Consider the following 72,089-nt stretch of genomic DNA (forward strand, 5'->3'; position numbering starts at 1 on the left):
AGCAATGCCCAATTACTGTCAAAACTCTGCCGAAATTTTGCGATAATAAAAGGGAAAATGTTTTATTTACTAAGAAAAAGAAAAACAAAAAGATAGAAAAATAGTCTTTTATTTTTGGGAAGTTGTTTGTTGAAAAATAAAAGGAAAAAATTTTGTTCTAAATTAATTCGGTTAATTTGACCGAACTACGCGGGTCTGATTCTCACCGGATGTGAGATACGTAGGCAAACCTCATCGGTTCCGACCCCAATTTTTAAAAATCAAAAAAAAATATTTTTCTTTAGTTCTTTCTTTATAAATATTTCTTTAGAAAATACAAAAAGAAATAAAAAATAATATAGAAGTTTTCTTTAAACTTAAATAAAAAAAATAAAAAATAAATAGTCTCCTTCTTTCTGAAGTCTTTTATATGAAAAAATGAAATAAGAATTAAAAAGCAGCAACAAAAATCCAAAAAAATACTCTTTGCTTTTTAGTCTCTTTTTTGTAAAATGTCCAAAAAGAAAATATTTGAAAAACTGAATTTCAAAATCTTAGGATTTTTCTTTAGAAGTGCTTTTGTAAATAAATAAAACTCAGAATTCCACATCATTTTCTTAAAAGTCCCTCTTTCAAAATTTAAGAGGCAACATCATATACATTCTTTCTTCCGTAGAAAAGGTAAAACAAACAAAAAAAAATCAACCAAACACATTTTCTTTTTGTTTAAAAAATAATAAAGAAAAAAAACATTTCCAAAGTTCAAGTCAAAAGCAAATAAATTTTTAGAAGTCTTTCTTTAAAAAAATAAAACAAAAATCAAAATAAACAAAATTTTCTTTCTTCTTTTAAAGCATTTCTTTCAAAAATTCAAAAAAAAGGGTTAGTTTGCTTACTCTATTCACGAGCACGAACTACGCGGGTTTGATTCTCACCGGATGTGAGATACGTAGGCAACCCTCATCGGGTTCAACCCCACCTTTTGCTAAAATAGCCAAAAATCAATAAATAAATAAAAACGTGTCAAATTTTAAATTTTGCCATAAATAAGTTGGGTGGTGTCCAACCTTCCCTTTTGCTAAAAATAGCCAAAAATATATGTCAAATTTTAAATCAGTCATAAATAAGTCAGGTGATGCTGTTTTGTCATAAATAGCCGAATGTTCCCGAAAGGGACGCCGGAAGGCTGACTTTGCATAAACAGCCACCTTTGGGTCATTTTTTAAGGTTTGGTCCAGTTGACCCACACAGCCTTAAAATCTTCGTCACCGAGGTGTTGAAAGGCCGTGTTGGCAATATTGAGTTTTCTAATTTGAAAAACGATAAAAAGAGTCATAAATAAGTCAGGTGATGCTGTTTTGTCATAAATAGCCGAATGTTCCCGAAAGGGACGCCGGAAGGCTGACTTTGCATAAACAGCCACCTTTGGGTCATTTTTTAAGGTTTGGTCCAGTTGACCCACACAACCTTAAAATCTTCGTCACTGAGGCGTTGAAAGGTCGTGTTGGCAATATTGGGTTTTCTAATTTGAAAAAAAAAACGATAAAAAGAGTCATAAATAAGTTCAGGTGATGCTGTTTTGTCATAAATAGCCGAATGTTCCCGAAAGGGACGCCGGAAGGCTGACTTTGCATAAACAGCCACCTTTGGGTCTTGTTTAGTATTTTTTATCCAGTTGACCCACACAGCCTTAAAACCTTCGCCCCGAGGCGCTGAAGGGCCGTGTTTGCAACACCAGGTTTTTATTGTAATTTGAAAAAAAAAACCAAAAAAAGAAAAACAAAGAGTCAGTGGTCGGGTGAATACCGTTTGAATTTTGTCATAATAAGCCGAGCCAGCTTCGGTCGCGTCTTAAACCGTTCTTGCCGAAGTAGCCTTAGAGTATCTTTCAGTTGTCGAAAGGTTATTTTCGTAAAAGAACGGACAAGTTTGTAAAATGATCCTCCCCGGCCTCAAAATTCATGTGAAATTTGGAAGGGGCCACGTTTGCAAAAAATAACCGTTCGGTTGCATTTTGTGAGTGTTGAAACCCAATTTTTATTATGAAGAAAAAAAAATGTTTCATTACTTTTACCTTTCATTTGGCCCGAACTACGCAAGATCTGATTCATGCGGGGTCATGATACGTAGGCAATCTCCATCGGATTCGATCATAGCTATAAAATAAATTGAGAAAAAAAAACAAACTGAAAGAGAAGGAAAAAGAAAATCGTGTGAAAAAGAAAATAGAAAAAAAAGGAAAAAAGAAAAAAAAAGAGTGCAAAAAATAAAAGAGCGGCAAAAACAAGATCAAGAGTGACTAAAGAGAGGCAAGAATAAAAGAAAAGAGGTACATAGTGAAGAGGGAAAGTTTAGGGTTGGGATGAAACATGCAACCCGTTCAAACACATGGTAAAAACGTTTAACTGTTTAGGTGCATTGCATCCTCATCTTGCGATTTCCTATATGTTATATGCTTCAAAACTAACAAGGTTGTGTGTGTGAGTAAATTAGCCAGGTTCTGTTCAGGTGATTGGTTTTGTTGGTATGCAGTGATGAGCAGCCTTGCACGCGGCCACAACATTATACACAAAACTGAGCTCCACCTCCCAGAAACGCCCATCCTTACCAAGCTCCATATAATCCCCCAATCAAATGTTCATCAGTACAATCCTCACCCAAGAGAGTCTTTCAAAAGGAATCAGTTCACCTCTATTGGTGAATCATACTCAGGCTTGTTCCAAAAGCTAGTCAGGCGAAGTCTGCTGCAGCCAGTGGCCCCAAATCGGCCAAACACCGAGTCCCCCCTCCCGCATCGAGCTGATACTAGATGTGAATGCCACTCTGGAGCAGTGGGGCACGGTACAAAGGACTGTTGGTCATTGGACCCTCAAAATAGCAGTTGAGGACTTGATTGAAGCTGAAAGAATCGTTCACCGGGACGAAAAGGTTCCTAACATAATGAACATTCCCCTGCCTACTCTCACAAATGGGCCAATAGATGGAATGATCTGTGAAGCTGAGGAATTTGATCCGGCACTGAAGGCTATTGCAGCCATTGCCGAGATAGAAGAAAGGCCAAAAAACGATTGTCAAGCCTGAAAGTTCCCCATCAGACGGGAGTCTCGGTAGCCAGTCTTGCTATCCTTTCTGCATCTGGATTGTCTCAGGGTGTGATCCAGATGTTTTACTTTATTGTCTTACTTTCCAATGTAAACCCTTCTATCTTCAAAAAATAAAAAACAAAAAAAAATCATCAAAAAAAAATCAAAAAGAAAATCAAATGAAATTGATATTTCATTTTCCCGGAATGTCTCTTTTCTTAAATCTTGTCAATTTTCTCATTCTCTTTTAGTTCTGTTAAATGCAGATTTTAATAATATGACATGCTTGCGGACTTCATGCCCGAATCTTAAAACTCTGTCAGACCTCGAAATAATGAATCAAGAATTGGGTCGCAATGAAGAATAGCTTAAGGAAACAAGACAAAGAGTTGGAACAACTGAAGGAAAATCGATTCCCAAAATTGGAAAGGTCCATACATTACAACAAGAGTACTGCCAGAAAGAGTGCGTCGTACTTGGGACACATCGAAGGAAATGTCCTTGAAATAACTGTCAATGCAAATGCAGTCAAAAGGTACTATGTTGGATCCTTTATATAATAAAATCTTTTCCGGTTGAGATGACGAAGGCTTTCATTCTCGCTACCCAAACACTATCAACCCTTTGCAAAACCCATTTGAGCTGGTTACTCTTCTTTGATTACCCTCTTTGGAACCTAAAAATATTATTGAAAATAAAATGAAAAAAAATTGAAATGAAAAGAAAAATGAAAAAAGAAGAAGAAAGAATTGGAAAAATAAGAAAATATATATACAAAAAAGCAAATCAGAAAAAAAAATCCAAAAACAAAAGTTGCCTGAACTACGTTTGACTTGATTCCGAAAGGATACGTAGGCAACCTCTCCTTGGGGTTCAGTCACACCAAAACAAAAATCCAAGAAGTCCCCCAAAAGTGAAACTGGGGCAGAAGTTATAATGGTTCGGCAATGATCCCGACCAAAAGGTTCCAAATTTGTAGTTCAATCCAAATTCATTTTACCCCAAACCTTGTTTAAGTCCTTCTGATCAATCGGCAAAGCGGTTCAAAATGGGAGGATGGAGTTATTTGGACCTGATACAACAAAATGAGAAGAATAAAATAAGAGAGTCTTATTGGTGAAAACCCACACGGGCACCGTAAGACGACGGTAAGCAGAGAAAATCAAATGAGAAGTCTTGTTAGTGAACACCCACACGGGCACTATAAAGAGATGGTAAGAAATGAAATGAAAATGCCAGCTCGTGAAAACCTGCAAAGGGCGCCCATGATCGAAAATGAGATCCTCACAAACACCGTCATCAACAGAGTCCTAGCAAGGTTCCTCGGTATTCAAGGCAAAGTTGTGATAAATTTTTGGGAGTCAGACGATTTACACAGATCAGGCATCCAGTCCAAAAGGCATGTCATGTTCATTGAAGTCCGCATGTACTCCGGATAAGTCCTTCTCTCCTTTCCCCGAAAGGGACACTTCTAGTTTTAAACTCATTCTCCATTCAATTATTTGTTTCTCTTTGAATCCCTTTTGGTCTAACACTGTTCCAAAACCAAGACAAAGAAAGGATGACAAGACTGATTTACAGGGCTTTCGTTGGATACACGATAATGTGCAAAGGGCACCCAGCCTCAGCAGGGGGCATCAAGACGACCTCGACTGGTCATGGCAGCCTATAAAGGCAATTGAAGTTGAAAGGTTTGGGTTTCACATGGTTAATCGCCTCCACGAAGTTAAAAAAAAAAAAAAAGAAATCCCCACAAAGCCTCCCCTTGTAAAAATTCTCCAGCAAGCTTGCCCCAACAAATCCCCAGCAAGTCCGTTCTGTACAATCCCCCACAGAGTCTCCCCTTGTACAATCCCCCACAGAGTCTCCCCAATATAAAAAAAATATATAAAAAAAAAATCCCCGTTGGAATTTCCCCAGCACATCCCCAGCGAGTCCCTTTGTAAAAATTTCCCAACAAGCTTACCCCAACAAATCCTAGAAAGCCCGCTTTGAAACAAATCCCCAGCATGCCCCGTTGTACAAAAATCCACACAAAGAATCCACTTTGTAAATATTCCCCCCACAGAGCTTCCTTTTGTACAAATCCCCACAGAGTATCCCCAGTAAAATCCCCATTGAGAATCTCCAAGCAAGATGGGACACAAAAAAAAAGAGCCTTACGAGGAAAATCATCACAGAATCTGGAAATACAAAGCCTGAGAAGTCAAAAGAGTTTCGCCATTTGAATCAAATCAATGGCAGGATTTCGCAACAGGAATGAGGACGCAACAAAGCAACTGGGAACGATCAAGGTCACCGAACCGACCGTCATTTCCAAACTAACAATTGTTCTTTGTCTGAAAAGTTGAAACAGGTATAATCCAAGACAACCGTGCAAGAAGCAGGTGTCGTCCGAAGAATGAGGTACATGGGTACAAGAAATATCTTGGCAATAAGGAACTCACTCGAAAGGTAAGTTTCCACGAGACTCCCTTTCATCTTCTACTAAAACAAGAAAATCCAAAAAAAAAGAAGGGTAGCTAGCATTCTAGAACTTTACCCCCAACCAGTCAGCATTAGGGTTTTAAACCCTAAACTGAACTTTTTTCAGCCAGCATTAGGGTTTTAAACCCTAAACTGAGTTTTCCCATACAGTCAGCATTAGGGTTTTAAACCCTAAATTGAACTTTTCCAATCAGTTAGCATTAGGGTTTTAAACCCTAAACTGAACTTTTTCCTTTAATCAGCATTAGGGTTTTAAACCCTAAACTGAACTTTTCCTTTTAGTCAGCATTAGGGTTTTAAACCCTAAACTGAACTTTTTCCATTCAGCCAGCATTAGGGTTTTAAACCCTAAACTGAGCTTTTCCATGCAGTCAGCATTAGGGTTTTAAACCCTGAACTGAACTTTTTCCTTTAATCAGCCTTAGGGTTTTAAACCCTAAACTGAACTTTTTCCATTCAGCCAGCATTAGGGTTTTAAACCCTAAATTGAGCTTTTCCTTCCAGTCAGCATTAGGGTTTTTAACCCTAAACTGAATTTTTCCTTTCAGTCAGCATTAGGGTTTTAAACCCTGAACTGAACTTTTTCCTTTGATCAGCATCAGGGTTTTAAACCCTGAACTAAACTTTTCCATTTAGTCAGCATTAGGGTTTTAAACCCTAAACTGAACTCTTTCCATTCAGCCAGCATTAGGGTTTTAAACCCTAAACTGAGCTTTTTCCATGCATGTCAGCATTAGGGTTTTAAACCCTAAACTGAACTCTTTCCTTTAGTCAGCTTTAGGGTTTTAAACCCGGAACTGAACTTTTTCCTTTAATCAGCATTAGGGTTTTAAACCCTAAACTGAACTTTTTTCCATTCAGCCAGCATTAGGGTTTTAAACCCTAAACTGAGCTTTTCCATGCAATCAGCATTAGGGTTTTAAACCCTAAACTGAATTTTTCCTTTAGTCAGCATTAGGATTTTAAACCCTAAACTGAACTTTTTTCCATTAAGCCAGCATTAGGGTTTTAAACCCTAAACTGAGCTTTTCCATGCAATCAGCATTGGGTTTTAAACCCTAAACTGAATTTTTCCTTTAGTCAGCATTAGGGTTTTAAACCCTAAACTAAATTTTTTTCCATTCAGCCAGCATTAGGGTTTTAAACCCTAAACTGAGCTTTTCCATGCAATCAGCATTAGGGTTTTAAACCCTAAACTGAATTTTTCCTTTAGTTAGCATTAGGGTTTTAAACCCTAAACTGAACTTTTTCCATTCAGCCAGCATTAGGGTTTTAAACCTTAAACTGAACTTTTTCCATTCAGTCAGCATTAGGGTTTTAAACCCTAAACTGAACTTTTTCCTTTCAGCCAGCATTAGGGTTTTAAACCCTAAACTGAGCTTTTCCATGCAGTCAGCATTAGGGATTTAAACCCTAAACTGAATTTTCCCTTTAGTCAGCATTAGGGTTTTAAACCCTAAACTGAACTTTTTCCATTCAGCCAGCATTAGGGTTTTAAACCCTAAACTGAGCTTTTCCATGCAATCAGCATTAGGGTTTTAAACCCTAAACTGAATTTTTCCTTTAGTCAGCATTAGGGTTTTAAACCCTAAACTGAACTTTTTCCATTCAGCCAGCATTAGGGTTTTAAACCCTAAACTGAGCTTTTCCATGCAATCAGCATTAGGGTTTTAAACCCTAAACTGAATTTTTCCTTTAATCAGCATTAGGGTTTTAAACCCTAAACTGAACTTTTTCCATTCAGCCAGCATTAGGGTTTTAAACCCTAAACTGAGCTTTTCCATGCAGTCAGCATTAGGGTTTTAAACCCTAAACTGAATTTTTCCTTTAGTCAGCATTAGGGTTTTAAACCCTAAACTGAACTTTTTCCATTCAGCCAGCATTAGGGTTTTAAACCCTAAACTGAGCTTTTCCATGCAATCAGCATTAGGGTTTTAAACCCTAAACTGAATTTTTCCTTTGGTCAGCATTAGGATTTTAAACCCTAAACTGAATTTTTCCTTAGTCAGCATTAGGGTTTTAAACCCTAAACTGAGTTTTTCGTTTAGTCAGCATTAGGGTTTTAAACCCTAAACTGAACTTTTTCCATTCAGCCAGCATTAGGGTTTTAAACCCTAAACTGAGCTTTTTCCATTCAGCCAGCATTAGGGTTTTAAACCCTAAACTGAGCTTTTCCATGCAGTCAGCATTAGGGTTTTAAACCCTAAACTGAATTTTTCCTTTAATCAGTGTCACACCTCCTTTTTCCGCACCCGAGTGGGCGCAAGGGAGTTTTTCCCAATTAAAGGACAATCGAAATGGGATTGGTTTAATTATTTCAGTGTCGCCACTTGGGAGATTTAGGGTGTCCCAAGTCACCAATTTTGATCCCGAATCGAGGAAAAGAATGACTCTATATTACAGTCTGCGTACCAGAAATCCGGATAAGGAATTCTATTAACCCGGGAGAAGGTGTTAGGCATTCCCGAGTTCCGTGGTTCTAGCACGGTCGCTTAACTGTTATATTTGGCTTATTTATCTGCTTTTAAATACAATATGAACTTATGTGCAAATTTTAATTTTTAAACCGCTTTTATCATTTACTGTTATTTTATAAGGCTTGCAACGTTGTGAAAACATATCTCGAACCACGTTGCATCAATGCACCCGTGATTGTTGACATATTTCGACTCGGTTGAGATTTGGATTTGGGTCACATAAATGGGCACCCGAATTAAGGAGAATAAATTATTAAGACGTGCCTAAAGCAACTAGCGTATTGTTGTTTTGGGTAAGGCCGAAAAATTCGCTAAACGGCCTGTCCCGAATTCTAAGTGTTTTAATATATATACAGTTAGAGGGCCCCGCAGCTGTGTACATTTTTTGTTTGACGAGGCTCGTCTCGTTCTACTTTTAAAAGGAATTCGCGACGTCATGGATATGCCTTTCGGACTACGTCACAATCGATGTACCCGTGATTAGAAATACATTTCGAATCCGTCGAGATTTGGATTTGGGTCACATAAATGTGCACCCGAGTTTAAGAAGGTAGGTTTATTAAAGCGTATCCTAAAGAGACTAACGTGTTGTTATTTTAGGAGGGTTGTGAGATTTGCTAAACAACCCGTCCTGGAAACTAAATGCTTCAATAATATACATTTAACAAGGGCCCCGCATCTGTGCGTTTTGTTTATTTTCATTGAGGCTCATCTCGTTCTTATTTTTTAAAGGATATCCTATAGCAACTACGTTTCTTGTCGTGTTTGTCTCTATCCATTGAAAACAGTAGATAGTCCTAATTAATTACATGTTTGCAAATTATTTGTAACAACATTCAGAAAAGCTTGAAAATCAGAAATGAGGCTGCATGTACAGTCAGCCGAACAAATAATCATGGGCCCAAATCCAGCCCATGCGTGATAGGCCAGACCTGGGCCACTGCTTGTTCGATGCAGGCCTACTTGGTTTGCTTCGATTTGGGCTCGACCTTCATGAGGTTGAGGCCCTGAACTGGTTCTTTGTTCTATAAATGAGTTTATCAATTTATATGTGACAATCTGACAAAAGAGGAAAGTACTTTAACTAAAGTGGGTAGTTTTCCTATTTGACCTACGTTAGAGAATATACTATATCATCAGACTAAGTTTAAAATACAACTTATTGCAATGGGAATATTTTCACCTAACAGCATACATATATGACTAGCATTCACTTACCTACATTGATATACTAAGCATGTAGGCTACTTCTATTATCCAAACGAAAATGTAACTATTATATACTACATGACATTTAATACAACAGTCCATGTATATATAAAAACAATCTGCAGGTCCTCTCTTTTGCATTCATGCTCAAACTCTCAGTTACATTGGTGGTATCAATTGTGTACCTGGTAAGGAAAGGAAAGGAAGAAGGAGAGTGATCAGTTGAGTAGTATGCAACGAATACAGCAGCAGCAGACACACAGCAACAACACAGCAACAACCAACCAAACCAAGTGTTTTCCACAGCCACAGACAACCAATAATGTCTCCCAGAATACAAGGACTAGCAGATAGTCGAGTACCAAGCCAGTAATCCCAGGAAAGAGTAAGGAAATAACAGCAGTAACTGAGGGTTCAAATGCAGTAAAACCACCAGTTCAACAACCACAAACAACTCAATCGATGCAAGCAACAGAACTTGGCCAAGACAGCTTGACCAATATGCACTCTTATACAACTTTCAGGCAGTGTTTTGTTACAATGTCTATTGGAAACCACCTTATGTTTATACTGTTATGATTTGGGACTCACTAGACCTCTCTTCAGACTAAAGTTTTTTTTTCAGCCTTTTGTTTTGCTTTTCTTTTCTGAAGACCAAAAGTCCAGCCCTTTTTAAGTTTTTGAATGGCCTATTTATAAGCCAAAGTGACCAAGTGCAGCTAAGCTGCCTGTCCTGCCAATTGGCAGAATGCCCATACCCTTTAAACCCATGCCTAAGCATCTTTGGGTGCCAGCCCCTTTGTTCCCCACGCCTGGTTTTAGTTTAATCCAGAATTATGGGCTCATTTTATTTATTCATTTTAAGCCCCATACCCTTGTGTCTTGTTTCCCATAAGTATTAGTTTAATCTTAATTAGTACCCTACTTGTCAGCTTCATTTAAACTAATCTTTCTGTCCTTTTTGGCATCCCAGAATACCCCTGCTTAACCTTGATTATTACTGCCCTGCCCATTGCAGCATCAGGGCATTTTTGAACTGATGAAAGTTCAAATTCAAGACTGCCTGGACTGAACCCTTTTCAGTCATTTTTACACTGCAAACAAACCATTTCAAACAATGCTGGGGCATTCGGTCAGTGGCAAAGTTCAATTAGTCATGTGACGTTATTAGCTCATTCGATTCATTAGTTATAGAAAACTAATCGACGACATTTATCGAGTCGACTATACTAATTATAACAGGTAATAATCAGTCGCTCATATAAACAATACGTTTAGGGACCTAAAGGGCATCAGACAATTTTTGTTCAATTACTGGAGCCTATATGAGTTAGCTTATCTGACGATTAAACTAATCGACGATCATGTTTATCACAGAGTACATTCAGAACATACACATAGAAAATCAATCGACCAAATAAAAGGTCTTTACAGAGATGAAAGAAAATTAAGAAACTATCAGAAAATAACAAACAATTACCACAAAGCATGCTAATGACTTAATCAGCAGTTAATATAAACGAAAAGGGAAAGAAAAACTTACCGACAAAGTTTGAAATCAAAATGACCCAAATCTGATTCAACTTCGAACTTTTGAGGCCGAACAAACTTTAATCAGGGTGTTCTCACATAAGAACACCTTGATTAAGGTCTATTAGACCTCAAACCCTTGTCCAGACCGGCCGGCTTCCCCAGGTGTATGTGTTCTAAGGTCTGGATTTTCAGATCTAGATTTTTAGGAGTTGTGGGTAGATTCGGACCAAACCAAGCTTGGTTTGGTCACGAGGAAGGTCAGGGGAGTGTCTGGTATGAGGATGGGGTGGTTTGGCATAGTTCCGGGTTTGACTCAAATCTTCAAATGAAGATTCGAGACGAAAGAAGATGATTCGAGGCAAATGGATAGCAGATCCATGTTTAGGACAGTGAAGTGGTCTTAGGGTGTTCAGGAGGTGGCCACCGGCGTTCGTGCCGCCGGCTTTAATGGCGAAGGAGACTAGGGCGGCTGCTAGGGTTCGGGGGTTTCAGGTTTGAGTTTGGGGACGATGAAGGGTGGGGTTGGTATAGGGGGTGCGGGGTATGATAGGAGGCTTATATACGGGGAGGCTGATTGGATCTGAGCCGTTAGATCAGATGATCTCAACGGCTTAGATATGATGCTGAGAAATGAGACGGGGTCGTTTGGTAGTTAAACGGGGTCGTTTGGTTTAAGTAAAGGGTTGGGTCAGACTGGTTATTGGGTCGGGTTTGAACACGGGTTGCTGAAGGGGGTCCTGAGCCGTTGGATTGGCCTGGACGGATGGCTCAGATCGAACGCCCTCATACGACATCGTTTGAATTGCTGCTTAGGCAGCCGGTTTTGGACTGGATCAGTGCTGGTTGGGCCTGTTTTCGTTTCATTTCTTTTGGGCCCAACCGATTTCCTTCCCTCTTTGTTTTCTAATTTCATTTTTCTTTTAAAACAAAAAATAAAAATAAAAATAACAAAAATAAATAAAATAACGAAATTAAAACTAACAACAATGCAACATTTTAACACAATTATCACAAAATATTTAAGTAAGTGAACTAAAAGCCTAGAACGAACGATGCACATATACATATATATTTTTTTGAATTTTCTTTTAACGACAGACATTTTTGTATTTTTGTTTGATAATGACTAGATGCAAAATGGACAGACCCACAAATGACCAACAACACATGTTACGGAAAGATCGAAAAATTGTATAGCGAAGCCATTTGCCACTATTTTTATTTTCTTTTGGAGCGATTGTCCGTGAAGCAAAAATCACGTGCTTACAATCAGCATTAGGGTTTTAAACCCTAAACTGAACTCTTTCCCATTCAGTCAGCATTAGGGTTTTAAACCCTAAACTGAACTTTTCCTTTAATCAGCATTAGGGTTTTAAACCCTAAACTGAACTTTTCCTTTAGTCAGCATTAGGGCCCCAACCCTAAACTGAACTTTTCCCCAGTTGGTCAGTATTAGAGTTTCAACTCTAAAACTGAACTTCTCCCCAGCTAGTCGGTATTAGGGCTCCAATCCTGAACTAAGCATGCATATCCTCTTTCATCAATTTTATGAACTTCCTGGCGAATAATTCACGAAATTTTCCTAGTGAAACTGGGGCAGAAAATTTCGTTCATTTGTTTTTCCCGCAGGTCTAACCTCAAGCCACACGGATCGAAACGACCCACAAGATGAGTCCCAACTCAGAATCTAAGAAGAAAAGGAAAAAAGATGTCCCGAGACACCGGAGAAAATGGAAGGTGGATCGTTCCAAGATTTGATCAAGGTCCCGAGTTCTACCAACCCCGTCCTATTCAGTATCGCAGAAATAAATAGGCGCCTACAACTTGCAAGCATCAAGATTCAGATCGGAGTCTACAAGCAGAATCAGCTAAGACCCAAGATCAAGTCGCAAAAGAATCATAGATAGGAATCTTGTAACTAGCAGTTGACATGCATATAAGTGTTTAGTTTAGTTTCAATTTTTCTTTGGTTGTAATAAGGCGGTCAGTAAAGCAGCGGTGACAACAGCAACAGCAGTAACAGCAAGCATTGCAATCCCATGGTAGTCCCAGCTACCAAAACTTTCCGAACTACATTAACCTGATTCACCTTTAGCCAGGGATATGTAGGAAACCTTTGAAGCAGAGGTTCGGTTAAATCTTTTTCAAAAAAATGCTTCACACGGAGTACTCGGATAGGCAAAAATCGCTCACTTTATCTTTGCGCGAAAACCCTTCGTGTCTTCGGGCAAAGAGGGGCAGCTGTAAGCACGTGATTTTTGCCCTATATGAGAAATACTCCCAGAAAATGCAAAATAAAATGATTTTCCTTGGTGTGCAATTTTGAGTATTTTTGTGATATTTTTGAATAATTATTTGTATTTGTCTGTGTTTGCTTATTTGTTAAATTAATAAAAAATATAAAAATATGTCGCATTTTGCATGTAGGATTTCATTCTACAATTGTTAGTAATTAAATTAGTTTTACAAAAAAATTAAAAATTACAAAAACAAGCATCTTTTGTATTTTTAGCATTTAATGTCCAAATGAACAATTTTATGCTTAATTATGACTTAATTGTGCGTTAATTGTTATTGGGAGTTAATTTGCGGTTTTATAACTTAATTTAGTTCTTAATAATAATTTAAGTATTTTTATAATTTAGTTTTAGAAAATAAAATAAGAAAAGATAACAAAAATACAAATAAAAATCGGATTGGGCCACTTCTTCAATTTTCAAACCCAGGCCCAAACAATTGTCCACGACCCAGTCCACTTCACACGGGTTGACCCGGTCCGCCCCATTAGCCCAATACCCAACCCCTTTCTTCATTTTTTGGTCTAAACACAAAAACAAAACAAAAATAACAAAAAACCAAAAACCCTAAAGACTAACTCATCCGCCTCCTCTCTTCATCCTCTCAAAACTCCAAGCTCACAACCATGGCTGCCCAAACCATGCTCCCTTCTTCTGCATCCACCACCCAGCACCTTCCCACCGCGAACACCACCACCATGGACGCAGCCCGGACTCTCTCACGTCCAAACACCTTCGACCAAACAGTCCCCGTCAACCACCAGCTTCCCCCTCGTCGTCACTGTCGAGTCAACGACCAAACAACCACCAAACGCCACTGCCCAGACAAACCCTCGCACCCCCAATGCTCGAACCATCGGACCCCCCCCCCTGTCGAGTAGCAGCTGTTGATGCTGATGTTGCTGCTGCGTCACGTTCTTCTCCGGCAAAAACCCAGAAAACGAACAAGAACCCGTCGCCTCCAGCTGCCTCCCCGTCATCGTCACGACCCAGTTCTGTCGCGTCTCCGCTGTTTCCATTGGCCAAGCTCATCGTCCAGTTCGAAGCCCCGTCCCCAGCTGTCGCGTCTCCGCTGTCCGTCGACCTCTCATATGGGTTTGTACTGAAACCTCGTCGTCCACGGATGCTTTTACTGCTTCACTTCTGCCCCGCCAACTGCCGGTTTAGCTTCGGCGTGGTTTTCAGTTGTCAACCGCCGATATTGCTTCGTAGGTTCATGTTCGTTCGTCGTCTGCTCGTGTTCGCCATCGTTGGTTTGAGTTTTGGTCGAGGCTCGTCAAGTTCGTTGTTTGTTTGGTCGTTGTTCGTCGTTTCGATCCGGTTAGTAGTTTTTTTTTAGTTTTATTTTGTCCGTATTTTGTTTTGATATTTTCGAATCTAAAATCGGCAAATGTTTGTTTTGTTTATCGTTTGAATTAATTTTTAGTTCATGTTCATGTGTTGTTTGTTAAATTAATTTTTCAGATTTCAAATGAAAGATTAATTAATTATTTTTCATGTTTATTCCATGTTTGTATTGTTGTTTTAAGTGAATGTTTGCTAGTTTAATGTTTGTTAGATTCAAATTGAAATTTAATTTATTATTTCTTCAATTTGTTTCATGTTGTTATGTATTTTCCAGAAATTATTTATGTTGTTTGAGTCATGTGAACCCGTCATGTTTGTTGCTAAAAATAGATTTAATTCATGTTCATCTTTGTTTGAAGTTCATGATTAAATCCAGTGATTTAATGTGAGTTTATGTTGTCTTTGATTTGTTTAATTTAGTATTTTGTTGTTTGTATTGTTGTGTTTTGCTCATACATTCATGGTCTAAATTAACCAGGATTGGTTCCCGATATGATTAATTCATTCCATTAATTTTGAGTTGTGTTGTTCATCGTGTTCATATAATTGTTGTTGAAGATTGTTGAGAAATTGGTCATCTTGATCATATTTCGGTCAAGTTATGATTAATTGAGTGTTTAGAGCTGATGGGGGTAATTTGGTAAATTGCATTGCATTCAGGGGTAGATTTGTAATTGCAATAAGGTCGGAGGGGTAGTTTGGTAATTGAACATTATTTTGATTCTTTATGTTAAGCATGAGGGACAAATATAATGGGGTGGGGTTTTTGATGTACTTGTTTAATATAATGGGGGACAAGACAAAATATAATGGGGAGGAATCTTGCACTTGTTTAATGTAGGCATGGGGGACATATTGTAATAGGTTGGTAATATGACATTTATTTAATGTGGGCATGGGGGACAAAGTTTAAAATAAAGAAGACATTTGATAGTGGGACAAAGCATGCCATTGGGGGAATAATTTGGGTTTAGGAATTCAAGGCAAAGTCTTGCTATAAATATAGAGTCATTTCTTGACATTGAGGAGAGGACTTGAGAATTTTGAAGAGATATTTTGGGGGGGAGAGAAAAAGAGTTGAATATTATTGAGAGGATTTTTAGAGAGAGTTGACAGATTCTTTTTACACTTGAGAGTTGACATACTTTTATACTGGGAGAGAGTTTGTGATAGTAAAAGAGAAAGACAAGTTGAACTTTCACTCGAACAATTCTGTTTGCTCTTCTTCGAGTGTCATTCAAAAGTCAGAAACTACTGCATCTCGTATCTTTTCTCTCTTCTGCTTTGACTGCGATTGTATTTTTGCTCTGCTGAGTTTTCAATCTGTTACTGGGTTATTCTACTGGTTTTTACTGGTTTTGCGGTGTTGCTGAACCTGCTGTTGCCGCGTTATTACTGTCGCTGACTCCTACTTCTTTTGTTCTTGTACTGCTGTTTCCAGGTACACATTTGTACAATCTCGGCTTGAAGCAAAAAATGAAATATTAATCAGGCTTTGTTCCTGTTGAATCCGAACTGTTTAGATTTGTTGTTTGAATATAATTTTCCTTTCTTTATATAAAAATGTAGTCGATTTATTAATAAGTAATGGATTGCATATGTATAACTTCTTCATCTAATAACGTTAGTTGAATTAATCTGTGTTTGATATTATTGTGTATCTATCTCATGCTCTAGTATTAGTAAATAATAAAATGTAGAATTAAAGCAGTTTTTCCTTGTACAAACGCGATCGCAATTTTCCGTTCACATTAGTCGTAACTTAATAAATAAGTTACGTTTTTCAGCATGTAAATAATTGAGAAATTTTCTTTTATTTTAGAGATGAACTTAATAGAAAATATAGTCACTGTAGGTTTATCCTTTTAAATAAAAATGAGACGAGCCTCGACAAACAAAAATGCACAAGCTGCGGGGCCCTCTAAATGTATATATTAAAATACTTAGAATTCGGGACAGGCCGTTTAGCGAATTTTACGGCCTTCCCAAAATAACAATACGCTAGTTGCTTTATGCGCACCTTTAATAATTTAACCTTCTTAAACACGGGTGCACATTGATGTGACCCAAATCCGAATCTCAACGGAGTCAAAATGTGTCGACGACCACGGGTGCATTGATTGTGACGTGGTTCGAGATGCATTTTCACGACGTTGCAATTCTATAAAAATAAATGATAATAATAAAAGCGGTTTAAACTTAATAAAAGCACGTAAGTCATAACATATATTTAAATCAGATATTTAGCCATTATAACAATTTAAGCGACCGTGCTAGAACCACGGGATTCGAGGGTGCCTAACACCTTCCCTCGGGTCAACAGAATTCCTTACTTAGAATTTCTGGTTCGCAGACTTCATTTGGAAAAGTCGAATATTTTCCTTGATTTGGGATTCAAGATAAACCGGTGACTTGGGACACCAAAAGCCAAACCTTTCCCAAGTGGCGACTCTGAATTAAATAAATAATCCCATTTCGAATATTGTCACTTAAATTGGAAAAACTCCCTCGCGCATTTTATCCTTCGGGGCGGGGCGCGCAAAAAGGAGGTGTGACATATATATATATATATATATATATTCTTTTTTTTCTGATTTTGTTTTTGATTTTTTGGAAAAATACTTCAAAATAAAGGAAACCCGTATTTTCGATTTCTTTTATTATTATTATTTTTTCTTTTATTTCTTTTTCCGTATGAAATACTTCAAAAAGAAGGACACTACCTTTTTTTGAGTTTTAAAAACTTCTCTTTTTTTTGAATTTTCTAAGTAAAGATTTCTAAAGAAGGAACTAATAAAAAATATTTTTTTTTGGATTTTTTTTGAAAATTGGGGTCGAAACCGATAAGGTTTGCCTACGTATCTTACATCCGGTGAGAATCAGACCCGCGTAGTTCGGTCGATCGGGCGTAGAGGAAATAAACTAACCTTTTTTCTGAATAGAATACTTACAAAGAAAAGGAGAAAATATTTTTTGATTTCGATTTTTTTTATATGTTTTTTTTATTATTTTTTGAAAAGAGACGATGACTAAAAAAATATTTTTTCTTTGAATTTTAACTTCTTTTCATTTTTTTTTTGAAATTTCGAAAATCTTTTAAGGAAGTACTTGGACTATTAGTCTGAACTTATAAAAGAGATACTACAAAAGAAACAATATTTTTTGAATTTTGAATTTTCCTCTTTTTTTTTTACTTTTAAATAAATACCTTTTTTTGGATTTTGAAAGTAATTAAAAGGAAATTTCTTTTTTTATATATATTTTTTAAATAAATCAAACTAAAAGACAAATTTTGTTTTCAATTTCTTTTTTTTTTTAAGAAAATTCCGGCGAGATTTTGACACTACTTGGACATTGGTTTTATTTTTTCAAAAATAAGTAATTATCTCCCTACGCTGCTATTTTCTTTTCTTTTTTTTAAATTTTATTTAGACCAGTCAGCCTGCAGAACTGAAGCAAATAAAACAAACGGGATGCAGCAGGATGGTTTTTTCATTTCAGGTCGCCTGTCCTAGACGGACCCAACCCCTGTGTTGAGTCCTCTATGTCAAATGCAACATGATGCAAATAAGCGTTCCTACTAGGGATCCGGCATGAGGTTTCGTTATACTAGGTTTATAACCTGGGTATATGTTCTAGACTGTGTACCCGAGCGGACAACTCGAGTCGAGGAGGGGGTAACTTACCGGGAACCAAAAGGCCATCCGGCTTCGTAACTTGTCCGAGTCTCTTTTTTATTTCAGGGTATGAAACTAACAGAATAAGGAGTCTCAACCAGTAAGCACATCCCCGGAGGTGAAGAGAGAAGGATTCGGCACAGTTTATATATACAGTCAAATAATATCAAAGCGGTAAAAGCAGCATTTAGCACATTAGGCTCAAACATGTAAAAATCAGATAAAGCCAAATATAACAATTATTCTAAGCTCAAATTTTTAAACCTTAAACCAGTGGTTCTGGGTTAAATCCCCAGCAGAGTCGCCAGAGCTATCACACCTCCTTTTTGCGCGCCCGCCCCGAAGGGTTAAATGCGCGAGGGAGTTTTTCAAATTTAAGTGACAATATTCGAAATGGGATTATTTATTTAATTCAGAGTCGTCACTTGAGAAAGGTTTGGCTTTTGGTGTCCCAAGTCACCGGTTTATCTTGAATCCCGAATCGAGGAAAATATTCGACTTTTCCAAATGAAGTCTGCGAACCAGAAATTCTAAGTAAGGAATTCTGTTGACCCAAGGGAAGGTGTTAGGCACCCTCGAATCCCGGGGTTCTAGCACGGTCGCTTAAATTGTTATAATGGCTAAGTATCTGATTTTTAATACATGTTATGACTTATATGCTTTTATTGAGTTTAAATCGCTTTTATTATTATCATTTATTTTTATAGAATTGCAACGTCGTGAAAATACATCTCGAACCACGTCACGATCAATGCACCCGTAGTTGTTAACACATTTCGACTCCGTTGAGATTTGAATTTGGGTCACATAAATGCGCACCCGAATTTAAGAATGTAATTTAATTAAGTCGCGCCTAAAGAGTCTAACGCGTTATTATCTTTGGGGAAGGCAGTGAAATTCATTAAACAGTCCATCCCAAATTCTAAGTAATTATTATAATCAATTATTGAGGGCCCCACAATTTGCATTTTTATTTGGCGAGACTCGTCTCATTATTTTTTAAAAGGATAATCTTAGCACGACTACATTTTCTATTTTTTGTTTTCTAAAATAAATGAAGATAAGGTCCTACTTTATTTACATACTTTCGAGTTATTATGGTTAAGTTCTAAAAGTGAGTTGTTTAAGGAGTTTGCATGGCAACGCATAGAATATTCTACATACAGACAGAAAAGAAAGAAAAGGCTACATTAAATTACAACTTCAAATCTTTCTCATTTTTTTGCATTCATGCTTCGAGTGGCTTACAAGATGAACCAGTGTATCAATTTGTGTACCTGGTATTTGGAAAGCAAGGAAAGAAGATGAAGATCAGTAGAAGCAGCAGTAGTATAAATACACAGCAACAACAACAGCAATTCGAATCAGATTCAAGGCCCATAAAACTTTGAAGAAAAACCGAACAACTCAAATAGAACAAACCCAAAGTTTGTAAACCAACTAAACAGCAACAAACCACGCGTTTATTAAAACCCGAAACTAAACTCGTTTCTCACTTTGTTTTTGTTTTCTCTTTTTAAACTCTATCACACTCTCTTCAGATTTTCAGAATGTGTTCCCCTCTCAAAATAATCCTCAAAAATCTTTCAAGTTTTAGTCTAAGTTTTTTCTCTCAAGTCTTGTCTCTTTTGAATGTTCAAGTCCCTTTAGAATGTGTCAAATGACTCTATTTATAACAAGACCCTAGTCTTGAATCCCCAACCCCAAATATTCCCTCATGGCATGCTTTGTCCCCCACTACATTAAATAAATATATCAACCCCAACCCATTACCATTTGTCCCTCATTCCTAACATAAACAAATACAATATTCCCCCACTACATTATGTATTGTCCCCATTATGTTAAACAAATCAAACCCCACCCCATTATATTTTGTCCCCCATGCTTAGCATAAAGAATTACAATAATGTTCAATTGCCAAACTACCCCTCCGACCTTATTGCAATTACCATTTTACCCCTGAACGATACTGTAATTTACCAAACTACCCCCATCAGCTCTAAACAATCAATTAATCATAACTTAACCAAAATATAGCCAAGATGACCAATTTCTCAACAATCTTCGAACAACAAATCACATGAACACGATGAACAACACAACTCCAAATTAATGGAAGTAAATTAACCATATCGGGAACCAATCCTGGTTAACTTAGACCAAAAATGGATGAGCAAGGAGACAACAATACAAACAATAAAATACATGATTCAAACTAAATCAACAAATCAAAAACATGAACTCTCATTAAATTACTGGATTAAAAATGAACTTCAAACAAAGATGAACATGAACTAAGTCTATTTTTAAACAACAAACATGGCGGATCAAATGACTCAAACAACATTAATAATTTTTGGAAAATACATAACAACATGAAACAAATTGAAGAAATAATCAATTAAATTTCAATTTGAATCTAACAAACATTAAACTAACAAATTTTTACCTAAACAATAAAACAAACATGAAATAAACATGAAAAACAACTAATTAAATTTCCATTTGAAATCTGAAAATTAATTCAACAAAACATATGAACATGAACAAAACAAAAAATCAAATATCTACCGATTTTAGATTCGAGAAATATCAAAATTAAATACGGACAAAAATAAAACTCAAAATCTACTAACCGGAACGAAACGACGAACAACGACTAACCAACGAGGAACTCGACTAAACGACGACGAAGGCAAATTTAAGAAGTTGACGCCGAAGCAGTAGCAATGAAACAGAAGCAGCTGGGGTGCATTTGGTTGTTTGGACGGAGAAGATGAAGCAGAAGGCAGAAGCAGACGCGGAAACAGCTTGGCCATGGAAGCGAGTGGTCGACGAGGGCAAAGCTTAGAGGCGACGGAGGATCCGGAGCCTGGAAGAAGGGGTCGTCCATGGCGACTGGTTGTTGGTCATCGGGAAGCAGAAGAAGTAGTAGCAATGGCGGACTGCTTGGTGGAGCTGGGCAGCCATGGATGAAGTAGATGATGCGGCAGAAGCAGCGCTCGACGTGCAAAACGCAACAACAACGTTGCTCGTCAATGGCGGACGGTGGAGGGGTCGTTTAAAAGGTGAAGCAGCCGCGATGGCGAAGCTTGAAGGAGGGTTGTTATGGAGGTTCGACGTGGGGGGGGGGAGGTAGCCATGGTTGGCCAAGGTTTGGAGTTTGAAGAAGATGAAAATAGGGAAGGGGTGGATGGTATTTTGTGTTTTTTAGGGTTTTTGGAAAAATGAAAAATGAAGAAAAGGAAGGGTTAGGTCATTTTGGGGTTAATGGGGCGGACCGGGTCGACCCGGTTTGAAGTGGACCGGGTCGTAGGGAAGGTTGGACAATTGTTTGGGCCTGGGGTTGAAATTTGAAGAAGTGGCTCAATCCGATTTTTCTTTGTATTTTTGTTCTCTTTTCTTCTTTTATTTTTCTAAAACTAAATTATAAAAATACTTAAATTATTATTAAGAACTAAATTAAGTTATAAAAGAGCAAATTAACTCCCAATAACAATTAACGCACAATTAAGTAATAATTAAGCATAAAATTGTATATTTGGACATTAAATGCTAAAAATGCAAAAGATGCCTATTTTTGTAATTTTTAATTTTTGTAAAACAAACTTAATTACTAACAATTGTAGAATTAAAATCCTACATGCAAAATGCGACATATTTTTGTATTTTTATTAATTTAACAAATAAACATGCAAAGACAAATACAGATAATTATCCAAAAATGTCACAAAAATTCTCAAAATTGCACACCAAGGAAAATCATTTGGATTTTGAATTTTTTGGGAGTAATTCTCATATAGGGCAAAAATTACATGCTTACAGTGAGCGATTTTTGCCCATCCGAGTACTCCGTGTGAAGCATTTTTTTTAAAAAAACATTTGACCGAACCTTTGCTTCAAAGGTTTCCTATATATCCTGGGCTAAACAGGAATCAGGTCAATGTAGTTTGGGAAGTTTTGGTAGCTGGGACTACCATGGGACTGCAATGTTACTGTTGTTGTATGCTACTTTTACTTGTTTGCTGACCTCCTTATTACACCATGCTTAAAAGAAAACAAGAAGCTAGGCTAGACTACGGATCATAAGATCTCATTTATCTGCAACTTGTTCCTGTTGCCTTGCTTTCTTGTCGGCTTGCGTTTCTTCCGGTGCTTTTCTTCCGAGACTTTGGGGATGACACTGGCCTTTTGCTTTTCTGAATACCAGTTTTCATTATTCCGTTCTGTCTGCTGGGGATATGGCTTTCTTCATTAAGCTTTGTTATGCTGGGCATAATTCAATGCTCACATGCCACTTCTTTCAAGACAAGTCTTTTCTTCCTTTTGACTCATGCGCTTGAGTTTGTGCTGGGACCTCTTGTTGCAACCTTCTGTTTTCCGGTGCTGAGGATTTTTTATTATTTCCTGCTGGGAATTCCTGTTGTAACCTTCTACCTTCCGGTGGGTTACTGATTTCAAGATCTGCAGTATAAGACTGAAAAGTATTCCTCTCGTTATACAGGTGGGCGCCTGGATGCAACAATATGAAATGTATTCCCTCGTTATACTGGTGGGCGACCTAGGACATGAAATGAAAATGTATACCCGCATTATACTGGTGAGCGACCTAGAAATGAAAAACTGAAATGTATGCCCGTATTATACTGGTGGGCGACCTAGCACACGAAATGAAAAACAGAAATGTATTCTCGCATTATACTGGTGGGCGACCTAGAACAGAAATGAAAAGACAGAAATGTATTCCCGCATTATACTGGTGGGCGCCGAGGACATGAAATAAAAAACTGAAAGGTATGCCCGCATTATACTGGTGGGCGACCGAGGACATGAAATGAAAAGACAGAAATGTGTTCCCGCATTATACTGGTGCCGCCTAGGACATGAAATGAAAAACAGAAATGTATACCCGCATTATACTGGTGGGCGACCTAGAAATGAAAAACTGAAATGTATACCCGCATTATACTGGTGGGTGACCGAGAACATGAAATAAAAACAGAAATGTATACCCGCATTATACTGGTGGGCGACCTAGAACATGAAATAAAAACAGAAATGTATACCCGCATTATACTGGTGGGTGACCTAGAAATGAAAAACTGAAATGTATACCCGCATTATACTAGTGGGCGACCTAGGGCATGAAATGAAAACAGAAATGCATACCCGCATTATACTGGTGGGCGACCTAGAACATGAAATAAATACAGAAATGCATACCCGCATTATACTGGTGGGCGACCTAAGACATGAAATGAAAATGTATACCCGCATTATACTGGTGGGCGACCTAGAACATGAAACGAAAACATAAATGCATACCAGCATTATACTGGTGGGCGACCTAGAACATGAAATAAAAACAGAAATGTATACCCGCATTATACTGGTGGGCGACCTAGGACATGAAATGAAAACAGAAATGCATACCCGCATTATACTGGTGGGCGACCTAGAACATGAAATGAAAATATAAATGCATACCCGCATTATACTGGTGGGCGACCTAGAACATGAAATGAAAAGACAAAAAATGTATTCCCGCATTATACTGGTTGGCGCCTAATTGGTAAAGAATAATTTGAATTTGTTTCCTCGATTCTCCGAGAAAATTTTCACTTGTGGCAGAAAATTTTTTGCCCCAATTCTGGCGATCTTTCTTATGGCGTATCTTTAGGCCATCATCAACACTTTATTTTCCTGTTCAAATCAAAGAAAATTTAGTTAGTTCTTTTTTTCTTGAAATATGGCGAGTGGTCATGTCACTCCTGATGGGGATGATTGTTCCCTTTCCTTTATTCCTGTTTGGCGTTCCCAAAACTTGTTGGGGATGATGTTATTTGCTGGGGATAACATTCTGTTGGGGATGGTTTTTCCATTTATCCCTTCCCCATTTTGTATCTCAAAAATTGCTGGGGGTTATTTTGCTGAAGATGGATTTTCCTTTCTTCCCTTCCCATTCTGTGTTGTCCGACCACCTCGGAACTTGGTCGATATTCGGTCGGAGTCCTGCTGGGGATCGTCTTGGAACTTGGCCCACGATTTCCTCAACATGTTTTTTTTCGGTTCTTCCCCGTACTTTCCTTGCCATTTTAGGACAATATTATTCGGCCTGGCAATCAACGTCTTTTGTCTTATTGCCTTGTCTCTGGCCTGCCCTTTTCACATTTTATGTTGTACCATTTTGGCAACTGGTAGTAAGCTCTGAAAGACCTTCCTTAAAACATAAATTTCTGGAAAAATTCTTTTAAACAAAGAAATGAAAAGATAGAAAAAGAGAAAATCTTTCTGAACAAATAATGGGGAAAAGAAAAGAAATGAACTTATCTGGGTGATATAACCGATTCCAACGATCATGTTGTGCATTCTGGATTAATCAACCCAGTATATTTGTGTCGATCAATCTTTCTGATGTCTTCACTTGCTGGGGATAAATAGGTGCCCAATTCTTCGCAAAATGCTGGTCCTTTCCGCCAATCTATCTTGTCGCCTCATAATGCCCTTCACGGGGTTTTCACTAACAAGGCTCTCTCATTTCTCACAGCTCTCGTCGTCTTATGGTGCCTGTGAAGGTTTTCACCGATAAGACTCTCTCATTTTGTATTTCTCAGCTTACGTCGCTTTATGGCGCCTGTGAAGGTTTCCGCCGATAAGACTCTCTCATCTTATTTTCTCAGCTGGGGATTGGAGTGTTGCCGATAAGATTTTTCTCTGCTGGAAATTCTTATGGCTATCAATTCTTTCAACTCATGATCCTCATTCAGTCGGGGACCGGCGTTTTATTCTTGGTTTTCATTTGCCTGTCTTAACACCTCTCGGATACTGATCGGGAGGTCTTTTTTGGACATCAATATAGGTTTTAGAAGAAAAGGATATAAAATTCAAAATAACTTTGATGGGTAAAGTATTACAACTCTTGGAATCAAACTCTTTTTTTTTCAAAATTTAGAAACATAATTTCTGCCCCAGTTTTCTTGCTTGGGGATTTTTCTTTTGATTTTTTGTCTCCCTTTTTTTTGTTACCTTATGACCGATCCGTGAGGCGCCTACGTATCCTCTTTGAGGAATCAGGTCGAACGTAGTTCACTGACTCCTTTGTTTTCTTGCGACCTTCAATTTTTATTTTTTTCATATATTTTTTCATTTTTTTTTTCATTAATGATTCCAAGAGAAGGGTATAAAAAGATAAGTACGGCTCAAAGGGGTAAAACAAAGGTTAAAAGTGTTTGGATAGAAGAAAAAATTGCATCCGTCATTTCATTATCCGATAAGCACTAAGTACAAACAAACAAATAAACAACAAAAGAAATTACCCATAATATCTTTTGACTGCATCAGAATTGATAGCCATGTCGACGCACCTTCGACATCTGTCAGACGTAAAGCGCCGTTGGATAATACTCTGGTCACAATATACGGCCCTTGCCAATTCGGGGCGAACTTGCTTTTTGCCTCAATCTGATGTGGGAGGATCCGTTTCAATACTTGTTGCCCTACTTCAAATTTCCTGGGGTGCACCTTCTTATTGTATGCTCTTTCCATTCTCTTCTGATATAACTGGCCATGACATACTGCTGCCAATCTTTTTTCATCCATTAAACTCAACTGCTCTAGTCGAGCTTTGACCCATTCATCATCGTCAATCCCGGCCTCAGCGACTATTCGAAGGGATGGAATTTCAACTTCTGTTGGTATTACTGCTTCAGTTCCGTATACCAACAAATAAGGAGTCGCACCTATTGAAGTACGAACAGTAGTGCGGTATCCTAACAACGCAAATGGTACCTTTTCATGCCATTGTCTGGATCCTTCAACCATTTTCCTCAATATCTTCTTTATGTTTTTGTTGGCTGCCTCAACCGCTCCATTCACCTTGGGCCGATACGGGGTGGAATTACGGTGTGTAATCTTAAACTGTTCACATACTTCTCTCATCAAGTTGCTGTTAAGATTAGCACCATTGTCCGTGATTATTATTTTTGGGATCCCAAATCTACAGATGATATGGGAATGGACAAAATCCACCACTGCCTTCTTGGTTACTGACTTGAAAGTTTTGGCTTCAACCCACTTAGTGAAATAATCGATGGTTACCGGAATGAACCTGTGACCGTTCGAAGCTGCCGGTTCAATAGTCCCAATGACATCCATACCCCATGCCACAAATGGCCATGGTGCTGACATTGTGTGCAATTCCGTTGGTGGAGAATGAATCAGATCTCCGTGTATCTGACACTGATGGCATTTTCGTATGAAACTGATACAATCATGCTCCATAGTGAGCCAATAATATCTCGCTCGCAGAATCTTCTTTGCCAACACATATCCGCTCATATGGGCCCCACAGACTCCAGCATGTACCTCTGTCATCACTATCGTGGCTTGACCTGCATCAATACATCTCAGCAATCCCAGATCTGGGGTTTTTTTGTACAACATTCCTCCACTAAGGAAAAATCCATTTGCCAGTCGTCGAATGGCTCTCTTTTGATCTCCGGTTGCCTACTCCAGGTATATCCCCATCCTGAGGTATTCCTTGACATCATAAAACCATGGCTTGCCATCCATTTCTTCTTCTATTATATTGCAGTAGGCATGCTGATCACGAACCTGAATATACAACGGGTCAACATGGATTTTGTCTGGATGGTGCAACATCGATGCTAAAGTGGCTAAAGCATCGACAACCTCATTGTGAACTCTCGGGATGTGTCTGAACTCCACTGATCGAAATCACTTGCTCAGATCATGCAAACATTGTCGATATGGTATAAGCTTCAAATCCCGTGTTTCCCATTCACCCTAGATCTGATGTACTAGGAGGTTCGAGTCTCCCAAGACCAAGACGTCCTGAACATCCATGTCTGCAGCCAATCGTCGGCCCAAAATGCATGCCTCATATTCAGCCATGTTGTTGGTACAATAGAAACGTAGCTGAGCTGTAACAGGATAGTGATGTTCTGTTTCTGAAATAAGTACTGCTCCTACTCCAACTCCTTTTGCATTCGCAGCCCCGTCGAAGAAAAGCTTCCACCCTGGTTCCTCATTCAGTTCTAACTCCTCTATATGTATCACTTCTTCATCTGGAAAATACGCCCTCAAAGGCTCGTATTCTTCATCAATAGGATTCTCAGCCAAGTGATCGGCCAAAGCTTGGGCTTTCATGGCCGTCCTCGTCACATAGACAATGTCGAACTCTGTGAGTAATATCTGCCATTTTGCCAATCTTCCTGTGGGCATAGGCTTCTGGAAAATATACTTTAATGGATCCAGGCGTGAAATAAGGTAAGTAGTATATGACGACAGATAATGCTTAAACTTCTGTGCTACCCAAGTTAGAGCACAACATGTCTTCTCAAGTTGAGTGTACTTATTCTCATAGACTGTAAACTTCTTGCTGAGATAATAGATGGCTTGCTCTTTTCTTCCTGTGATGTCGTGTTGACCCAACACGCAACCAAACGAATGATCCAGGACTATTAGATAAAGGATTAATGGCCTCCCCGACTCAGGTGGAACCAACACTGGTGGGTTGGATAAATATCCTTTGATCTGGTCAAATGCCTCCTGACATTCTGCCATCCATTCTATCGCGGCATCTTTCCTCAGCAATCGAAAGATGGGTTCACAAGTCGTTGTGAGCTGAGCGATGAATCTGCTGATATAGTTCAACCTTCCCAACAGACTCATTACTTCTGTTTTGTTCCTCGGTGGCGGCAATTCCTGGATGGATTTGATCTTTGACGGATCCAACTCAATGCCTCGCCGACTGACGATAAATCCCAACAGCTTTCCAGATGGAACACCAAATACACATTTGGCTGGGTTGAGCTTAATGTCGTACCTTCGAAGTCTTTGGAAAAACTTCCTAAGGTCTGCTACATGGTTTTCCTGATGCTTGGATTTGATGATCACATCATCTACGTACACTTCGATCTCTTTGTGTATCATATCATGTAACACAGTAGTCATTGCTCTCATGTACGTTGCCCCAGCGTTCTTCAAACCGAATGGCATTACCCGATAGCAATAAGTCCCCCATGGCGTAATGAAAGCTGTTTTCTCTGCATCTTCTTCATCCATCAGAATCTGATGATACCCGGTGTAGCAATCCACAAAGGAGCTGATTTCTCGTCCGGCGCAATTGTCGATCAAGATATGGATATTGGGCAATGGAAAGTTATCTTTTGGGCTTGCCCTATTCAGATTGCGGTAGTCGACGCATACCCTGATCTTCCCATCTTTCTTTGGTACTGGCACCACATTAGCCAACCAATCAGGATATCGAGTGACCCGAATAACCTTTGCTTGCAGCTGCTTGGTTACTTCTTCTTTAATCTTCACACTCATATCTGTCTTGAACTTCCTCAGTTTCTGCTTGACGGGAAGGCATGCCGGGTCAGTGGGCAATTTGTGAACCACTAGCTTGGTGCTTAAACCCGGCATGTCATCATACGACCATGCAAAATATCTTTAAACTCAATGAGTGCTTTGATTAATTCTTCCCTGATGCCAGGCTCCATGTGGATGCTGATTTTGGTTTCTCGGACATTATCTGCATCCCCTAGATTTACAACCTCGGTATCATTCAGATTAGGCTTGGGTTTCTCTTCAAATTGGCATAGTTCTCGGTTTATTTCTTCGAAGGTTTTATCCTCGTCATATTCAGACTCATCGTCACAATCAATCTCTTGTATCATTAAATCAGAGTCAGATTGATTTATTAGACTAGGTCGAAAATCCGCCATGCATTCCATATCATTAGAACCAGTAAAAAGAGAACTGTTCAGAAAGAGAAAAGAATAAAACAAAATTAAAATGAGACAAGAAAAAGAATTTTATTAAAATGCGGGATAACAGGGTTCACACTTTTACAAGACAAAATGAGATTTGGATTACACCCTGAATAATCCGAAAAACAAGAAAGCAAAAATCAAAGCCTACTACTAGGACTCTCCCCGAGTAGGAAGAGGAGTAACCGTCCAATTGTTGGTTTTGGCCTCAGGCCCCATAAACTGTATGTCTGTTCTGCTGGAACCCTCTCCGACTTCTACCATATTGACAACAGTGAACAATCTTTCGAAGCTCTGATTCAGATCCACGTCAATCCCAATCAATGGCCCGAGAATTTTCGGGATCGGTGACCCCTTGGCGCTTGCTCTAACAAAAGATCTTGAGAGACGTGGCACAGGTTTGGGAAGAAACCAAACTTTCTTCTTCATTTTCCGCGCTCGCTTTACATCTGCCGCAGTCAGTTTGAACCCCAACCCAAAGGTCTCCAAATTCTTGGGCAAGGAAACAAGTTGAACAATTCCCTGAAGCTCAGCTCCCAAGCCTTTTCCTGGCACAAACCCATTACCCAGCATTTCTGAAACCATCATGACCGTTGCGGAAGCTACCCTAGGGTGATGAATGATTTCACCCTCGGGGATCTTGTTTGCCGATACTGCATCAAAAATCTGGTAGACCTAGGGACCTTTGTCATCATTGGTCTCTATGAAGGGTACAATGGCGCCTCCTATGGTGCATGCAGTGTCCTCGCCGTGCAACACGACCTCTTGTCTATCCCACTCGAACTTGACCATCTGATGCAAGGTGGATGGCACTGCTTTGGCTGCATGGATCCACGGTCGTCCCAACAGAAGGTTATAAGATACCGCGACATCTAATACCTGGAATTCCATGGTAAACTGGACTGGACCAATGGTCAACTCAAGTACAATATCCCCCACGGTGGCTGTTCCCTTTCCGTCAAATCCTCGAACGCAAATGCTATTCTTGTGGATTCTTCCGTGGTCGATCTTCAACTGGTTCAGGGTGGATAATGGACAAATATTGGCACTTGAGCCATTATCCACCAACACCTGAGTAACTGCCGAATCTTCACATTTGACAGTTAGGTAGAGAGCCTTATTATGCTCCGTGCTCTCCACTGGCAGATCATCATCTGAAAATGTTACCCTGTTCACCTCGAAAATTTTGTTGGCAATCGTTTCCAGGTGATTTACAGAAATCTCGTTGGGCACATGAGCTTCATTCAGTATCTTCATCAGGGCCCGATGATGTTCATCCGAATAGATTAGTAATGATAGCAGCGAGATCTGGGCCGGTGTTTTCTTCAACTGTTCGACCACGGAGTAATCCTGCACTTTCATCTTCTTTAAGAATTCCTCAGCTTCTTCTTCTGACACAGGTTTCTTTGTTGTAGCTGGATTGGGTCTTCTCAACTCCGCCGGAGCAACACACAGTCCTGATCGAGTCAGTCCATGCGCCTCACAACTATTCTCCTCCACTTGTTGTCCCTTGTACATCACCACTGCATTCTCGTACTTCCAAGGCACGGCCTTGCTATCAATCACTGGTGTTTGGACTACTGGCTTTATGATGACCGGTTCCCTACAGACCCCCTTCACAACAACCACGGGTGCAGATGATGCTCCCGTTATTACCAACTTGGCTGGTTCTGGTTTCCTTGTAGCGGCAGATGGATTCTTCCCCAATATCACCACTCGCTTGACATCTTCCCCCTTCAACTGTACCCCTGCTTCCTCATCGATCGATTTTTCTTTCGGAGTGGCACGGATCATCATCACTGTCTGTGAGGGTTTCTTCGGCTCCCCTCTTTCGTGCACAAGCTCGATCATGTGGGCTTCGGGGTGCTTTGGCAATGGGTTCTGGTTAATGTTGGGTGCCTCCGGGGCCTGTACCTCGATCTTGTTGGTATCAATAAGATCTTGTATCGCATGTTTCAGCCTCCAACATTTCTCGGTATCATGTCTGGGAGCTCCCGAACAATATTCACATCTTACCGAGTGATCCATATTTTGGGGTAAGGGATTTGGCAATCTAGGATCAACAGGATTTAATAAACCCAACTGCCTCAATTTGTGGAACAAGGCAATATAAGTTTCCCCCAACTCAGTAAAAGTTCTTTGCCTCTGCAATCTTTCATTTCTGGAGGCCGGATTTCCCCTGAAACCCATCCCTGGAGGGTTTCTTTAGGCTCTTGGCGGTGGATAGGTGTTTTGTGGTGGTGGGTAGGTGTTATGTGGAGGTGGGTATGTATTGTGGGGAGCCGGCGCGCGCCATTGTGGGCGAACCGGAGGTTGGGTGTATGTCTGGACTTGATGGACGGTGAAATGTTGTTCTTGTGGTGGGTAGTAGGGTTGTGGAGGGTAATTTGGAATGTGTGGGTAGTTTAGACGATGGGGTCTGGGTTGGTAATGAGGGGAAGGACCTCTAGATCTGGACCAATTGTCGGCCTCTATTGTCGTGACCTCCTCTCTCCTTTTCTTTCCGAGCGCACCTCCCATGCCGCTCTGAATGGCCTGAGTTGTTGCCTTAATTGTCGAGTAACTCAGGATCTTATTGGACTTAAGTACCCCTTCTATCATACCTCCCATTTTCACCACTTCATTGAATGATTTGCCAACTGACGTCACCAAGTGACCAAAGTAAGTTGGCTCGAGAGTTTGTAGAAAGTAATCCACCATTTCTCCCTCTCTCATTGGGGGATCAACTCTGGCTGCCTGTTCTCTCCATCGGAACCCAAATTCCTGGAAGCTCTCTCCGGGTTTCTTCTCAAGCTTTAGCAATGTGAGACGGTCTGGGACTATCTCAAGGTTGTATTGGAAATGTCCTGCGAAAGCCTGTGCCAAGTCATCCCAGGTGTACCACCTGCTCGGATCTTGTCTTGTATACCACTCTAATGCCGACCCGCTCAAACTCTAGCCAAAGTGTGTTATCAATAGCTCATCTTTGCCCCCTGCTCCCCTCATTTTGCTACAAAAACCCCGTAGATGTGCCATAGGATCGCCATGCCCTTCGTATAAATCGAACTTGGGCATCTTGAACCCTGCTGGTAATTGAACGTCAGGGAAAGGGCATAGATCCTTGTAAGCCACGCTGACCTGGTTGCCTAACCCGTGTATGTTCCTGAAAGACTTCTCCAGGCTTTTAAATTTCCGCATCACCTCGTCCTGCTCTGGGCTCTTAGCCGGCTTTCAATCTCCGCCGGGACCTCAAAGTGGGGATTATAGGTATGTGGCTCGGGTGCTTTGAACGTGAGTTCAGGGGGGTAATATTGTGTGTCGTGAGCCTGAAACAGCGGCTCACTGGATGATCTATGCAATGGGGCTGGGGGAGGTGCCACAAAGACGGGAACATTTGGTGGAGGAGGGTTTTGACTGGGTGGTGGAGCTTGGGGATCATAAGCCTCTCTTCCCTGATAGTAGTGATGGCTTGGAAAACTCGTTGAAGGACCGGGAGAGGGATATTCTGACATGTGTCCTGGTTGGAGAGTAGGAGTAACAGGTAGTTCCTGCCCTTTTTGGGCTCTAGCTAAGGCTATCTGCATTTCATTCATTTCCAGCCTCATTTTTTCCATTTTTTCCATGGCTTCCTTCAGCATCTGATGTGCTGTCTTTTCCGACTCAACACTGTTGTCTGATCCAGTCATGCTTTCTGGTATAGGACCTTTCGATCTTGTTTGATAATGGTACGGTGCCAGTATGCTCTAACAACTAACTGGTATGATTGGTAAAACAACAAACTTGTCAGTGTTAGAGTCTTAACAGATATTGTAATTGCACGTTGGGGGATGCAATGCTCTTAGGCAGTTAATCATTTCTAACATGCTTTTGCTCTGACCGCATGCATCATCCCGGCTTATTTTATTCTGACAGATATATATATATGTATTATTTATTTTATTCTTTTTTTTTACTACGGTCGAATCCTATAGAGATTGCCTACGTATCGTGACCCCGCACGAATCAGACCAAGCGTAGTTCGTGCATCCATAAAATAAAGACCCAATTTTACATTTTGTTACCCAAATATGCTATTACAAACTGTTATTTGAAAGAAAACAAACGAAATACAGACTCCACACTATTAACAATGTTTGAAGAGAACATAGGGGTAGACAACAAACTCTGAAAAACAAACAAGTGCAGACTTGAACTAGGGATACATTAAAGATTTCAATTTAGGTGCCCGCGAGGCATCGTTCGGCCTTTCCGCGGGCTTTGGTGTAAGACCCCTTTGCAAGTTCTTCAACTCATTCATGATCCGGTGGACGTAGCCCATGATGGAGGCAAGAAGGGTATCACGAGGTATTTGCTCACATGCTAGGCATCTCATGTAGATGTAGTGCCCAATCTCATCAATCCTACCTCGGATATTATCTCTTTCTATGCACAAATGTTCTATCCGTTGATTCTTTAGTCCCAATATTCGAGTATTGTCAATGAGCTGATCTTGGAACCTCTCCATTTGTTCTTCCATTCGGGTCATTGACTCATAGCAGCATTCCCTATCTGTTCTAGCATCCCGAGCTTGTTTAAGGACCAGATATTGAGAATGGTGTTTATTTCTCTCAATGTTGTAACACTCATTTTGTAGTCTCTTTTCACTTGCCATAGGTGCTCTCTCCGTGCTGCTGTAACTTTTGCCCACCTGATCCGCATTCTTGCTATACAAGCCTCAGATCTCTCCAAGTCTTCTCGGCTTTTGCTGACCTGACTCCTCAACTCTGCTATCAACCTCGTATCAGCCCGCTTCTCAGTTGGTTGTTGGCATCCATTTTCATCCTCCGGATCTGAGCTTTGAGGTTCTCGCTTTCTCTGGTTAATCTGTTTTTTTTCCTTTGTCGGCAGCAACCTGCACTTTGTTCTTAAATTTTAGATCCTTAATCTATTGTTTCAGCTTGCCTATTTCGGCAAGATATTCCCGCTCTTTGGCCAACCGGTCCCAATGTTCTTGTGAAGCCTTGGCAAAATCTTGAAGGTGAGGTCTTTTAGCCGGCCTTCCAGACGACATTTCCCCTTTGTACTAAGCCTGATATCCAGGTGAAACTTACCCTCTTGCTTGATTCAACACACAAGTATTTGCCTCTAAGTATTGACATTGGCTCCAAATCTGGCGGACCCTCGCTTCAGGAAACTGACCATCGGAACTGATCTCAATTACCTGAGTGATTAAATCCTCATCTTTGGGCACTATCTGACACCTCCCAAGTTGCCTCAAAACCCGATACGGCGCATAAGGTTGAATGCTCTTAAGTCCCATCAAGAGAAAATGGGGTCTAGCTGCTGGCATGTATATGACTTCGTCGATCGGTAACCATCCCAGTGTCCACTGTATTTGACTGGCGTTGAGGGTCCGGAAATATGAAGTCCATGCCGAGACTCCTTCAGGTAGGCGGGCCTCATTAATTCTGGTGTAGAACTCCTCTATGCATGTCTTTTCAGAAGACCCATGGCTTAGGAACTGGGCTCGGTGACATAGGTGTTCGGTCATCCACATTTGCAACAACAAGTTACAACCTTCAAAAAAGTTTCCTCCGGCTTTGCAGGCCGTGAGAGCTCGGAACATATCAGATACAATCATCGGTGCCAGCGTGCTATCTTTTTGAGTGAGCAAAGTACTGACGACCCCAGCTATCTTTATGTCAATATTCCCGTCTTTCCTCAGGAAAATTAAAAGCCCTAAGAAGGTTATCATGAAAGCAATCCGTCTATGTTCGTCCCACTTTCGGCGGTTACTTTTGCTGCACAACTTGTTTTCTGGCTTGTCGAATCCTCCTATGTGGCCATATCTTTGGTATATGAAGCTCAGAGTGCAAAAACCTTTTGCCAAATCAGGGTTATGGATTGTTCTGACTATCTTTAACGAGTCCAGAAATCGGTGCACTGCTACAGCTCTTGGAGCAACCAGGTATTTATGCCTCAACGGAACCTCAGTACTGCCGATGTACCCTGCTATTTCTTCTAAAGTTGGGGTGAGTTCAAAGTCCGAGAAATGGAAGACATTGTGCGCAGGGTCCCAGTAAGGGACAAGGGCTCTTATAATATCTCCTCGAGGCCTGATGTCCAACAAACTCGTGAGACCTTTCAAATGTTTCTTGATTTCGTCATGCCCTTCTTTGCCTAAATCACTCCACCATAGCCGCAACTGGAGGGGAATTTTATTCATGATTGAAAAAGGTTCATTCTGAATCGTGCTCATTCTGCACATTTATTAATATGATTAAACAAAAGAAAATTTATTTGACTCAAAATGATTTGATTATTTTCTTAAAAAAACAGATCTTCCGAACACGACCTTTCAGCACTTCAGGGACGAAGATTTTAAGGTTATGCGAGTAAAAAAATGACAGAAGTGGCCATTTATACAAAGTCAGCCTTCCGGCGTTCCTTTTGGGAGCATTCGGCTTTTGATAAAAAACGTCATCACCCGACTCTGTGACAGAAAATTAAAATTTTGGCATATATTTTTTGATTTTTTACAAAATGGGAGGTTGGACCCGAAGAGGGTTGCCTACGTATCTCACATCCTGTGAGAATCAAACTGGCGCGGACATAAACTAAACTTGTAAACAAGACTCCTTTCTTTTTCTTTTTTTTTTCAAATAAATTAAACTAAAAAACAAAACATTTTTATTTTTATTTTTCAAAATTTTGGTAGGGTATTGATACTTTTTGGACTTTTGGCTTTATTTTTCTAAAAAGTAGTTATCTCCCTACACTGCTATTTTTCTCTTCTTTTTTTTTCATAATTTATCTTAAAAATTGATGATTTCAGAAGCCGGTCAGCATGCAGATCTGAAGCAAATAAATATGCAAATCAAACAGGATGCAGCAGGATTGTCTTTTTCTATTTCAGGTTGCTAGTCCTAGACGGACCCAACCCATGTATTGAGTCCCCTAAGTCAAATGCAACGTGATGCAAATAAGCGTTCCTACTAGGGATCCGGCATGAAGTCATGTTATTCTATGTTCAAAACCTGGGTTGGTGTTCTAGACAGTGTACCCAAGCGGACAACTCGAGCTGAGGAAGGAGCTCCTTTCCGGGAACCAAAAGGCCAGCCGGCTTAGAAACTTTCTGAGCCTCTTTTATTCAGGGTATGATACTAACAGAATAGGGAGTCTTAACTAGTAAGCACATTCCCGGAGGTAAGAAGAGAAGGTTTCGGCACAGTTTATATGTACAGTTCAAATAATATCAAAGCAGTAAAAAACATCATTTTGCACATTTAGGCCAAAACATGTAATAAGATCAGATAATAAATAAAGCCAAATATAACAATTCATGTAAGCTCGAATTTCTAACCCTGAACCAGTGGTTCTGGGAAATAATCCCCAGCAGAGTCGCCAGAGCTGTCACACCTCCTTTTTCCGCCCCCGCGAGGGGCGTAGGAGTTTTTTCCAATTAAAGGACAATCAAAACGGGATTTGTTTATTTGTTTTAGAGTTGCCACTTGGGAGATTTAGGGTGTCCCAAGTCACCAATTTTAATCCCGAATCGAGGAAAAGAATGACTCCATATTACAGTCTGCGTACCAGAAATCCGGATAAGGAATTCTGTTAACCCGGGAGAAGGTGTTAGGCATTCCCGAGTTCCGTGGTTCTAGCACGGTCGCTCAACTGTCATATTTGGCTTGATTATCTGATTTAATACATGTTGAACCTATGTGCAAAATTTAACTTTTAACCGCTTTTATCATTATTCTTATTATTATTTTATACAAGAATTGCAACGTCGTGAAAACGCATCTCGAACCACGTCACAACCAGTGTACACGTGATTTGTTGACGCATTTTGACTCCGTCAAGATCGGGATTTGGGTTACATAAATGCACACTCATATTTAAGAAAATAACCTTATTAAATATGCGCCCAAAGACTACGCGTTATTATACTTTTAGGTAGGACCGTTGAAATTTACTAAACGGCCCATCCCGGGATCTAAGTATTTTTTTTTAAAATAAATAAATAAATAAATGAGATCGGAGAATCCTGCAAATTTTTGTATTGTTTACATCTATTTATTTTTAGCAAAATCCTTCCTTATTTTATGAATATCCTTTAATGACTACATTTTTATTATTACTAAGTTTGTCTATAAATATAAAATCAATCTCTACATACTTAAAAGTAACATATTAAATAGAAGAGAAAAACAAATATTAACGGAAAGTAATAAAAATTATAATTATAAATACAACATGGAATTGTCAAATAATAATTTTTTTTTAAAAAAACTAAATATCCCATAGTCGGATTAAAAATCATATTGTTAGATGACTTGAGCTATTGAAATTAATTATTTACAAATACTGAAAATTAGAAATAATCTTGATTACTAAACCGTATTTCTAAAAATTAAATAATTTAACCCTAACTAACCTTGTTTTAATTCAAATCATGTCCTAATACTTGATTCGCAAAATTAATTCCTGTTTTAACTGAATTTAGCTACATGATTTCGATTAACTTAACGTTGGCGATACTAAAACCCTTATGAATAAGGAACTTAATCAATTTTGCCAAACTGATTTAATAAAGCCATTTTTACATTATTTTCTTCTATTTTAATTATTTGACAGTTTAATTAGTAATGAACATGCTTAAATATATACTACCTAATAGTCAGGTTAAAGCAAAGCATTATTTAATACATCTCTACAATATGCCTAATTATGCAAAACAACGGTGATTTACAGAATAATAATACATGAAATAATCTAAATGCAATTAATAAAAAAAACTAAATTTAAAATTTAAACTTCCATTCTTCATTTTCAGCTTACAAAAGGCCAAAATTACAGTTGTGTACCTGGTATTGTCAATACAAGAAGAAGAAAGTCAGCCACGTAGTACGTAACACAACAACAACAATAATAACCAGCAATCCAGTCAACAGAAATCCCAGTGACAGATTTGAAAATCAAAATAAAATCCAGAAACACCAACAACAAACAACGGACAGAAACCAAGGGAATTTTCAGATTTGAAAGGCTAATTAATGTTTAACCCTTCTTTTCTAAACCCGTATTTCAGAATATTTATCAGGTGTGTACTACTCTCTCTTCTAATTTCAGCTCCTTTTTTATTTGTATTTTTTCTTTTTTTTCTTGAAAGTTTTAATATTTTTCGGAATTTTCTTTCTCTCTTCAATATTCAGCTCTTTTTTCTCTCTCTCTCTATCTGTCTTCTGTCCTCCTAAAATCTGATCAAGCCTCCTATATATATCACATCCTCAAACCCTTTAATTAATTAATAAAACAACCATTTTCTCCTACCAAACCCATTATCTTCCCACTCATCCCCATTTTAATCCCACTAAATTAAACAAATATATCAACCACACCCCATTACATCTTGTCCCCCATGCTTATCATAAACAATTACCATATTCCCCTCCACTACATTATGTCTTGTCCCCTATTATATTAAACAATTATATCACCTACACCCCCATTACATTTTGTCCCTCATGCTTAACATAAAGAATTATTCAAAATGTTCAATTCCCAAACTACCCCTCCGACCTTATTGCAATTATCATTTTACCCCTGAATGTACTGCAATTTACTAAACTACCTCCATCAGCTATAACCAATCAATTAATCAAACTCAACCAAAATATAGCCAATATGACCAATTTCTACAAAAATTCGAACAACAAAGAACAACTAAAATTTTGATTGAACAATATTTTTAGCAACAAACAAACCTACTTTCAGATTCAACAACAACTACAACAAACAAGTATATTCAGATTTCTAAATTCAATAATCATTTGATCTTAAAATCAAATCTAACAACATTACAACCAACAATTCCTATATTAAACTTAAACAAGATTATGAGACAAACTCAAGAAATAATCATAAATGATAAACAATAAACAAGAAAATCAAACTTATACTAATTTCGGATTCAAGAACAATCAAATAAAGTATGGACATAAATGAAAAGATTCAACAACAATAACAAGCAAGTTTTATTCAAATTCGAATTAAACTTGAATTAAGCTTAAACAAAACAAATAAACATATTCAAATCACTAAACTTCAAATAATCAATTGATTTTTTTTTAAAAATTAAATCCAACAAAATATAACAAAGATACATGATTCAAACTAAAATTAAAAAAACAAAACATAACTTCACATTAAATTACTGAATTTTAAACAAAATGAACACGAATTTAATCTACAACAAACAACGGATTCAAGCGATTTAAACTAAGATTCTTTTATATTAACATTAAATCCTTTTAAATTAATAAAACAAACTGAAAAATATTTAATTGAATCTTCAACTTAAATCTTAACAGCATTATAATTAAACTAATCAATTTTTATCTAGAGAGAAACAAGAAAAATGAAACAAAACAAACTGAAAAAAAATAAAAAAACGATGAACATGAAGTTAATATCAAACATATTTGATTTCAAATCCGAAAAATATCAAACAAATTAACGGACAGAAACGAAACTTACAACTAACCGGAAATGAGCAACGATGAACTCGAACGGAAACGGACAACTCAAACAAACAACCACGTCATTCCGGATCTTGACGAACAGCGAACACCCCATCTTCCCTTTAAACTCGACGAATTCAAACTGGACTTTGATGAAGCATTCATGGCGGAAAAGAAGATGAAGAAGAAGCAACAACAACATTGGTTAAAGCTCGACAAAGAAGGCAGAAGCAGCGTGAAGCAGTGTGAAGCTGGTCGATGCAACATCAATGCATGCTCGTCCATGGCGGACCACGACAGTGTGGTCGATGGACTGCTGTACGTCGGGCGAGTGAGCTGTGGGAGGGAGGTGGTCGTTTGGTTTTTCCGACGTGGCTAGGGGTGAATGATGACTGTGACGGTGTAGCCATGGCTTGGGTTGTCGTGGGCTGCTGGGTTGTCATGGTGGATGTTAAGCCATGAACGATGGGGCTGGGTTGTTGGTGGATGGAGATGGAGGATCGTTGGAGCTGCTGGTCGTCGACTGTGGAGCTGGACGTCGACGAAAGACTGGTGGTCGTGCGGCTATGTCGACGGAGCAGGCTGGCTCGTTCAAAGGAAGAAGAAGCAGCCATGGGACTGCTCGTTCATGGTGCAATGAAGAAGATGAGGACGAGGCAGCCATGGGAGCTTGACAAGCTCGTCAATGGCGGATAGGGGCGGAGGTTGTTGGACGAAGAAGAAGGAGCAGCCAGGGTGGTCGACGAGCAGCTCTGCGTGTGTGAGTGTGTGTGTGTCGACAAGGAAAAGCCATGGATGAGCTTGAGGGGGAAGCCATGGATGAGCTTGGAGAAAAATGGTGAAGAAGAAGAAGAATAATAGAGGTGGGGGCGGGTGGTTTTTTTTTTTTTTAGGGTTTTGTTTTGTTTTGTTTTTGAAATGCAAGATAGGGGGTGTTGGGTTATGGATTGGGTCGACCCGGTTTGAAATGGACCGGGTCGTGTGGAAGGTTGGACAATTGTTTGAGCCTAGGGTTGAAATTTGAAGAAGTGGCCCAATCTGATTTTTTTTGTATTTTTGCTCTCCTTTCTTCTTTTATTTTTCTAAAACTAAATTCTAAAACTCCTTAAATTATTATTAAGACTAAATTAAGTTATAAAAGCGCAAATTAACTCCCAATAACAATTAACGCATAATTAAGTAATAATTAAGCATAAAATTGTATATTTGGACATTAAATGCTAAAAATGCACAAGATGCCTATTTTTGTAATTTTTAATTTTTGTAAAACAAACTTAATTACTAACAATTGTATAATTAAATCCTACATGTAAAATGCGACATATTTTTTGTATTTTTATTAATTTTAACAAATAAACATGCAAAGACAAATATGAAAAAAATTACACAAAAATACTACAAAAATTTAAAAAAATTGCACACCAAGGAAAAATCATTTTATTTTGAATTTTTTGGGAGTAATTCTCATATAGGGCAAAAATCACGTGCTTACACTATGTCTTATAGGGGCGTTGGGGAAGCTATCAAGAATTGGGATTCTCTTAGGGTTAGGATTCGGAGATGCCATTGCAGAGAAAGGATGAACTAAAGGAAAAAAGGTTAAATATGTATATAATAGCAACCGTCAAACAAAGAAGTGTAATGATGGAAAGCCTATAATAAAGGCAACTATCACTTCGTGAATAGAGGGGATGAAGAAGCCTTGAAAAAAGGCTGCAGAATTACAGAGCCAATCAGAAGGTGACACGTGTGCAGAGCATTAAATAGAAAAGACAACTGAAGCGTCAGTACTGTCATAGCATTGATTACGACAAAAATTCTTTTTTGTGTTGTAACTCACATATATAATTACTTGTAATGAATTTGTAGCCAATTGCAATTGTATTGGGAAAAAACTGAGTCTGAATATTGAAGATGATGTGTCATGACACGTGAACTGGTCAAAAGGTCAAAACGCAATAAATAGCCAAGAGGCACGGGCGACAACAGATATGGGGAGAAGAAAGCAACATAGGTGTGGACCGTTACTCAAATGGCACGAGTCTCGTACCTATTCGAGTCATTTAAAGACCGAAGATCGGAAGAAGTTGAAGATACGAATCTGATGACGTAAAAGAGTCTAAATACAGCATTAAATATCAAATACGTTAGAAAATTTGAATTAAATAGAAATGATTGTGTAACGTTTCTTCTAATGTCATTTATTGCTCATAATTGCCTCATTAAGACAAAGGCATTACACCTTCTCCTAGAATCAACTATAAAAGGAGAAGGACTCAACATCTGTAGGGACACAAAATATTATTGAGATTACATTGAAATACAAAACTACTTATTACTTTATTATTCTCAAAAATCTTCTATTATTTTCGTCTCCAGATTATCAGTAACCCAAATTTCTCTTTATTTGTAGCTTTGACCAAATACTCAGATTTTTGGTTAAACAATGACATTATTATATTTGGAGAATCAAACAATTAATGCTTTCACTTATAAATATTTTGAAGTATTAAGAAAGAATATTTATATTACTTTTGATGTAACTTTCAAATATATAATCAAATTTAATTTATAAATATTTGAAGAATAAAATGGGATTGAAGGTAAACCTCAGCCTTCGCTAGTTTTTTGTAAGAATTATAAGATGTAAAAGGAAATTAAAGAGTGCTAAGACAAGACAATTTAAGTGGTAGCCATGCCAAGAAGAAGAATATCAGTAATGACATTGGGGAGTTCGTATAGTGTTGAGAGAACGTTAATGTCATCAATAAGAGTACGTTCCAATGAGAAATCGAAACGAATTGTCCTATATTATAATATTTTTAGTAGTCCCTCCCCAATAGTAGCTGTAAATATTCTGATCTCTTTCCCTTTACTGTGGCTTGTGGGGGGTGAGAGTACTTGTAACTCAGCATTAATGGCAGACATTTCTTCACTTCATGAATCATCTGTCAAGAATCTTTTTTTTTTTTGTTTTTATTTAAGAATATATCCTATTATAGAAAGTAAGAAATACTAATATTTCAAAAACAGTGACATAAGAGGCTCTAATATTGGGGAAGGGGGTATTTCTATTATCAAAAAGGAGTTTCCTAATTTGGATGGAATCTTAATAGCTTAACCCTTGTACCAAAATATCATATAGCGATTCCTTCTTTTTTGCGTAAAGGACATAGGAGAGGTCATATTATATATCGTGCAAGAAATTCCTTCAAATTTGATGCCTTGAACCTTTAAATTTTGTTTGCATTGAGTTCATTGTACTTTTGGAATATAGATTCAGATCTAATATATATATATAGTAATTTTAATAAAGTTTTACATTTAATGCTCCATGCTGAAAGCATTAGTTTTGGATGAACCCAATACCAAAACACTTCTGGATATAAGTAGAAGGATTTGGAAAAGCTCCTTAGTGAAAAGCTCTTAATCGAGATATTTGCAAGTTGGACAGTGGAGCTATTATATTGTACTTTCCAATCTTCAAATGCCAACTTCTATGGAACTAAACTAAAACCTAGCTCGATATATATTCTTTGTACAAGCATTAAAATAAGGATTATTGTTAAGTAGTTTGCTGAAAGATTATCGCACCATAATGTTAACTAAAAAAATTTACATATATTCTCAATATATTTGCAAGTCATTGCGTTAAGTACAATATTCTTACAATAGAATATTCTTTTTACTGGGAGCTCTTAGTTTTATTGTAAGTTTGTTGGTTGATTCAGTCTAATAAAAATAATGATTTGATTTCAAAAATAAAAAGTACAATATTCTTATTTTATTTACAGTACGATTTCTAGCAAAAGTCCAATAATGTTCATCCATTAGTACTTTATAAAGTCAAACATAATCTTCGTAATGTGAAATATGGTCAAAAGTAAAAACTGAATATCCACTGGCTCGAATTGCCTGCTGTAATGGTCAATTACTAGCTAGGTTGTCATCCATTTTATCCACAATTAGCTAGAGTTTGAACTAAATTTATTGAAACTTGAAAAAAGAATTTTTAAAGTTGTGATAAAAAATAATTTTTGGAGGTGGAAGTTATGTTTAGATATGTATTTTATTTAAAAAAGAAAAGTTCAAGTTTTGTGAATATAAAATAAAATTACCTACTCTAAACCAGTTATTGGGAATTTGAAAAAAAAATCAATTTTTTTTGTTGTTGCAAAAACTGATCATATACTATAAACTGGTCAAGTTTTCAACACTTGCGTTGATTTTGTAATTCGACAGATTCACGTAAAAAGAAAATTCACTTGTAATTTCATCAATTTGTCAGCCCTAACGATGATTTTGCAGACTGCATGAGCTAGATTAATCAGGTACTATAAACAAGTACTATCCACTAATAACTTTTCCTTAAGTTGTCAACCCTAATTTTTCTTTTGTAGATTACCCTAGATTTATGAACCCATGAACATAAAGGAGGAGAGAGGGAAATAAAAAAATTACAACCCTAATCTCAAAATTGTTCTCTTTTCTGCATTCATCATTTCGGCATACTATTAATTAGGAGTAACTTGTAACTTAATTATAGCAGCATTTGTCAATAAATATTCATATTTTATTTTTTGGAGAGTGGAATATGTTGTGCTTAATTGGTTTACTATAAAAAGTTAACCAATTAAACCTATCATACGTCGGAATTATATCTTGAGAATAATATGATATAATAAATAACAGAAAAATTGATGAAAATATTGTTTTTATGGGCCACTTTTTCATCCTATTTGGCATTTAGGAGAGCCTCTTGGAAACAGTCTCTCTACCCTTCGGGGTAGGGGTAAGGTCTGCGTACATATTACCTTCCCCAGACCCCACTTATGGGATTATACTGGGTCGTTGTTGTTGTTGTTGCATGTTGTGGGGGCAACTAAATTTGAGAAGTCAAGCCCATGCTCAATTTCATGCTCAAAAGTGGTCCCAAAATCACAAAACCAATAAACGTTTTGTACTATAAAGATAAAATAAAATCTTCTACCGTGAAAGAAATATGTACGAAATCAGAAATTAAAAATAAAATAAAAAAGCTAAAAGTAAGTGGATGCCCAAACAGGCCGCAACCTCCGGGTTTATGGTGACAGATGTCAGCAGTACGATTTAATTAAGAAAAGGCCCTCACATATAAATATTTTATAAACTATAATTAAGGAGACATTAAGGCAAGCAACCCCACTTCCAACGGAGAGGTTGTGAGTTCGAGTCTCCCCAAAAGCAAAGTGAGAAGTTCTTGGAGGGAAGGATGTCGGGGGTCTATTCGGAAACAGTCTCTCTACCCTAGGATAAGGGTAAGGTCTGCGTACACACTACCCTCCCCAGACCTCACTAAGTGGGATTATACTGGATTGTTGTTGTTGTTGTAAGTAAGGAGACATTAGTTGATCAGAAAATATCATCTCAAGAGGCTACATACATCTATTGATTCAGGCCTGCTAGCTACTTCATTTATAGTGTTTAAAGTGTGTGTTTTAAATAGATTTTATTTCTCTCTCCGGGACCAATCACGACGATTATTTTGATTACCTAAAGTTAGGTGGGTATTTAGTTAATTTAATTACTGAGCTAAACTAATTGATTACCTCATTAATTTTTAGGTATAGCTCATTAGAGAATTTCTGAGAATGCAACTTCCTTTTTTTTTTTTCGGGTTGTATAAACAGGAAAATTTTATTAGAAACTAAGTAGAATTACATAGACCATTCCCAGCCATCCCATTGTGATCGAAACTGGGAGAATTTACAAACGCACTAGAATTATGAACTGCATTAATGTTCCCCATACTTGCTAACCTATTACAAGCTTCCTTCGATATTAGTCTAAAGTATGGGTGTTTATCAGGCGGGCTGAGACGAGTTGAACGGGAAAAACCCCAGCTCGTTTGGTTAGCGGGCGGGCTGTTAGTGGGCTGGGGATAACGGGCTGTTATAGGGCTGGGATTTTTCGAGTTTTCGTGGGCCCGTACGGGTTAGGGCTCACACGGGCTCGGGCGGGCCGAGCTCAATTTTTTTTTTTAATTTAAATTTTATTTTTCTTATTCAATGTTATTGATAGTTAAGTATTTGCAAACTTTTAAGGGTTAGAATTAAACTTTGAAGTTTAAAGTTCAAAGTTTTAAATTTGAAATTTGTATTTTATAATTATAAAATAGAAATTGGAAAGTAAGTGGCTACAAAAAATTATTTAATACGAGTATAAGACTAATAGGTAAATGTAAGGAACAAACTCCGAAGGCTTTCATTTATATTTTTAATATTTCAAATTAATTTGCTTTTTTTTTTTTGAACTTGCAAATTAAAACTTAAAAGTTTACAATAATTATAAAAAATAAGAAATAGTACATCACATGCTTTGCATCATTTTTGCAAGTTCTTCCATGTCAACATGAGGTTCTTGGTTTCCGGGATTGGTTGAATTGGAACCATAAACCATTATATCTCCAATTTCTTGGTCCTCCTCTTCGTCTACCTCGTCACGCCCTTGATTTCGCCGTTCTGATCTTATCCAATCTCTGAAGCACACTAGAATTTCCAAAACGTTATTGCCCAATGAATGACGGGTATCTCCTAGCTGCTGCCTTGCTTGGCTAAATGCGCTCTCTGATGCGACTGTTGAAATCGACACATTTAGCACGTCTCGAGCCATGGCCGAAAGAATAGGAAATTGATTTGAGTTGCTCCTCCATCAACTCAGCGGTAGAAAATCCTTTGTGAGGGGCTCTGGTGACTTTTGCAAGTAGATTGTAGTTCATCAATATTCCTGCTACTGGTTTGTTGATGCTCTCCTAGTGTAGACCAAATCTGATAATCTTGAACACAATCATCATCATCCATAGTTGTTCCAGATGTTGAAGGATTAGTTGAAGGAATATTTGCATCTACAACCGAAGAAACATCAACAATGTTAGCATAGTATTTATATAAAGTTTGTAAATGTGTGTGTAGCTCAGAAATACAAGTGTCAATATCAGGAGTTTCAGTTGGGCCAATATCCATATAAGTGTATAAAGCTCTAATTAATTGGCGACACTTTATCGTGTTGATAATAGGGTTTAAAATAGCACCAATTAGGTAAATATAGGGAATTGGGTAGAAATACTTTTTAAACTTATCTAGCATAGATTCAACAACAGTAGCATATCCTTCTTTCTGCTTCAAATTATGTAGTAAAAGAGAAATTTCAGCAATATGAACTAAACCATTTGAAATGGCAGGATAATAAGCTCCAGAAAACTCAAGTGTAGCCACATAAAATTTTTGTAAAAATTGTATAATATCATGAATGACTTTTCAAGTTCTAGATGTTAACAAACGGTTAGGATCGGTACAATGAGAATTAGTAACTTCAGTTATAGGCATTCTGTATTTATAACAACATCTTAAGAACAAATAAGTATAATTCCACCTAGTAACTATTTCTTCAGGCATGAGTTTTGGTTTTTGTCCATAGTGTACACATTTTTTCTTAAATGCATTTAATCTAGCACTTCTATTATTTCCTTGAATTATACCAACAACTCTCCTAATTAAAGTAATTTCATCTCTAAATAATTCAAGGTCACTCTTCACAATCAAGTTATAAATATGACATGCACATCTAACATGAAATATTTCAGGAATTGGTGGGTGTAGATGCAATTTTAATATTGTAATAGCAGCAGCATTGTTAGAAGCATTATCAAATGACATACACAAAACTGTTTCTACAAGATTATAAAATATAGCAACTTCATGTATAGTATTACTTATAAATGCACCAGTACCAATATTCCTTCAAAAAGTTCAGATGTATATTAAAGTACATTTCTCAAAGGCCATGATGGGACTATAGCAGAACTTTTTCGCTTTGATCTTCATCATATTTAAAAGCAATAATACGCTTTTGCATACAAAAATTATCATCTATCCAATGATATGTAACAGTCAAATAATCATTTCCATTCACAGCACGACCAATATCAGAAGTAAGAGAAATTTTACAAGGAAGACTTGCGAACAAATAACGTATATATGTGTGATATTGTCCAAAAAGCCTAAAGATATCAGCTCTACAAGTACTTCTAGGAATACCTTTAAACATAGAGTTATAAATTCTTTGAATATAAGTAATAAGATATGGTAAAGAAGCAAAACTAAAAGGTAAACAACCTAAAACAATCATTTTAGCTAATTCTTCCCGATCTTTCTTAATATCGTATTTCCCAAATAACCCACCAGTACTCGGGTTAAGTCTTTGTTGCCCAGATAACTCATCTACTCCCCATTCAAGAGGGTGTTTCTCTTCCATATGCCTACGAAGTTGACCCGTTCCCCCTCCTTTACCGGGCTCATGTTTATAATGTTCACTACAAATTTTACATTTTACATAATTTTTTTGATCTTCTAGTCTTTCAAAAAACATCAAACACTTACTTCTTAATCGTCGATTCTTCTTAATAGGGAGTGGAGGCCTACTTGTTGCACTTGCACCCCTAACATTTTGAGTTTGACTAGCATTACCAGGTGTAGATGTTGGTGTGTCAAGATTATCGGGTGATTGAATATCATCTAACAAAACATCTAAATCATCATCTACACCACAATTTTCTTGCATTCGCTCATAATCTACATTTAAATTTTCAGGTGAACTTTCAGAAATATGTGTAAAGCTACTAGAAGAACCAACACCACCTCTTGTTCTTTTTAAAGTTTTCTTACTACCACCTCTAGTGCACGCATTTTTGGCCGCTCTAAGTAAATCCATGATATAAATTAAAGTAAGAAATTAAAGTAAGAAATTAAATTAAGAAATTCAAGTAAGAAATTAAATTAAGAAACTAAATTAAGAAACTAATTAATAAAATAAGTGTACACCAAATAAGAGAAAGAGATGGAACGAGTGTACCGGGATTCCTTATGCCGCACTAATTTTGAATTTTTGATATCAAAATTCAAACTTCAATTGATAGACCGAAACTTGATAGTTGATAATACTTGAATACATGATAATTGATACCACACTTCACTTGAATAATTGATATTTGATAATAATAATTTTGTAATGGCTAAACTAAATAATTGATGAAACTTGAAATAATAAATAATTGAGAATTTAAGAACTATAATATCAAGAGAGAATTGAGAGTTTGATACTTGAGAGAGAATTAGAGTAGTAAGACAGTGAATTTGTGAGAAAAAATGAAGAAGAAGGGAGGCTTTTATAGATTTTGGGGTGGGAGGGCTATATTATTAATGGGGGCAAAATTGGCCATTTCTGTAATTTCTGGCCGTTCCCCAACGATCATTTCTGAATTTGACCGTTGGGAACGGTCTAATTTAATTTTAAAAAAAATTCAAACGGAAACCGTGCTGCTAACGGGATGCAGCCCGTGTTCAGCCCGTTAAGGAAATTCGGGTTTAACGGGTTCGAGGCACCGTTAGTCTAAATGTGAATGTACACAACCCGCCCCCCATCCCAACCTGTCCCAACGTGAACAGTAGCAGGCTGAACTGGGTTTACCCTGGTTGAAGCGGGCTGAAAACGGATCAGCCCGGCCCGATTAACATCCATAGTCTAAATTAGGATTTACCAATAGCATCTTCCTTCAATGATGCCTCCACCGTTGGAGTATGTGCATGATGGATAATTGTTTTATTTATAATCTTTAGCTTTGCACTGTCCTTAGCCAAAAGATGAGCTACTGAATTTGCTTCGCGGAAGTTATGTCTAAGCAATGGGATCCCCAACTGTGCCATTGACCACCTGCATGAAGAGATAATATGGTTATATATTTGGTGATCTTTATCAAAAAGATTAATTACCTCTGTTGAGTCCGTTTCAATTTCAAGAGGATGAAACTTAAATTGAACTGCAACTTTTAGACCTGTTTCCAGTGCAAGTAGCTCTTCCTGACTGTTGCTAATGGCATTAGTAAGCTTTTGGAGTCCTACAATCCATTGACCATGATTGTTTCGTATGACTCCTCCCAAGCTACCAACATTAGTATTATTGTTATAAGCATTGTCACAGTTAAGTTTGTAAGAGCCCATACTAGGCCTGTGCCAAATAATGGTGATATTTATGGCATTTACGGAGAGGTGTTGGGTACCAGTGAGGTACTTGAACTCAACATCTTTGCTGAGAGTTTGTTTGACTGAGACATCGTTAGAAACAATGTTAATGTTATTATTATTGCGAGTGATCCATATTTTCCAAAGGTCGAAAGGATAGATATCCTATCACTCTAGAGATGGAAAATATTTTGTAGGTTGCATGAGTCTAATAGAATCTAGCCAGTGGATGTCGGATGAGGATAAAAGGGAGATGCCTAAATTTTCCTGGAATCTTACAGCTATGGGGCATGTTTTGAAGATGTGACTGATACCTTCTTTATTTTTTCTACAGACTAGGCGAAGATCGTCGATATTAAAGCCTATGCGTAGGAGATAAGCTCTAGTGGGAAGCTTTTTATGGTAGCAAAGCGAAAAAAAGAAACATATTTTTCTAGAGATTTTTAGTTTCCAAATCCAAGAGATATTTATAGGGGGGTCTTTTGGAGGTGTGAGAAGGCTTATGGCTGATCTAATACTAAAAATACCGTTAGTGGTGGGACTCCAGTATGGCTTATCACTGGGGAGGTTTGAATTATTTATATGGGTGCTTTGTATGACAACTTTAATATAACTAGGGATAGAAAGGGAGAGCTTATCAAAATTCCATTCTTGGTTGACTAGGATATTCCTTACTAGCATGGATCTTCATCAGAGGAAAAGGGACCTTGGATCAGAGTTCTAAGAGGGGGGAGATTAGGAGTCCACTTATTATCTTACAAGTTAACCCTATCTCCATTACCTATATTCCATGCTAAGCCTTTATTACAAAAGTTCCAACCATTCACTATATTTCTCCATATAAAGAAGGTGTTCTTTGGTGATGTTTTGTTAGAATATTGGTTAATGAGAACCTTAGCCTAGGAGCCCATTGTATTATTATAAAGGCGCCATGTGAGGTTTGCTAGCAGGGCCTGATTTTTTTTGTTGGCTTTGACTAAGCCAATTCCCCCTATTTCCTTAGGAGTAGTAACCGTATCATAATTGATTAGGTGGAGACATTTTTTATCCGAAGTAGTATCCCACAGGAAATTTCTTTGGATACGATCAATGAGTTTTAGGGTTTGTTTGGGTAATTGGAAATATTACATTACATGATTTGGGATATTGCTGAGAGTGGATTGTATTAGAGTTGCTATTCCCGCTAGGTTTAGGCAATTAATTTTCCAGTTTGCAAGTTCTGATCTCATGTTATCCAGAATATAAATGAAATCCTTATGATTTGGAGCTTTATCAATTATCGGGAAACCTAGGTACTTACCAAAGTTTTTGCTAACAGAAATGTTTAGTAATTTGGAAATTTTTTCCTGGAGGGAATGGGGACAGTTAGTAAAAAAAAGGATTTTTGATTTCTTGTAATTTATTTTTTGTCCTGATAGATTACAAAAAGTAGAGAGGGTATTTGAGATGGTGTTACAAGTTTTGTCATTAACTTTGGCTAGTAATATAAGGCCATCTGCAAAGAAGACATGAGATAGGTCTGACCCTTTTGGATTTAATTTAAAGGGGTCCCAATTAGCCCAATCGACTTGGTGATTTATATATTTGGATAGCATCTCAATGCAAAGGACGAAAATATAAGGTGAAAGAGGATCACCTTGACGAATGTCTCTAGTAGGCTTGAAATAGTTTGTGCAAGTGCCATTGATGAGAATGACAATGTTACTTGTGGTGATACATCTCATTATGAGATTGGTGATTTTTGGGGAGAATTTGAAGTATACAAGAGTTCTATAAATAAAAGACCATTCCAGATAATCGAAGACTTTCTCTAAGTCTAATTTAATAATCATGTTAGCTTTAGATCCTTTTATTTTCTTGAATTTGTTGAGAACTTCCTGGATAATAATACTATTATCACACGCCTTTCTATTCTTAATAAAGCTAGTCTGAAAGGGACTTATGATCTTAGAAATGAAGGGTTTAATTCTGTTAGCAATTATTTTAGTAATAACTTTGTAAATAGTATTACAAAGGCCTATTGGGCAAATATTTTTGAGAAGGTTATCATTAGGCATCTTTGGGATTAGGAAGAGATGGGTATAGTTAAGAGGTTCTGGAATTATTTGCGTTTGGAAAATATTCTTTACATAATTTATAACTGAATTTCCAAGCAGCGACCAAAATATTTGATAGAAAAAAGGATGGATGTCATCCGGACCTGGGGCTTTCATGGGTTTAAAGGAGAAGATATCATTTGAGATTTCTTGGCTAGTAACAAGCCTATCTAGGAAGTTTAGGTCCAGATTAACAAAAAACTTTGGGGAGTTGATGATATCTACCCTATTAGAGATTGAGAGAAATGTGGTAAAAATATTCCTAAAATACTCGAGTGTGTGATTTGAAATTTCTGAGGGATCATCAATCCAGTTGCCCTTCTCATTTTTAAAATGGGAAATTTTATTGCTTCTTCTACGAATTAGGGTCGAGATATGGAAAAACTTTATGTTGGCCTCACCATTATTAAGCCAATTGACTCTTGACCTAAATTTCCACAAATCCTCTTCCATTCTAAGAACATCATTATCTTCTTTTATAAGTTGATTTTCAAGATTGAGGAGGAAATAATTATCCGGGTAGTCGTGGGAATTTTGGATACCTTTAATTCTAGACAGAAGAGTTCTCTTTTTCTTGAAAATGTTTCCAAAACCCTCTTTGTTCCACTTAGTAGCTTCTAGTTTAAAAATTGGCAGAGCATCTTCAAAGGATCTATTATTCCAGCAGTTTTTACAAGATTGGGAAATTGGGGGTGAGCACACCACATAGTTTCAAGCCGGAAAGGCCTAAAGGTTTGAGGGCTGAATTTTGGGTTAAGCCTAATTAGGAGAGGTTTATGGTCCCTATATGTTCTAGGGAAATGGTCCACTATGGCATTAGGGTATTGATTAATCCATCCATCATTTATAAAATATCTATCTAGATGTTCCATTACGAGGCCTTTACTTCTTTTCCTATAATTATTCCAGATATATTTTGGTCCCTTAAACCCTAGATCAAAAAGATCACAAATTTTAACCAAATTCCATAGCTTGGTGGTTTTATTAAAGTTAACTGAGCGACCTTCCCATTTTTCCTCTGAAGAGAAAATATCATTGAAGTCACTTGTAACTAGCCAATGGACTTTATACTTTTCATAGATAGTATTAAGGTTATACCACATTAAGTTACATTTATATTTGTACTAGAGTGGATTGTACTCAAAAGCCAAGGGTTTTGATTGGGAAGTACCTTGATCGTCGCATGCAGTTCCTGATCCTCTCTAACTACCTCATTAAATGTTATCATGTTATGCATCCACATGATAGCAATACCTCCTGAACGGCCATCAGATGCTACCTCCACCATTTCAGAGAAGTTGAATTCATGTTGGATAGAAACATGATTCTGCATGCGAGTTTTTAAGAGAGCTACCAGGCAGGGCTTATGGGTATCAATGATATCCCTAAAGTTCCGATGGAAATTGACATTGTTAGCCCCTCTCACGTTCCAAACTATGAAGTTAATTGTACGTGTCATTGGTAAAGGCTGTATGTTGTGGTTCCCCTGGTTCTCCTCCAAATGTAAAGGTGGGCCATCCCTCAGAGAGGGGTTGAGCACCACTGCATATTTTCCTGATGCAGGGTTTAATGGAGGTCTGATGTCCATTGAGAATTTGAATAATGTTGTTGGGCAACTGATGGTAGACTTCTTATCTTGCCTCTCCTTGTAGAGCAATATTGCTACGGCTTTTGAACTCTATTCGAGATTCTCTTAAAGGACTTGCTACTGCCTCCACTTGCTCTGGCAATGGATTTCCCATGTTTTGTATGTTGGGAGGTGGTTGTACATCCATTGGAGTAGGATTTTCCTGATTCTGGGGCATCACAGAATTGTTCACCTATTGAACCTGGTCTGTTGATTGCCAGGCTAGAAAGATTGGTGTTGATACCCAATTTTTTTATATTTTTTATATACATAAATACCTTCAAAATAGCATATGTATGCATATATAAGCATGCACAAGGTTGTTATAATTTTTCTGTAATTTTAAAAAATTTAATTGATTTATTTCCTCCCTTTTGCTCATAAAATTCCCAATAGTTATCCCTCAAATTATTGTTGGGGTAATTTAGTCATATAAATTCTATATTTATGCCAAAATGTGGTTAAAATATTTTTATGTATTTTTATAATTGCTTTTTGCATTTTTAAAGCTAAATTGCATATAATTATAATATTAGCCTTATTAATGTATAATTATATTTATATGCATAAATTGATCTTCTATTTTTTTAAAATATTAAATATATCTTTTAAATCATTTTAGTACACAAAATTACTTTCCAAAAATTATCTATTATTTATTATAAATTATATAGTGATAAATTGGCTATTTAAAACATAGCCAGATTTGCATTTCAATTTTAGCCCAATTTAACCCAATCCCAGCCCAATTCCTCATCGGATTACCCGACCCAGGCCCTAATTACCCTTACCGGAAGATGAAGATGGAGATGAACAAGCACTTATGGCCATTGGAGAATCAGATGATGAACAAGAGGTAAGTGTGATTCATCTCAAAGACAAGATTAAATTTTTGTCTAAAGAAAAGCTATTCGATTTACTGCTAAATTTTATTGATGAGTCTCAGGTCGTAAATAATGAAAAAGAACAATTGTCTAAGGAATGTGTAATCTTGAAAGCTTAGTGAAAGAATTTGGAACTCATGGCTAGTGAAAGTGATAGTAAAAATACTGAATTGAAGAACCAGGTTCTTGAAATTGACACCACTATGTTAGAACTTAGATCTGAAAATTTAAAATTGGAATTAGGAATAGGTAAAAAAAAATTGATCACAAACATCTCACCTTAGAAGAAAATTTAGGAAAAATGAAGGATGAGTTGTACAAACAGGATGAGCAGATAAGGGTCCTAAAAGAAGATCAGGGTAAGGTTAACCATGAACTAGATAGAACTTATAAATGGAACAAGTCCTCTGATGCACTATCTTGGCTACAAGAACATCACAGTAGCAATAAGAGGACTTGGCTATGGGACCCCTGCACCTAAGTGGGATCCCAAAAGCAAGTATATCACACTTCCTGAGAACAAAATCTGCACACACTGTGGTAAGACTGGTCACTTTAAAAGTGAATGTAGTGCAAAAGAAAGGCCAGTCAAAAGAACAAAACCTTTGTTCAAGGGAAAAAAGGCTGCGAGGATGGGCTAAAAATAATTTGATTCACCCTTTTGCCTATAGAAAGAGACCCAAACTAGTTTGAGTTCCTAAGACTAACCCCTAATTTTCTCTTGCCGGTCAAAGTGAAGGGCAACATTCAAATATAGTACACGGACAGTGGATGTTCAAAGCATATGACTGGAAGCAAAAACTAGTTCCTTTTACTTGAGGACCTCAAAAGGTAGGTAAGACAGACTCGCATTCCACTGAAAATGTCTACTTGATAGATGTCTTGAAATATAGCTTAATCAGTGTATCACAACTGTGTGACAGAGGTAACTTGGTAGTATTCACCTCTACCAAATGTTTTGTGATAAATCTTACCACTGACAAGATTGTTTTGCAGGGAAAAAGAGTAAACAATATATACATTGTAGATCTGTCTACTCTTTCAGAAAATGAACTCACTTTCCTAAGTGTGTTGGACAATGATCCCCTTCTTTGGCACAAAAGACTTGGACATGCAAGTCTAAGTCAACTTAACAAATTAGTCTCCAAGGACTTGGTGATAGGGCTACCTAACATTAAGTCTAAGGAAGACAAAGTTTGTGAGGTGTGTGCAAGGGGGAAACAGGTAAGATCCTCTTTTAAAAGCAAGAAAGTGGTAAACACGACCAGGTCGATGGAACTAGTTCATATGGATCTCTGTGGTCCAATGAGAACATTGTCACACCTCTTTTTTCACCTACACCCCTGTGAAGGGACGTAAAGGGAGTTTTTCCAATTAAAGGACAATCGAAACAGGATTTATTATTTAATTCAGATTCGCTACTTGGGAGATTTATGGTATCCCAAGTCACCGGTTGAATCCCGAATCGAGGAAAAGAATGACTCTGTTTAACAGTCTGTGCACCAGAAATCCGGATAAGGAATTCTATTAACCTGGGAGAAGGTGTTAGGCATTCCCGAGTTCCGTGGTTCTAGCACGGGCGCTCAACTGTCATATTTGGCTTAATTATCCGATTTTTATACAATTATGAACCTATGTGCAAATTTTAACTTTTAACCGCTTTTATTATTATCATTATTATCTTAACAGAGAATTGCAACGTTGTGAAAATGTGTCTCGAACCACGTCACAATCAATGTACCCGTGGTTGTCGACATATTTCGACTTCGTTGAGATTTGGATTTGGGTCACATAAATGTACACCCAAATTTAAGAAAGTGAATTATTAAAAGTACGCGCCTAAAGAGACTAACGTGTTGTTATTTTGGATGAGGCCGAGAAATTTGCTAAACGGCCCGTCCCGAAATCTAAGTATTTAATATATACATTTAAAGGGGGCCCCGTCATTATGCGTTTTACTAAGCGAGGCTCATCTCGTTTAATAAAAAAAGACGATCCTAAAGTGACTACATTTTCTATCATATTTGTCTCTAGTAATAAGAAAAGACCCTGATTAATTAGCATGTCACTGAACCGTAATCAAGTGCTCAAATAGATTCAGTTCAATTTGATAACTGGTCCGTCATGGGCCTTTGTACAGGCCCAAGTATAATCAAGGAGCCCAAATTGAGACTTTGTGGTCTTAGTATAAGGCTGACATGAAGCTTCTGGGGCCTAGGTTTTGGGGTGAGGTCCAAATCGTCAGAAAGCGCAAGATGAATTATGGCAGGCCCAAATTCAGAAGATACAAGTCGTATTTCGTATTTCGTATCCTGTATTTCATATTTCATATCTCTTATATATTGTTGTTATTTTTATTACGCATTTTTATGGTACTAATATATCATCTCCTATTGCTTTTTTGAGCCGAGGGTCTCCTGGAAACAGCCTCTCTACCCTTCGGGGTAGGGGTAAGGTCTGCGTACATATTACCCTCCCCAGACCCCACTTGTGGGATTATACTGGGTCGTTGTTGTTGTTATTGTTGTTGTTGTATATAGAAAGAAAAAATCAAGTGGATCTTGATTTGAGATTTGACCATGAAAGAAGGTCAGAGGATATGTGGAATGACGAATGATTGTTTCCAACCTAATAGGGATTATCAGCAATTAATTGATTTTTTACAAAGTAAGAAGTTAAACTCCCTATAACCATGGCAAACAGTATTACTTTCATGCAGTCCTTATGGTTAATATACTGAAATGGCCTAGAATGTTCAAATCTTACGTGCCTACCCTTATTTCAAAATTAACTACAGGCCATATCATTGACAATTTCTGAATCAGATTGTTACTACTAACCATCACAAACCCCTCATGCTAAACTATTATAGGCTAATACCATATTTAATTACAGCACGAATTAAGGAGTCAAACCAAATTAAAACTGGGGTTTCAATTCTTCACACAAATCAAATGAGTTTAACAATCCTACATAACCTCAGACAGTCCAGTTATACAAATGATATGACATTCGGATAAACAATATGTTCTACACTTTTGAACTAAAACAAAATATGAGGAATCAGACTTCATTTTAAACAACATTTCATTTCATGTCCCCAAAGCTTTAAGGTTATAGAATATGTACCTGGATGTTTGAAATATAACAAGAAGAAGAAGAAGAAGAAGTCAGCAGTAGCAGAAATGTGAGCAACAATGCAGCAGTACAATGCCTAGTAATATAGAACAACGAACAGACCCAAGTGGCGAACCAGAAATCTAGAAGTGTGTAAAACCAAACAGAATTACCAGAAACTGACTCAAAACCAAGCCTGAATAAACCCAAAATTACTAGAAAATCAACCATGGAACCTCTGAGATTCTCACAATAAAAAATCAAGCTAGAAGCACGCAACTCATCAACTGGAATTCTAATTTGACTTCAGGAAACTCATGCAACAGTAGGTTTTCTCAATCTTTTTCAAAGTCAGGCAGTCTGTGCCTATCTTTGGACTTTTGCTATTTGTTTTTGACTCTCAACTCTTACTGCCTAAAAAGTCCTCTCAATGTCTCTCTCCAGATTTTTTCAGAATTAATCCCTTGTAAATACTCTGCCCAGATTTTTTAGAATCTAAAAAGCCCTTCTATCCTTTCTCCAAAACTCCCTCCTAAATCTGTCCTAAGTGACTCTATTTATCCAAACACTGACCCTATCCCTCAACTTTCAAAAGTACTTTGGGCAGAATTTTCCCACTAATTTTGCCCATCATCTCCTTTTAGTTCCACTAGTATGTGTTTTGTTCCCCACTACACTTGTCTTTTCTTTATTTAAATTCAAATGGGCATGGGCACCTATTTCTTAATTCATTTCCTTTAAAGCCCTTCATGTCATTATGTTTTATTCCCCATTAGCACTAACAAATGCATTAGTTTAATGTTAATTAAGTGCTTTACTGACAGCCCACTTAAACTAGCCAATTTTTAAACTTTTCAATCCCCAAATTACCCCCTTAACCCCTGTGTATTATCCTACCTCAACCCCTTTCGACATGTACCAAATCCATCAACTATAACCAATTCAACTAAGTTAGAAATCCTATCCATTGACTAAACTAAGGCTCAAAGGTGAACTCAAGTTCAGTTTATATCAGATCCCAAACATTGTTATTTAACTCAGCAAACTCAAACAACAAATGGATTCAAACCAGATCAAAATATCATTGCAACCAGATAAAGGACATGGTGATTCAGGGAATAATCTAAACATAATTCCATGTTAAACCTAAATACGAACAACATTGTAAACACACTAAATGAAAACACTTAATTCATATACAAAGTGACGGGCAATCACAGATGACATACTTTGAACTTACAGTAATAGCGAGCAATTACGGGAATAATTATAGCTTATACAAAACTTACTAATACTGACCGATTCGAATCATTCAGGAAAATAAAGAAGAAACAAAATACAAAGTAAGCACAAAATATTCGAATTTACACAAAAAAAATAAGAAAGGAGTAGAGGATGAATTTACTGAACAAAAACTAATAATAATAAACAAAGGATAAAACGAAAACCTACCAATTAAACGGGGTTTGGGTTCGAACCTCTGGTGCCTTTTGGACTTGGGGCCAAAACGGACCCTAGTCGAGTGTTCCTGAACGAGAACACATTCGACTAAGGTCAGTTTTGACCTCACTCTCTGAACTAGCTTCAGATCACCATTCTGAAACCCTTGATTTGAGACTTTCCGGGGTGATTCGATGCAAACTAAGGGTGGTTTGGGAATGATGGAGGTCAGGGGGTGGGAGGGTGTGAGTTTGGTGGCATATAAACGGATTAGGGTTTGGGTCGATTCCTTTGACCTAAGATTCGAGGAGCTCGGGGGTGATTCGAAGAAAACTGAGCGTAGGACTGCAACGAGGAAGTCGTGGGGATGCTGTGGTGTCAATTTGGTGGCATTTGAACGGATTAAGGTTCCGGCCTGATTTTCGATCTAAGATTCAAAACACACGGCTGGGATTCGAGGGATAAGAGTTGGGGATTCGGAATGGTGAGTTCGAGGTGATTCTGTGGTGAAATGATGGGGTCATTTGGACCACCGGAACTGCCGTGAGGCGATTTCCGGTAGGCAGAGGACGGTGGTTGAAAGCGAGGGATCTGTTTGGTCTCTAAAGCTCAGAGACGAAGGTGAAGGGGGGGTTTGGTCTAGGGGTGTGGGGGTAAGGAATCAAGGCTATATATACGGGGGGGTGTTTTAATCCTAGTCGTTGGATCAAGCATGACCAATGGCCTAGATTAATTCATTTGACATACACGGTGTCGTTTTGGAGTAGTACTAGGGCGGGGTCGATTCGGGTAACGGGTCGGGTGACGGAGGAGTTGATATGGATCGTTGATCAAGTGAGATCAACGACCCAGATTGAGAGTGACAAAAACGACGTCGTTTGGACGGTTGTATTGCCAGCCTAACTAGACCGGGTAAAAAGGGTATTCGGACTGGGCTGTAAGGGGTTGTTTTGGTTTGGGCCTGGTTTATTTAATTCAAAACTGGGCCAGTCCGACTTCTCTTTATTTATTCCTTTTCTTCTATTTTCTTTTCAATTCCTAATTACCAACTAAACATACTAATTATAAAATTGACAATTAGCTAGAACATTAACTCTTAATAATAGCTATCACACGAAGTTAAACATCAAATAAAGATAAAATTACACAATTCAGACATTAAATGCAAAGTATATATTTTTTTGGTGATTTTTCCATTTTTGTAAAACAAACTTATTTAATTAAATCCTAAATTGTAAAATTAAATCCTAATTTGCAAAATTAAATCCTAAATGCACATGCAACACATATTTTTGTATTTTTCTTAATTAAAGTAGAAATAAACATGCACAGACAGAATACAAGTAAATCACAAACAACACAAAACCATTTATTTATTTTTTTGAATTTTGGGAGTAGTTCTCATAGGGCAAAAATCACGTGCTCACAGGTAACCCCTCCTTGTCCGAAAACACCAAGAGTTTTCGTGCAAAGATAAAGTGAGCGGATACGAGCGATTTTTGCTCGTTCGGAATACTCTGTGTGAAGCATTTTTGAAAAGATTTAACCGAACCTTTACTTCAAAGGTTTCCTACATATCCCTGGCTAAAAGGGAATCAGGTTAATGTAGTTCGGGGAGTTTTGGTAGCTGAGACTACCATGGGATTGCCTTTTGCTGTTACTGCTGTTGCATACTGTTGCTACTGCTTTTCGATCTCCTTATTACACCATGCTAAAAGAAAACAAGAAGCTAGATAAAACTATAGTCTATGAATTAAAAAATCTTATCTAGATCTTCAGTCGTGCTCTTGTGTCTCTTGTTGCTTTGACGTCTTGGTGACTTGTGTTTCCTCTGATGTTTCTTTGCTTCTGACTTGCCTAGTATTCTCTCTTGATTGTCGAATTTGAACTGCTTATTTCCTTCTTGTGAGCTTCGAATTATTTTTCCTTCGAAGCTTGAGTTGCCTTCTTCTGACTAGTGTTACCTTCCTTCCGGCTTCTGAACTTTCATTTATGCTGGGGATTTTTTTTAACCCTCCGCTTTACTCACTTCAAACTTCAATGTATTCCTCTGTTATACGGACGGGCTCCTGACTTCGAAACTTGAAAATAAAATGCCATTCCTATCTTCCGGCGGGCTCCTGACTTAAACAACAACTTCGAAAATAAAATGTCATTCCTCTCTTCAGATGGGCTCCTGACTTCAATAACAACTTATAAAATAAAACGACATTCCTCTCTTCAGGCGGGCTTCTGACTTCAACAACAATTTCGAAAGTAAAACGTCATTCCTCTCTTCAGGCAGGCTCCTGACTTCAATAACAACTTCGAAAATAAAACGTCATTCCTCTCTTCAGGCGGGCTCCTGACTTCAACAATAACTTCGAAAATAATACGTCATTCCTCTCTTCAGGCGGGCTCCTAACTTCAACAACAACTCAGAAAATAAAATGTCATTCCTCTCTTCAGGCGGGCTCCTGACTTCAACAACAACTTAGAAAATAAAACGCCATTCCTCTCTTCAGGGGCTCCTAACTTCAACAACAACTTCGAAAATAAAATACCATTCTCTTCAGGCGGGATCCTGACTTCAACAATAACTTCGAAAATAAAACGTCATTCCTCTCTTCATGAGGGCTCCTGACTTCAACAACAACTCAGAAAATAAAACGCCATACCTCTCTTCAGGTGGGCTCCTGACTTCAACAACAACTTAGAAAATAAAACGGCATTCCTCTCTTCAGGCGGCCTCCTGACTTCAACAACAACTTAGAAAATAAAATGTCATTCCTCTCTTCAGGTGGGCTCCTGACTTCAACAACAACTTCGAAAATAAAACACCATTCCTCTCTTCAGGCGAGCTCCTGACTTCAACAACAACTTAGAAAATAAAACGCCATTCCTCTCTTCAGGCGGTCTCCTGACTTCAACAACAACTATGAAAATAAAACGTCATTCCTCTATTCAGGTGGGCTCCTGACTTCAACAACAACTTAGAAAATAAAACGTCATTCCTCTCTTCAGGCAGGCTCCTGACTTCAACAATAACTTCGAAAATTAAACGTCATTCCTCTCTTCAGGCGGGCTCCTGACTTCAACAAGAACTTAGAAAATAAAACGTCATTCCTCTCTTCAGGCGGGCTCCTGAATTCAACAAAAACTTCGAAAATAAAACGTCATTCCTCTCTTCAGGCGGGCTCCTGACTTCAACAACAACTTAGAAAATAAAACGTCATTCCTCTCTTCAGGAGGGCTTCTGACTTCAACAACAACTTAGAAAATAAAACGCCATTCCTCTCTTCAGGCGGGCTCCTGATTTCAACAACAACTCAGAAAATAAAACGTCATTCCTCTCTTCATGAGGGCTCCTGACTTCAACAACAACTTAGAAAATAAAACGTCATTCCTCTCTTCAGACGGGCTCCTCACTTCAACAACAACTCAGAAAATAAAATGTCATTCCTCTCTTCAGGCGGTCTCCTGACTTCAACAACAACTTAGAAAATAAAACGCCATTCCTCTCTTCAGGCGGGCTTTTGTCTTCAACAACAACTTAGAAAATAAAATGTCATTCCCCTCTTCAGGCGGGCTCCTGACTTCAACAACAACTTCGAAAATAAAACACCATTTCTCTCTTCAGGCGGGCTTCTGACTTCAACAACAACTTTGAAAATAAAACGTCATTCCTCTCTTCAGGCGGGCTCCTGACTTCAACAACAACTTAGAAAATAAAATGTCATTCCTCTCTTTAGGCGGGCTCCTGACTTTAACAACAACTCAGAAAATAAAACACCATTCCTCTCTTCAGGCGGGCTCCTGACTTCAACAACAACTTAGAAAATAAAACGCCATTGTTTCCCCTTTCCTCCTGAACCATTTTCCTTCTAACTTGAATTATCTTTCTTCAAAACTACTTCCCTCAAAACTGGTGTCTCATTTCTCTGCGAATTGCTGGGGATAACACCTTTTTTTTTCAAAAATATGTTATCTTACTCCTTCGAAGACTACTTCCCTTAAGACTGATGTTTCATTCCTCTGCAAACTATTTCCTTTTGCAAAACTGGTCTTCCATTTTTTATTTTTTTTATTATCTTCTTCCTTCGAAGACTACCTCCCTTGAAACTCGTGTTATCTTCCTCCTGACATTGCTTTCTTTAAAACTTGTTTTGCCTTCTCCCGAAAAACTACTGGAGATACCGCTTTTCACCAAGCTTGTGTTAGACTTCCCGAAAAATTTTGAAACGAACGAAAATTTTCTGCCCCAGTTTGACAATCTTTCTTGTGGCATATCTTTCCGTCATCAGTAACATTCCTTGTCCTTGCTTCAAATCAAAGAAAATTTGGTAAGTTTAAAACGTGGTGGTTGGTTGTGATATTCATGTTGGGGATGCTATCAACCATTTTCCCATATATGCATTGCCTGACCCTCTTGAAGCTTGGCTGATACCTTCCGACCTTCTTGACGATTCCTTATTCACAAACCTCTTAACCATTTTCCCAGTCTCCTTTTCGAATCTCATATATTTTCCATGACAGCTGGTTTCACTTGAAGATCTTGCATGTTCATTGATTAACCACTCCCTCCATCGTCTGTATTACTGAAATACCTTTTTCCGGTGCAGAACCAATATCTTCCTTTGTGTTACTGTCCGTGAACTGGCATTTCCCCAACCTTTGAGTCTCCTATGAATTTCCCAATTATGTCCATTGCTTTTCGTGTTGTTCTTTCTTGATTTTTCCGCTGGCCTTGGCCTTGGCCTTATAACCCATGATTTCTCTAGGGATATCATTCTTGACACTGGTCCACCCTCTTGTCAATCTCATCATCGAATATACCCTTGGTTCTCTCCCCCTGGCCCTCCTTTTGTTGCATTGTACCTGAATTGATAAGGACCAATCTTGGGTATTTTGCGCGAACCTCAAAGTAGGTTGACTTATACCACTTTGATGTACTCTCGTCTTGCATAATTGGAAAGCTGATGGAAAATTTTGAAGTCATTTCTTGCTTGTTCTGACCAAAGAGACTCAAGAAGGGGAAATGAAAAAGGTAAAAGGAACGGAGTAAAAGGCAAAAGAAAGAGATGACTCCTAACAAGAAAACTACAAAGTAAAACCTATCAGATGTGGATACCGACTCTATTGGCCATGACATGCACACGTGGCCCATCCTCCGTTGTTAATTGCCTTTCACAATCTTCGTTTGGTGCTTTTCTATCTGATTCTCAATCTGTATTCGACTTGTAGCACCCGAAGGGTTTTCATTGTCCAGCCTCTCTCATTTGATTTTTCTTTCAACTTATAGCCGCCTCAAGGTGCCCGTGAAGGTTTTCACCGATAAGACTCTCTCATTTTATTACATTTCTGTCGGGGATCAGAGTGTTATTCTTGACTTCCATTTGCATGACTTGGCATCTTTTGAAGACTGGTCAAAAGGTCTTTCTTTGGACTGTAACGTGGGATTTTGGATAGGGCTAGAAAAAAAGGTATTAGCGGCTTAAAACGAATCAATTTGGGTTCAAAATCTACAACCTTTGGAACCAGATTTCTTTACATCAAACACAACTTCTGTCCCAGTTTCTTGCTTGGGGATTTTTGATTTTTTGTTACACTATGACCGAGCCGTGAAGCGCCTACATATCTTCTTTGAGGAATCAGGTCAGACGTAGTTCCCAATTCCTTTTTTTTCCTTTTGTTTTCCTTTTCACTTATTTATTATTTTCTTTTCTTTTTCTTTCTCTTTCTCATTTCTCCTTTCTCCTTTGTCGTTTTGTTGTTTCTGTTGTTTTCTTTTCCCCCTTTTTTCTTTTTTCTTTATCTTCCATGCTTGTGTTTTCTAGTCTTTGCTACTGATTCCCAACGAGGGATATGAAAGAAAACCAATAAGGCTCAAAGGGTTAACGAGGGATAAAGTGTTTAGATAGCAGAATAAAATGCCTTCGTCATTCCAATCTTCAAAATATGCCAAGCACAAACGACACAACTAAACATTCGCCACATCTTCTGATTGTGCCAGACTTGATAACCATATCCATACATTCGCCTTTTCATTTGTCATTTTTAAAGCACCGTTGGGCAACACTCTCACTTTCGTTACCATGAACGACCCCTTGTCAATATGGCTAACTTGCTTTTATGGTTTTCTTTATGTTTTACCTGCCCCAGTTTCACGTGGCTCGGGCTTCAAATGATCTCAAGCTATTCCTATTTCCCTTAAGTGTCCCAATCAATGGCTTTATAATTAACTTTTAAGATTAGGCCTAAACTGCGCGCGCATGTCATGTCACTAGAATCGACGTTTGAACAAAAGAAAACACAAAAGGATAAAAAGGAACTAAACAAAGAAGATGACTGGAGGTAACAAAAGACCAGAATTTGCTTTAGACAATCGGTGAAACGATTCGCACAACAAGACAAGTAAAGTAACTAGAGTACAATCTTGGAACAAACCTGAAACAAACCTGGACAAAACTAAGCAAACCGCTATGACAAAAATGGAAGGATAAGAGGGTTTGACACAAGACAATATCTGTATCACAACCCTAGAACAACCCGAATAACATAAATGACAACAAAATAAACCACCAAAAGCTCTAATCAGGCTGACCAAGGAATGGAGCAACTTCACAATTACCAAGCACGACATCTTAGCCATTGAGCTTCGCATCAATGTTGCCAAGACCACTATCCACTTCAACATCTTCAGCTTTAGTCAATATCCCAAGAGGGTTCACATGCTCTTTATTACTGTCGTCGATCATAATCACTCGTTCGTGAATCATTCTTTCGATTTCCCTTTTCAACGAATGAAAACTCTCAATGTTATGCCCTGGAACATTGCAGTGGTATACGTATCGTGCAGTAGGATCAAAGCTTCTTGCACGTGGATCTAGAGTATATTCGGGGAGTGGCTCAATCAGGCCAGCATGTTTTAAACTTTCAAACAGACTTGCATAAGATTCTCCGGTAGGGGTGAGAGCCTTTTCTCGTTTCAGCAACCTCTCATTCCTAAATGCCTGATTTGGCCTAAAACCTGATCCAGGGGGTTTCTGGTATGCTCGTGGGGGGTGGATAGGCATTTTGTGGAGCTGGGTACTTGGAAACTGAAGCATGTCTTTGGGAGTCCCATGGAGAGAAGTAGCATCGGGGAGGGGAATAGCGTTGGGAAAATATAGTTGGATGACGAGTGATGGAGCTACTCGGGTGGCTGGGAAAGCTTTCATAAGTGGGTAGATATGGAGAGTATGGAGGATCATCCGTTATTGTGTTAGGTGTTTGGGTAAGGACAGAGTTCAAGAAGCTAGGCGGTGGCGGGGGTGGTGCTTTCCCAGTCATCCATGCCCGATACATGTCTGTCATATGTTGTCTCAACATTTTTAGCTCTTTTACCAACCCGTAGTCATGTTCAACCAGCTGTTTTCGGGCATCGGTACCAACCCACTCAGTTCTGTTGTTCTCTACCATTGTCTTTTGCCTTTGTGTTGCAGGGAAGCGTTACTTTAGAACCACAACCAACCACCTTTCTGGAAATCGAAAGAGAACAAAATGGGAGTAACTTGTTAGCGTTGGGGTTTTTAACATATAGAAAAACACACATTGAGGATGCAATGCAACTAGGCAGTTAACCCTTTCTATCATGCATTTGCTTCAGTTACGTGCGTCATTCCGGCTTCTTATAATTGTGCTCCTTTTGAACGCCTTCCTTTATTTTCTTTGTTTTCTCATTTTTTCTATTTTCTATATATATATTGTAAGTACGTGATTTTTGCCCTATATGAGAATCACTCCCAAAAATTCAAAATAAAACAATTTTCCTTTGTGTGCAATTTCGAGAATTTTTGTGTCATTTTTTGATAATTATTTGTATTTGTTCATGCATGTTTATTTGTTAAATTAATAAAAAATACAAAAATATATCGCATTTGCATTTAGGATTTAATTCTACAATTAGGAGCAATTAAGTTTGTTTTACAAGAACAAAAAAATCATAAAAATAATGTACGTTGCATTTTTAGCATTTTATGTCCAAATTGCGTGATTTTATCGTAATTGCTATTTAATTGTGTGTTAATTGTTATTGAAAGTTAATTTGCACTTTTATAAATTAATTTAGTTCTATATGATAATTTAGGATTTTTAGAATTTAGTTTTAGTTTAAGAAAAAATTAAATAAGAAATAAAAGAAGAAGAAAATCGGATTGGGCCACTTTTTAATTTAAATCAACCAGGCCCAAACCAAATAACCCCCACCGGGTCGACCCGACCCAGTACGTCCCATAACCCAAACAAGTTACCCCCCCCCTCCCATTTTTCATTCTTCATTTCCCCCAAAATCCTAAAAATACCCCCCTCTTCTTCTCCTTCCCCAAACACCTCCTGCTCCAATGACCCCCTCCCATGGCTGTCCCTTCCCCCTACTGCATCGTCTTCTTCGCAACACCCCATCCCCTTCGTCCCAAACGACCATAGCTGCCTTCTCCTCCATCAGCTCCAAACGACCTCACCCCTCCAGTCGCGGAAAAATAGTCCGTCGACCACCCTTGCTGCTCCTTTATCTTCTTTATCAACGTCCCTCCACCTCAAGCTCCCATGGTTGCTGCTTCATATGCTACGTCCAGCCAATAACACCCCATCCCCAAGGTCCGAAATGAACCATCTCCTAAACGACCCCTCCACCTCAAGCTCCCATGGCTGCCTTCGTCGAGCTCCAACCAAACGTTGCTGCTTCTTCTTCTTCACCTCACGCTGCTGCTTCGACGTCTAGTAGCAACCAAGCAACCACGGCTACTGCCTCTTCTGCTTCACCCTCTCCAGTCGCAGCTCCAGCCAGCCCTCCATGGCTGCTGCTGCTCAACACACATACACACAGTTTCACATCCAAACAACCTGCTGTCTCGTCGTTTCTTCAGGTTCAATCCGTCGAGGTCGTCGTTTGTCGTTCTGAGTTCGTCGAGGTTAAAAGAGAAGGTGGGTTTTCTTTGAGTCGAGATCCGTTAGGTCATTGGCAGTCTTGGTTCGAGTTTTCCATTTCCGTTCGAGTTCGTCGTTGGTCATTTCCGGTTAGTTGGTTTAAGTTTTATTTCTGTCCGTATTTTGTTTGATATTCTCGGATCTGAAATCAGTATATGTTTGATTCTTTCCTTGTTCGTTGTTTATCATTTCTTGATTATTTCTTCAGTTTGTTTTATGTTCTTGTTTAGTTTTAATATATAAGTGTTTAGTTTAATCATGTTGTTAGATTTAATTTAAAGTTCAATTGATTATTGAGTTTAGTGATTTGAATCTACTTGTTTGTTTTGTTCAATTTGTTACTGTTATTGATTCTGAAAGTATGTTTGTTGTTAAAAATATTGTTCAATCAAAAATATTGAGTTTCTAGCCTAAATTTGTTGATGAAATTTGATTAGGAATTGGTTATAACTGTTGTATTTTGGTTAGATTGATTAGGTGAATTGGTTATAGCTGATGGGGGTAGAATGGTAAATTGTAGTATTTTCAGGGGTAGAATGGTAATTTTAATAGTTTCAGGGGCATTTTCGGGATTTTAAATGAGTATTAAAAATGATTAATTTGAGTGCTCCATCCACTAAGTATTAAGTAATATTAAAATAATATTAAAATAATATGTAGTGGGGGACAAGACATAATGATGGGGAATTAATACATTGTTTAATATAGTGGGGGATAAAGCATGCGGTAGTGGGGCAATAAGGGAATTAAATAAGGAAAAGATATGTGTTAGTGGGAGTTAATACATTGTTTAATATAGTGGGGACAAAACATTAGGTAGTGGGATTAAAAAGGGAGATGGGTAGAAGATGGTGGGATTTAATTTAAATGCTGGAGGATTTGGCTATAAATAGGGGGAAAGCTGGACACAAAAAAGGGGGGGATTGGCTGAATATTAAGAAATTATTTTTCGGAAATATTGAAAGATTTTTGAGGATTCGAATTTGAAGAGAGTTTAAAAGAAAGAATTCTCTGAACATTAAGAGAAAATTAAGGGTTAAATATTAACTGGTCTTTCAATCTAAAAAAAGGTTCACTTTGTTTTTGCTCGTTGATTATTGTTGGTGTTTCTGAATTTTTATGTGGTTTGTTCCTTGAGTTTGGTTGGTTATTTGCTACTACTTCACTGGTTATTGCTCGATTTTTATTTTGGTTTTCAAATATGTCAGTGGGTGTTCCGTTTGTTGGTTGTTGCTGGTTATTGTTGTTGTTGCTGTGTTACATACTACTTTGCTGACCTTCTTCTTCTTGTATTGGCAATACCAGGTACACAACTGTAACTTTGGCATATTGTAAGCTGAAATGTGAAAGCATGAATACATATGAAGAATGGAACTTTGAAGTTTTAATTTAGCTTTTTCTTTGTTTCTTTTACTAATTGTATTTAGGCTATTTCATGTATTATTATTCTGTAAATATATGTCGCTTTGCATAACTAGGCATCTTGTAGTGATGTATTAAATAATACTTTGCTTTAACTTGATTATTAGGTAGTATATATTTAAGCATGCTCATTATTGTCAAACTGTTTAATAATTGGAATAAGAGGAAAATAACATAAGTTGGTCTTTAGTGAATCGGCTTGGAAAAACTGATTAAGTTCACTAGCTATGAAGGCTTTAATATTGTCAACATTAGGTTAATCGTGAACATGTAGCTAAATTTAGTTAAAGCATGAATTTAAATTAATTTCGCGAATTAGGCATTATGGCTTTGAGTTCAAACCAGACGAGTTAATGTTTAAATTTAATAAACTTTCGAATATGCATTACTAATTAAGATTGATTCTAGTTTCAAATAGTTGTAAATAATTAATCCCAGCGGTTCAAGTCATCTAACAATGCGAGTTTAATCTAGTTATAGGATAATTAGTTTCTTTTCAATATATTATTTGTCGATTCCGTATTTTATTTATAATTTCAATTTTAGTAATATTCCTTTCCGTTAACATTTGTCTTAATCTAGCATTTAATATGTTATATTTTTTTAAGCATGTAATTAATTAGGATTTTTTCTCTTTTATTTTAGAGACGAATTTAATAGAAATGTAGTCACTTTAGGATATCCTTAAAATAAATGAGACGTGCTTCGCCAAAATAAATACAAAATTGTGGGGCCCTCAATAATTATTTCTTTTAAAATACTTAGATTCCGGGACGGGCCGTTTAGCAAATTTCACGGCCCTACCCAAAATAATAACAACATGTTAGTATACCACCTGCATATTTAATAATGTTATTTTCATAAACTCGGGTGCACATTTATGTGACCCAAATCCAAATCTCAACGGAGTCGAAGTGTGTCGACGACCACGGGTACATTGACTGTGACGTGGTTCGAGATATGTTTTCAGGAGGTTGCAATTCTCGATAAAAAATAATAATAATGATAAAAGCGGTTAAAAGTTAAAATTCGCACATATGTTCAACATGTATTATATCAGATAATCTAGCTGAATATGACAGTTGAGCGACCGTGCTAGAACCACGAAACTCAGGAATGCCTAACACCTTCTCCCGGGTAAATATAATTCCTTATCCGGATTTCTGGTGCGCAGACTGTTAAACAGAGTCATTCTTTTCCTCGATTCGGGATTCACCGGTGACTTGGGACACCATAAATTTCCCAAGTGGCGACTCTGAAACAAATAAATAAATCCCGTTTCGATTGTCCTTTAATTGGAAAAAACTCACTTCCGCACCCCTTTGCGGGCAGCGCGGGCAAAAAAGGAGGTGTGACAACTCTGGCGACTTCGCTGGGGACCGAACCCAGAACCACTGGTTCAGGGTTAGAAATTCGAGCTTAGATAAATTGTTATATTTGGTTTTATCTGATTTTGTTACATGTTTGGGCCCAATGTGCTAAATGCTGCTTTTACCGCTTTGATATTATCTGAATTGTATATAAACTGTGCCGAAACCCTTCTCTTCTTACCTCCGGGGATGTGTTTACTGGTTGAAACTCCCTATTCTGTTAGTGTCATACCCTGAAATAAAAGAGGCTCGGAAAGTTTCTAAGTTGGCTGGCCTTTTGGTTCCCGGAAAGGAGCTCCTTCCTCAACTCGAGTTGTCCGCTCGGGTACACTGTCTAGAACATATACCCAGGTTGAACCTAGAATAACTTGACTTCATGCCGGATCCCTAGTAGGAACGTTTATTTGCATCATGTTGCATTTGACTTAGGGGACTGAATATCTACTGGGGAGGTAACCCAGAATCTCTGGTTCAGGGTTCAAAAATTCGAGCTTAGAATAATTGTTATTATTTGGCTTCATTTATTATCTGATTTTATTACATGTTTTAGCCTAAATGTGCAAAATGTTACTCTTACCGCTTTGATATTATCTGAACTGTATATATAAACTGCTACGAAATCCCTCTCTTCTCTCTCTTGAGGAGTGCACGCTGGTCGTGACTTCTTTCTATTAGTGTCCTATCCCAAAATAGAACGAGGATTCGTAGGAGTTGCAAAATCGGATGATCTTTTGGTTACCGGTACGCAGTTACCATCCTCGGCTTGAGTTGTCCGCTCGAGTAAGCCAGGTCTAGAACAAACACCCAAGATAAACCTAGTATAACAAAACCCTCATACAGGATCCCCAGTAGGAACACTTATTTGCATCATGTTGCATTTGACTTAGGGGACTCAACACAGGGGTTGGGTCCGTCTAGGACAAGCAACCTGAAATAAAAGAAGATCATCATGTTGCATCCTGTTTGTTTTGCACATTTATTTGCTTCAGATCTGCATACTGACCGGCTTCTAAAATTGGGAAATTTTGAAAAAATAAATTGTGGAAAGGAGAAAAAATAGCAGTGTAGAAAGATAATTCTGAGTTACCAGCGAACTCTGCCAAAATTTTGTGAAAAAAAAATGTTTTTTAGTGTAATTTGTTTAAACAAGTCTTGTTGTCAGAATTAATTTATTGTCATGGCCCGAACTACGCGGGTCAGATTCTCACCAGATGTGAGATACATAGACAAACCTCTTCGGTTCCGGCCCACCATATTCAAAAAATCCAAAAATATTTTCCATTACTCGCTTCTTTAGAAAGTCTTTCTTTTAGACCTCAATTTTAAAAAAAAGTTTATAATACAAAAATATTTCCTTTTAATCTTTCTCAAAATCAAAAATATTTGTTTAAAAATTCAAAAGACAATTCAAGATTCAAAAATATTTTTTCTTTTCTTTTGTAGTATTTCTTTCATAAATTCAGAGTAATAGCCCAAAAATATTTCCTTGCTTCTTTAGAAGTTTTTCTTTCGAAATTTCCAAAAGAAAAAGAAAAAGAAAAAGAATTTAAAATTCAAAAAAATATTTCTTTAGTCGTCGTTTCTTTTCAAAAAAAAAACAACAACAAAAAAACAAAAAAAACAAACAAACAAACAAATCGAAATCCAAAAATATTTTCTCTCTTCTTTGTAAGTATTTTATTCGGAAAAAAAGAAAGTTAGTTTATTTCCTTTATTCCTGATCGGCCCGAACTACGCCGGTTTGATTCTCACAGGATGTG

Source organism: Nicotiana tabacum, chromosome 7 (genome assembly GCF_000715075.1).
Source record: "Nicotiana tabacum cultivar K326 chromosome 7, ASM71507v2, whole genome shotgun sequence".
In the NCBI taxonomy this organism is placed as follows: domain Eukaryota; kingdom Viridiplantae; phylum Streptophyta; class Magnoliopsida; order Solanales; family Solanaceae; genus Nicotiana; species Nicotiana tabacum.